We start from the raw sequence: 72,089 nt of genomic DNA, 5'->3' as shown, positions 1-72,089 counted from the left end.
GGGAAGCCTTGATAAACTCCATGGCTTTCCTTTAAGAAAGGACAGCACTCTTGAACTCCCTTCTCCATGACTCATTCATGGAGCACCTTCAACCAGTACTCCAGACACTCATGGCTCTTCACCTAGTAGATGGCTCGAAATTTCAGTCCTGATGTGTCTGAGCCATTGATACTTCTGCTTATAAAGCGTTTGCTTCATTCAGTCTTTTATTAAACTGTACTAGTGGACACAGCAGTACTAGAAGGAAATTCTACTTTCATTCTATCCGTGAAGATTACTTTCATTCTATCTATGCTGCTCTCTGGACACACTGTGTAGTGAAACCTTTGATAGGATTAATCAATCACTTCCTTTTTGCCCATTTACCCAGCGGCATGAGTAAACTTAAATGGCCAAGAAGCAGTCTAAGCTTCAGGTTTAATGGAATGATTGCTATATCCCAAGTGGAAACAGCCCATTGTTAAATACTAAAATATTCAAACTAAATCCAGAGAATGAGGATGGGAGGTAAAACATTTTCAAGTAGATTATTAAGTACAATTAGGAGAAGTTCCACTCTCACTTCCATTCTATTTTCTCCAAACCCATATATTCAATCTATGGAAGAAATAATACTGTATATTAATCATTGGCTAAAAAAGATATTACAAGATGGTCCTCTCTTCACAAGGTGTTGTATCTCAGCTATACTGTATTCAAGACTCCAGTTAGACCACAGATGTTTCTGGGCCCTGATGTACCTTAGACCACTCAACTACCATTGCCCCACTTCTTTCACTGTAAAATAAACTTCTTTGGTCAGAGGGCGGTTGGCTAGAATACCATAATAGTTCATAAAATAGTCCATGAATAGTGATACTAAAAGAAAAAACTAACTGGGAGGAAAGGCAAATTAAAATTTAAAGTGTCACATGCCCTTCCATGATGGAAGGCATCTAGCTGCCCTCCCCAGGGTATGGTACTACACTACAAGCTCAAGGTTGATAGCTGTTGCTGGAAAGTACAGCCAAGTCAGATTTTTGAGGAGTCCATGTTTTAATTCCTGTCACCATATCCACTTTTACCAATATTAAGGAGGCTTGAGAAAGAGGCAGGGCAGCACAAATAGAGTGAGTCATCTTGTACACATGCTCATTAAAAGCCTATCCTTTTAGTGGTCATTCACATAGGATACATTTAGTCACACTTTGGAACCTCACTGAAAGAGGTTCAGTCATATATGTCTCCTCACAAACTCTTTATGGTCAGTCTTACAACTCTGTTTCTTTTAGGTCCCTGACAATCTGATTAGATCATTAGCCACTGCTCATCAATCAGTATAGATACTTACCTCAGGCTTTCTACTAACAAAGTGAACAAAAAGATAAATTGTTTGAATTTATGTCCACTGGGAGAATTTTCTATGTCCACTGTCCTGCAGGGCCATTCCTAAGGGAGGTGATGAAGTTGCAGCAATCTACTCCTTGTTGGTACAAATGTGTAGAGACCCACTTTTCACCAAACTCAAATGCTTTCCTCTTTAGTCAACGATCTGAAGTAATTCTCCCATGAGAGTGGAGTGCAACAGAGCAGGAGGGGGCAAGGTGAGAGTTAATGAAACTACTCATGCAACTTACTTCTTCCTTTACACCCGGATTGGACCCAGTCCTGGATATATCATTTCCACTTGCTGATGGAGGACTTCAGGCCATGTTTAACATCCATGTTTGTTTCTTATCCTTCACTACTTGCTGTATAATCTTCTGTTTTTCATCTTATTGGTAAAGAAATAATCCAAACTGGCTCAACTTTATGCTTCTGATCTCCTACTATTATTACCTTGGCTCACTCCACTCCAGTTACTCTCTTCCTCCATCAAGCCAGTCCTGTTCATGACCTGTGCCCTTCTTGTTCTTTCTGCCTAGAATATTCTTGCCCTGGAAATGCACAAGCTACTTCAACACCTCCTTCAGGCCATGGCTCAAACAATACATTCTCAGTGACACATTCCCTGCAACACTTTCAAAGTTAAACCCTTCCCCACCCTGGTAATCGTAATTTACCCTGATTTATTTTTCTCCTTACACAGATCACCTTCTAACATACTATATTTTTCAATTTATTTGTTTATCCTCCGTTTTCTTCTACTAGACTACCAATTACATGAGGGAATTTTCATCTGCCTAGTTTATTGCTGTGTCTCCAGTGCCGAGAAAACTGTGTGAACGTACTGGGTATTCAATAAATATCTTAGTGAACGAACAAGTGAATGAATCTTACCCTTCAAAGTCCTAACAAATTTTAAATTTTGTTTGAAGGTATTCGAATGAATCAAAAACAAACAGCATTGTTGAATGAACATGTCTGGTCTTATTCACTTATATTTATTTACATGTAAGAAACTCGCCCCCTCCCTTTTTTCCCCCTACAGTCTTCCAATCTACATATATTATAAAAATTTTGAGTGAGAAGAAATCAGTTCAGTTTGTTCTTCTTTCCCAACATCCGCTAGTTTGTAGAATAATAATGCCACTGGTTGTTTCTGATTCAAACACAGTGTGAGGCTTTGTTTCTTACAAGTCAACCGAGCAAGCAAACAAGTAGAATTACTCCCAGCTTGAAGAGGCACATTGAATCCAGAATCTCAGTGAATGTCCCCATCATGCTAAAATCAGCATGATCTAAACTCATCAGTTCCCCTTTGGCCTTACTCCCTCAGAATATACACACACACACACACACACACATAAAATTCTGATATAAATTAACAAAGTTTTACAATTTTTTTGTGGGAATTCTTTCATCTCAGAGTTTTGCTTTTAAATTGGTTCCCAGAGTATGATGGGATCTGACAACAGTTAAAGCTTTGGAACAAAGAAAGGCGTAAGGGTGGGACAGAAGAAGAACTGGCTTCCCTCAGCCAGGTAAATCCCTTAGATGGGCCTATTAAAGTATTTGTTAAGGGTCTTTAAGCAAAGAGGAGAGAAAGGAGAGGAAGAAGGGCTGCTTCACTGGGAGCCTCACAGGCCATTTTAAAGACTTAGAATTTTGCTCTGAATGAGATGGAAAGCCATTTGAGGGTTTTGAAAAGTTCATCCATGATGCTCTGTTGAGAATAGACTGAAGGGGAACCAAAGCTGGAGCAGAGAGATCAGTTAGGAGGCTATTACTGTTAGGGGAACCGCCACCCTGGCCAGGCACCATAGTAACAATTTGCATGCGTCATCTTAAACAGGAGGTCCTGGTAAGGAATGGGGAACAAGCTACCACCAACCGGAAGAATTTGGGAAAGGTCAAAAGGAGAGAGGAGACTCCAGTCCAGATGTCCTACCAACTTCCCAGAATCCTTCTCACTGGAATCCATCTTGGCTGCATGATGCTCATGCCACCAGGAAGGACCTTGAGTCAGAGTGATCGGCCAGAGACAACCTGGAAACTAACCCAATTACCATAAAACCCGAGACTGCAAGCCACGTGGCAGAGCAGTTCTCCTGGGTTCCCTTACCCTGCTGCTCTCCACCCGGGCACCCCTTCCCAATAAAGTCTCTTGCTTTGTCAGCACGTGTGTCTCCTCGGGCAATTCATTTCCGAGTGTCAGACAAGAGCCCGCTCTCGGGCCCTGGAAGGGGTCCCCCTTCCTGTAACATTACAATAAGGCAGTACAGAAGTGACAGTGATTTGAACTGGGACTGTAGCAGAGGCACTACTATACAGAAGAAGTGGGGAGAGTATTTTGAAAGTAGAGCCAACAAGATTTGCTGACCGATCAGATGTGGGTTGGGATAGAGAGGAGTCAAGAGTGACTCTTGGGCTTCCCTGGTGGCACAGTGGGTGAGAGTCTGCCTGCCGATGCAGGGGGCGCAGGTTCATGTCCCGGTCCGGGAAGATCCCACATGCCATGGGGCTGGGCCCGTGAGTCATGGCTGCTGAGCCTGCGCGTCCGGAGCCTGTGCTCCACAATGGGAGAGGCCACAACAGTGAGAGGCCCGCGTACCACAAAAAAAAAAAAAAAAGAGTGACTCTTGAGTTTTGGTCCTGAGCAATTGGAAGAATGGAATCATCACTAACTGAGAAAAAGACAAGAGGAAATGCAAGCTTGAGGTTAGCAGCATGAGGCAAAAGGGAAAATCAGGAGTTCAGTGATGGATGTATTAATGGACAATGAATGGGTCATATGAATCTGGCATCCAGGGGCAAGCTCTACACTGCAGATGTAAATCTCCAAGTTTTCAGTATATAGAAGATATTTAAAATCACGGACTGGATGAGATCAATGGAATGATCTCCAATAGAAAAGACTTCCAAGCTGCTTTGGAAAGCAGTCTGGCAATTCCTCAAAGGTTAAACCTAGAGTTATCCTATAATCTAGCAAATCCACTGTTAGGTACATACCCAAGAGAAATGAAAACATGTCCATACAAAATATTGAACAACATGAGGCTTAAGGGCACAGGCCCTTCTGCAGTTAACAATTAGAGTATAACTTTATAATCAGTCCTTCGTATCCATGGTTCTACATCCTCCGATTCAACCAAACATGGATTATGTATTACTGTAGTACCCATTTGTTAAAAAAAATCCACATATAAGTGAACATGTGCAGTTCAAACCTGTGTTGTTCAAGGGTCAGCTGTGTATCAATGATCACAGCAAGAGTATTCATAATAGTCAAAAAGTGGACACAACCCAACTATCAACTGATGAATGGTTAAAGTGTGGTATACGCATACAGTGGAATGTAATTTGGAAATCAAAAGGAATGAAATACATAGTACAACGTGTATGAAACTTGAAAACATTATGCTAAGAGAAAGAAGCCAGTCACAAAGGACCACATATTGTATGATTCCATTTATATGAAATGTCCAGAATAAGCAAATCTATAGAGGCAGTGGTTGCCTAGGGCTGGGAATGGCGGGAAGGAAAGCTAAGTAGGGGGTAGAAACTAAGGGGCAAGGGGTTTCTTTTGACAGTGATGACAATGTTCTAAAATTGATTATGGTAAACATTGCACAACTCTAAATATACTAAAAACCATTTTGTATACTGGTTGTACACTTTGAATTGTACACTTCAAATGGTTGAATTGTATGCTATGTGAAATATATCTCAATAATACTATCCAAAAAATAAAGAAAGAAAGAAGGAAAGGAAAGAAAAAAATAAAGAAGACTTCCAAGGTTCGAGTCCTGAGGCCATCAGACATTTGGGGATTGATGATGCTTATTAGACATCCAAGAGGAAGTTTTGAGTAGGCGGTTGGGTATGTGAATTTGGAGATGAGGAGAAAGGTCTGGGCTTGAAAAGTAAATCTGAAAGCCCTTAGTATATAGGTAGTATTTAAAACCTTTGTATTAAGTGAGATCACCTAGACAGTGAGTGTAGAAAACGTAGAGATCTGAGGCTGAGTCTGGGGCACATCAATGTTAGAGACTGGGAATATACAGAGGGACCAGAGCACAGGGCATGGAGCAAATGATCCTGAAAAGGAGGAGCCAGTAAAGTAAGAACAGAACCAAGAGTACAGTATCCTAAAAGTTAAGTGAAGAAAATATTTAAGGGAAGAGTGATCATTTGTCAAATACTGACAACAGCTCAAGTAAGATGAAAACTAAGAGCAAGCACTGGTTTTAGCTATGCGAAAGTCAATGGCGATTTTATGAGAGCTGTTTTGTAGGAGTCATGAGAATGAATGCCTGATTAGAAAATAGGAGATGATCAAACCGCAGATAACAAGTAGATAGAACCAATGAGAAGATGTGCTTTTCACAGAAGCAGAAAAATGACCCAGTAAATAAAGTGAAATAGAGTCTAGAAATTTTTTTCCCCCTAAGATAGGAGAAATAGTAGCATTTTATAAGCTCGTGAAAATGAGCAGGCAGCAGAGAGAACATGATTTTACAGAACAGAAAAGCCAACTGCTGATGTGCAGTCTTTAAACATGTGACAGGGGATGGAAATTGGTGAGCCAGTGGAATGGACTGGCCTTAGCCAAGAGTGTGGCAAGTTCACCTGTAGTAATGAAAGACAGAATATATGGTCACAGAGCATTCGGGTGGGTGGACATGGTGGTAGGGGCATACTATAACTGTTCTGGTGGCTTTTATCATCCCAGTAAAATAGGAAACAAGATCTCAGCAAAGAGTGAGGATGGAGAAGGAAACACTGAGGAGAGAGAAGAAAAGAAAACAGTCTTTGGGTAATGGCAAGTGGAGAACGAGAGAAGTGCAATATTGTTGCTAGACAGTTATTAAGTGACCATTTGTGATTAATACTAATGAGTTAAGAGTGAGACCAGTCAGCAGGGTGATGCTTTTCTCCAGATCTGTTCAGTTGTATGATGGTAGGTCCTAATAAATGAGAGTTGGCTTCAACCAGCATTGGGATTAACAAAATAGGAAAATGCTCACAAGTTTGTAAAAAAGAAAAACAGGAGATTTTATAGAGAGTATGATTATAGCACTTCTATAGGAACAAAACAGACTGAAAGGAAATGTTTACATTGGGTATGATTTTACAGGCAATTTGAATTTCTTACATATTCTCTAAATGTTTTTGCAAAAATCAAAGCTCACTCAATCTATCTTAAACAAGCTAGTATTCGGGACCATCCCATATAACCAAAGACAGAAAGCAGGGCCAGGTCTCACAAGAAATTTAAATCTGAAAGCAATAAAACAAGACAACAATTCTTTTTGTCCCTGCTCTCACTGAGCACATCACCTCTTACTCTCTTATGCTTCCTCTGGGAATCTGAATCATTCCTCTGATTTCCTCTGCTTGTGGATCAATGCACAGGATCCCAATGTGGCTGCTTTTGTCTCAGCCCTTAGTTCCAGAGACCACCATCACCTGACTGTTTGTCTTCCTCAGATACACAATAGGCAAGCTGATTGGCTCAGCTTGAATTAGGGCTCCGTGTTTGGTTCAATCAGCTGGGACCAGGAATGGGAAGTCAGCTGTTCAAAATATGATGGGCACCCAACCCCTTTCTTCCAAATGTCAGGAACAGAGGTAACTCCAATGAAACAGGCCAAGCAGGACCCCAAATATATCTCTAAGAAAGCACATATGACTTTAATAAGAAGAACAAATACTTTAAGATAAATACTTCTAAAGAAGAGATCAAAAGGAGATATTAAGTATTAAACACTTAGTTTCCCCTTTTTCTGTCAAATATTCCTTCTCTGTTTCAGGTAGGTTTTTCATCATTGTAACATCCAAAAAGCTTCTATTGAGTGCTTATTAGCACAAGGCACCATGTCCTCCACTGCATAGAATGAGTCTGACAGGCATAAAATCATATTTAACAGTAAAATTTAATTTTTGAAGAAAACATTGAGAACCTGGAATGCATCCCTAACTACAAAATGGAACTGTTGATAACATCAAATATTCTGAAGATTCCCTCCCTTCATCATTATTTTCCTGCAGCTATTAGATTTGAATGCTATATTGGAGGTGAAAATAGCAGAATAAAACCGAAATGTAAGTCTATTTGTGGCTTTCTAGTCTAAGGTTATTTTTAGATATTTTTATGTATATTTAGTTATTTTTAGTTGCACAAATTATACACGACACATGTTTGTGTATATAAAATTCAAGTAAATACAGAAGCATATAGAGACAAAGAAAAGGCTTCTTTGTCTTCCCTCTCTCACCCCTGAGTAACCCCAATTCCATAGCCCTTTGCAGAGGAAAACACAGGTAACAGTATTCTTTCAACCGTTTTTCTAGGTTAGTTTTATTACTGTTTTGTTAGTAAGCCTTTTCTTTTTCATTTTTAAACTTGCCTTTCTTTCTTTATGCAGATGACTTCCTGTCAGTATTCCTGGTGAGTTATATACCCCAGTGGCCTTGCATCCAGGTTCCATAAAGACATTTTTAATAATATCCCAATGATCTAATCTTTTAAGGCTCTAATATTTCACCCGTTTTTTTTAAAGCAGACATTTTATGGACTGGTGAAGAGCATCATTAGAAACATACATCTCTGAAGCCATAATAGTTTTATAATTTGTTCTGCCTCACAAATAACCACAGCCAGTCTTCCAAGAGGACAATCCTTTAAACCAAATCTCTAACATTACAGCGGCTTATGGCTATTTCAGATAATGGGAGCTGTCCAGTGTGTGATGTGTTCAGTCTCTTCCATTTAGGGAGGATCTGTTGTACTAATAATCGACTTGAAAATAAGCTCTGCACTAGAAATTCAGCAGTGAATAACGGAAATAAGTAAGCTTACAAAATTTATTGGAAATTTCTTTCTGAAGGTCAGAGAACATATCAAGCACAACAGCAAATGTGCATTTTTAATAGTATATCATATTCTTATGAGACTCTGCTATAAAGCTTATTGTACTTCCCTTTCAAAAAACCTGGTTAGGAACTTCCCTGGTGGTCCAGTGGGACCTGGGCTCCCAATGCAGGTGGCCCAGGTTCGATCCCTGGTCAGGGAACTAGATCCCGCATGCTGCAGCTAAAGATCCCACACGCTGCAACGAAGATCCGACATGCCGCAGCTAAGACCTGGTGCAGCCAAGATAAATAAATTAATTTGAAAAAAGAAACACTGGTTAAAGAGACTTCAATCAACACCTACTTTGTAGATTCGTCTAAATTTCTGGAATAATAAATTAGATGTAATAAAAGAAAAAAAACTCTGGATTTTTTCCCTAAAAAAAGAAAAATCTCCCAAAATATGTCCTTTGTGGACCTTGTCATGAGTCATATGTGTATAGAAACACACTTTATCACTTAAAAGCTATGTCATCTTGAACAGGAATGAGAATTTGTCTGATTCTTGGTTTCCCCATTTTTCAACTGGAAATAATAATGTCTATTTCGCAAGTCTTATATAATGTATGGATAGCAGAGGCTTTGCCATGTGCCTGGTCCATCACTGATTCCAACTGGTGGTAGATAATTCCCATGCTGATGGCAAACTCTACCCCAAGTGTCTGTCTTATTTCTCAACTTTTCTTCCTCAGAACTTGTTCTGAAGATGTAAAATTTTTCATCCTTCTGAGAACATTCCAGAAACATGAAGCAGTTAACAACCAGAGGGGCAACCCTCAACCAATGAGGAACGGGAGTCAGTGGATAAATGCCTCAGTCTTCCGTTTTTGAAGGGACAATTCTGAAGCCCATTCTATACAGTTGTTTGGAGGGTCCGCAGTGGAATTGAGCACCAGTTGCCCATAGCAAAACTGGCTCAATAATGTACCCTTAATTAGCTTCCTGGAGTCATCTCTCTAATAGATTACCTTCTCCCAAATGCTTATCTCAGACTCCACTTTGAGGAAAAAAAACAAACAAACTAAAGGGCTTTTAACAGTGCAAGTACATAATATGTGGTTGGTACATGATGGTTCCGTTCCCTGCATCTCTTCTTAAATGCCATTCACTCTACTGATGAGTCAGTTTTCCAGTCCTTATCAAGGACTTACTCTTGGCAAAATAATGTTCTAGATACAACTATCCAATATGGTAACCACTAGTGACACATGGCTATTGAGGACTTAAAACGTGGCTGGTCCAAATTAAGAGGTGCTGACAGTATACGCTATACAACAGATTTTGAAAACTTAGAATAAAAAAAGAATGTAAACTATCTTATTAATAATTGTATGTTGATTAGTTGAAATCATAGTATTTTACACACACTGAGTTAAATAAAATGTATTATTAACATTAATTTCACGTTTGTTTTTACTTTTTATAATGTAGCCACATTACCAAAATTTTTTAATCACATTAGTAATTCAGCCTGGCTGAATTAGAAAAATGCATAGAGGAATGAAACCTATCAAAGTAATAAGCACTCCCACTGTTTCCTTAGTTTCTTGTTGGTCATGGTTCTTAGCATTAAGAATCTTTCAGTCCGAGTGAAATCTTTCGCCCATTTCCCAGTGTCTGGAACATAATAAGTATTCAGTGTTTTCTTCTGCACAAATAAATTAGAGATTTCATTACAAGAAGAAATAGGAGGTAAATTTTATAAAATAGGTTGGTGTTGGACTACACAGGATGTCAATGTAATTTATTTCAGAGGCAATATAACATCCTTAAAGGTTTTGGTACTATTTATTAGAAAGATTCATGTGGAATCAGTATGTAGGATGCAAAAGTCAGAGTGAGACTAAAGCCTAGCTGGAAGGCTATTGCAAAATGCTGGGGAGGTCACTAGAAGGGAGTGGCCATGGCAATGGAAGAGAATCAGATCATAAGATAAAATTAAGAAAATGCTAGAACCTGATTGGTTCTTGGTGGAGAAAGAAGAGAGGAAGGAATGTTTTCATGTCTTCATTGCAGTATGAAATCCATTAAAAATCCATGCTCTATAATTATTATTGTAAAAAAACAAGAACTTTCCCTCACTCTATTCATTCTAAGGCATTTTCTAACTCAGGAAAAGAAAAATTACTGCAGAACAGCAGAAAAGGATTTCAGATTCTTTACTGTTAGCTTCAAAAGCAGTGTTCCAGGACAACAAAGACATTGCAAAAGTACTTGCAGAAAGAGACTACATCATTCCTCTCCACTGAACCTTCCACGCCCAGAAGATAAGAGCCTTCTGATTAGGATGAAAAGAAGTCATGAAGGAGAAGCAAAGGGGTTAAACGCACACATGAGGAGGACTGGAACAGGATCTTCTCTCACAAGTGTGTAGCTTAGGGAGACAGAAGGTTGGAGAAAAGTGTGGTGTTCTAGATCTACCACTTCAATTTGGTACCCCAGGACACAAATGATGGTGTGGGTCTCTCTACACCATAATAACATCGAGCCAACAATTACACACGGCTGGGTATGACACAAGGGAATAATGAGGCTCTGATTCTACCTTAAACTCGCCACCGAGAAGTGGACAAATAAACTTTCCCCACTTCCCCAAGAAGGGCTCAGATGTTTGTTGAAGGAGACAGCTGAGGGCCAAAGGGGCTTAAATTTGTAACCCAAATGCCAGTGTGAATCATGGAACTGAGGTTTTTACAAGTGCAGAGATTTCAGAAGGTGACCTTAGGAAGAGTGACAAATACTATGACCACCAAAGATCAGATACTCTCTCTCCCTGACTTCCCACCTCAACTTCAATCCTGTCATTATCATAAATATGCCTTGGAACAGGAGTGCCACCCTAAAGAGAAGGAGAGGAAGGTAAAATCCAGAACTGACACAATTTTAAGCTTGACTGAAAAAGTATGACAAAGACTGAGTTCACCTGGAAATGACTAGATACAGTTTTATAGCATCAGGAGAAATCAGGCATATAATAGAAACTAAATGTAAAAACAGGAAAATAAAATGTTACCTGTTTTGCATATATGATTTCAGGGCCCACGAAAATTATACTTACAGCAGGTATAAAGGCATTTACTGCATTCTTAAGAGGATTAAGAACTCTCTTTGGGGAACTATAACAAATTTTGTAAAAAAAAAACCAAAACATAATAAATCATTGACTGAAATGCTGTGACACTAAATTGAAATTAACAAAGTGAACTGCTATTTTCCTCATGCCTGGCCTTCCCTCTGAGGCATGGTCTGATTCTAATTTAGTGCTGAGTTTGAATAACTAAGGTGATAAGGGTCACTAACCAGTATTCTTCAGTATAGGTATTGAAGGTAACCTGATAGTTAAGATAAACTCTAGAGAAGTGGTTCTTAAGGGAGAAGATGGGGGAGAGGCAGCAGGTAGTTGGCGGGGGAGGGGAGAAGGAGGAAGGGGGTGGCACCCCATGGGACAGTTGGCGATGTCTAGAGATAGTTTTGGTTGTCATAACTTAGGGTGGTGCGACGAGCATCTAGTAGGCAGAGGCCAGAGATGCTGCTAAACATCCTACAATGCACAGACAGTCCCCACAACAATCAGTAGTCAAAATGTCAATAATGTCAAGGTTGAGAGACCTGCTCTAGAGGTGAGTGAGAAGACTAACCACGCTGAGGATCCTGGCAGCTTCATAAAGTTGACCTATCACTTTGAATTGTTAATATAAAAAAGTTATTGTTCACCAGATCTTTTGTTCTAGGAAGAGCTTGGATAGAACTTCTAGAATTTTTACAAAAAAAACTTTTTCTTTTAAAGGGCTCTTGATGATGATAATGATAAAATTCAGGTGAACTTAACTCTAGTCATAGTTTAGAGCAAGAAAGACCCAGATAACAATCTACTCATCTCTCTATTTTGGATTCTATATTCTGGGCACTTAAATATAGTTATCAGGGGAAGGACAGAAAAGAGGGAAAGGAAGAAGCCTGTAAGAGAAAGAAGCTCAATATTATCATTTCTATTATGCTGGGGAATGAATAACTAGGTCATTTAGTAATATTAGCTTTGAAAAATATAAACTTCAAATTTTAAAATGGTCATTAGATTGTTTTAAGAAATATTTTAAATTCTAAATAAAAAGTCTTTAAATACTTTCCTTTCCTCCTTTGATTGTAGAATTCAATTCATCAATAAATAAATACATTGCCTCCCTCTTAATTTCAGCAATCTGTTCTTGAATAGTTCAGTAAAAAATACTTACTGTGAACCTAATCATCATGATTTTAATGGGAAAAATTATAATGTATATGTCAACCACAAACCCACAGCCAATTTCCTAAAATGCAGTAAAACACCCCTAAAGAATTAACGAACTATCATGTTAGAACATAAAATGTTTAAACATTACTTCCCAATAAATCAATATAGTTAATAACTTAGCAATATAATGAACATCTCCTCTCTGAAGACTCAAGAGCTTTTCAAATATCAACATGTGGGTCTGATGTTGCGGCTGAAATAACTCAAAAACACTCCTATACATTGTTTCATTGGACATATTTTGTTGATTTTTCATTTCACTGACAATTAACAGTGCTATGTACTTTTTCATGTGCTTACAGGGTATTTGTATATCTTCCTTTGTTAAATTCTGTTCAAGTATTTTAGCTATTTCTTTTATTTAATTGTATGTATTTTTACAAGTCCTTTGTCAAATATATTACTTTGAAAATTTTTTGTCCAGTTTATAGTTGGCTTTTCATTTCTTAAATATCTTTCAAAGAGCAGAAGCTTTTAATTTTAATGAATACAATTATTTAATTTTTACTTTTATGGTTAGTGGTTTCTATAAGAAATTTTTACCTACTTCTAGGTCACAAAGATATTCTCATGTTTCTTTCTTCCAGAAGCTTTATACATACTAGAATGGCTGAAAATAAAGGTTGACAACACCTAATATAGGCAAGGATGTGGAGCAACCAGATCTTTCATAAATTGCTGCTGAGACTGCAAAATGGAACAAGTACTTTGGAAAATTGCTTGGCAGGTTCTTAAGCTGTGAAACTGTTAAACGTATACCTACTCTATGACCCAGCAATTCTAGGTATTTATTCAAGAGAAGTGAAAACAAGTCCATCAAAAGTTTATACAAAAATACTTACAGCGACCATATTCGTAACAGCTTAGAAATGGAAGCCACACAATTGTCCAAAAAGAGGTAGCAGAAAAACATACTGCAGTACTGTATATTCATATAATGATAAATGAACTACTGCTACAAACAATAATATAGATGAATCTCAAAAATATGATGAGCAAAAGAAGCCAGACACAAAAGAGTTCATACTTTATGGTTCCACTTATATGAATTTCAAAACAGGTAAAATAATTGACATTGATAGAAATTAGAATAGTGATTGCCTTGGGGTAGAGGGAAAGATAGGGGATTGAACAGGAAGGGATACAAGGGAACTTTCTAAGGTGTTGAAAATGTTTTATATTTTGACAATGGTGTGGATTGCCTGGGTGTATTGATTTATTATTGGCTTGTATACTTGAAATTTGTGCATTTCACCACATGTAAATTATACCTAAAAAATATAGAGCATATTATATTTTAGAAGCACAAGTATAAATTTTTCCTACAGCTGAGATATGTACACTTTATGACATATTAAAAGTCACAGGCATTCTACTAGAAAAATGTTAAACTAGGAGAAATCTTGTTGGGGTATGCCTGTATTTCCTACATGCCTGGGAAGATCTGTCTTTGTCTATGCCCTTTTAGATGTATTAAGTAGAGAGTCAGATTATGTGCTGAAGGTTGTTTCACTCTGGATTACAACATTGTAACTCAGTGGGAATTCCCAACAGTGGGGCTGTGTTCTCCACTATGTTTGATCTGTACTACTGGGCAAGTGCCAAGAGTTAATTCAATCTCTACCGAAAGTTGTAAATACAAAACATGGAATAACAGGGTTTTATTTATAAAATAACAAGGTTGGAAAATATTTTTGTTAGCTATAAAATTACATGTAACCCACTCGAACCAGGGTGAGTGTACACTTGATCAGTGACCGAGATCTGCTAAGACTCCAACTCAGTCTTAATAGTACAAAAGAGACTACATAACTGCAGGTAAAGCATTAACAAAACCTCTTGTCCTTTATGAACAAACTTGACCCTGGTTAACTTTACAGTACTGTTTCCCTGGAAACCTGAAAAAGGTAGAATGGCAGTGGTGCTACTAGGCAATATTTCTCACGATAAAAAAATTACAAATTGCATCTGGCAGGAGAGAAACTATACATGAACTATAAAAACCTGGTGGGAAACCACAGTATGGGGCTCCCTGCATATGATGACTCTAATAACGAGGCAGGCTCTAGAATTTATGATTGGGAAATTCACTGCTGTTAGACTCATTGTCATCTCTGTCCTACGGATAAGTCACTCTTCAATGCCACAACATAAAGTGGAGATAGCATCTGTTCCTGTACAACAGTAGGAATGTCATGAACATAAAATAATATATGAAATACTTTGACCTCCTCAGAAGAAAATCAAAACATGTTTTGGGGCTTCCCTGGTGGCGCAGTGGTTGAGAGTCTGCCGGCTGATGCAGGGGGCACAGGTTCGTGCCCTGGTCCGGGAAGATCCCACATGCTGCGGAGCGGCTGGGCCCATGAGCCATGGCCGCTGAGCCTACGCGTCCGGAGCCTGCGCTCCACAACGAGAGAGGTCACGGCGGTGAGAGGCCCGCGTACCGCAAAAAAAAAAAAAAACAAAAACATGTTTTGGTACAGGCACAGCTGCTAGCCTTACGTCCCTGGACATTTTTGACAATATTCTACTTTTTGTTTTCCTCTCAGATATATACATAAGCAGTTCCTCTTTTTAAAATACTAACTTTATGTGTATCAAAGATGAAAATTATAATCTCTCCCCTACATCTGGTTAACTGAAACTAGCCATTAAATATCACAAACAAGAAGCAAACAAAGGGAAGAGTCAAATACCATTAGAGAAGTTAGTGACAAGAGAGTAGACAGAAACAAAAAATGGAAATCCCCAAACCATTCTAAAGCAGAGAGAAAAAAATTAAGGATATTTAGACTTAAAGGCACTTGATACAAACTTTAAATAGATAAACTAAGAGTAGCTCCTGAATAGTCTCCCATGAGCATATAAATTAATCTATCTGTTGAGTCTATCAGAAATCAGTATAATACTCTAAGTCACTACCTTTTTTTGAGTTTTGCTATATAAACCTTTTTCCTACAGAAACTTTTAATGTTCCCAACCTAAAAAGTAAGCCAATGAACCTAATATTATGATGCACTGTAGAGAGACTGAGACTCATCCTGAGAATACATGAATTTGTCATTTGAACTTTAATTATGAAAAAGAGCTGGATATAGTCATCTTCTGTTACTGAGTTCCAGATAGAAAGCCCACATCCTCATTTGTCAGCTAACATTACCATTTGCACATATTGAATGACTTTGCAAAAAAAAAGGTTCAACATATCAGTGACTAGATAGCTACTTTGGGCGGATAAAGGCTTTTTTTGTTTTGTTTTATTTTTGAGGACATAAAACCACTACAGTTTTCCAGATGATTAAACTGAAATATTTAACAATCTGCAATTCTAATTTATTTTCTAGGCATACATGCAAATTTTACCAATAGCCTGTAGCAAAATACTTAAGCTGCCACAAATTGATCGACACATTCTAGCCAGAGTCAGTTCCATTCTCCTGGGTGTTTAAGAAGTACCTAGGGGTAGAGATGGAGGAGAAAAAGGAAAACTAACCCACCCGACTCCTTAACCCTATAATCTCCTCCACCAATGAGTTTATGTCTGAGTGGATAAGAAATAAACAATATGGCCAAAATTGTCTACACTGGTGTCACTCCTTCTATGGCAATAGAAAAGAGCCTCTCTCAAATGGTGCCTTATAGTAGAATCCATGTGGGCCCATTGCAGAGATGACAGGATAGACTACCTCTAGGAGGTACCAACTAGGAGTGCCTAAAAGACTAACCAGTTCCACTAGTTATACTGAATTGGAATGCTAATAAGCACTTGCTCTGTGATAACAGTGTGTTAGATAGATGACTCTGTGATTATTCATTTGTACCCTTATTGTCAATTCCTCAAGGATATGCATGAACAGAACAGTGGTCATTTAGTCTCAGCAGCTACTGAAGATACTGCTACTCTATCAATTAGGATGTTTTCAGCTATAATCAACAAGTAACAGAAAAGCAGACCAAAAATGGATTAAATGAAGTAGACATTATTATCTTATTTTTAAAAAGGTGAATCCAAGGTTGCTGCAGTGATTCAATTATGTCACATGGGTCCAGGTCCTTTCTATCTTTCCACTCTTCTAACCTCAGTATGTTAGCAATGTCTGCCTTCATGGTCACAAGATGGCAGGTAAAGCTTCAACATCACATCAACACAAGAGTAAAGAATCGCCAAAGCAAAAAGAAGGGGGTGAGCAGAATTTTTTTTTTATTTCCAGAGGTTTTTTTCCATTCTACCACATTTTTGCTTACCTCTCACTTGCCAAGACTGAAACTTGTCCATTGTTAGTCTAGATGAAGAAGAATATAATTTCCATAACTGGCATAGAAGAGTTCTCTAGGGCTAGAGAACAGAGAACAAAGATGGATCCTCCCTGCCCTACTCTACCAATGAAGACAATGAGGATGGTTTACATGGAAGAGGAGGAAATAGCTATAACCAGCAGTATTTGCATAGCTCATTAACAAAATAGTATATAGCAGATCCTGAAAAGTCAGCACACTCTCAAATCATTAATTCATTCATTTATTCATTCAACAAATATTTGGCAGGCACTATTCTCTGTCCCTGAGACATATGAGAGAAGAAAATATAACTTCCAAACCTCATGGAATTTACATGCTAGAGGAAGAAGACAGACAATAAACAATAAGTATGATAAATAAGATAAATGTATCTCATATATACATATTTCATATATACATGAAAGTAATGATTTCTTTTTAAAGACTGGGGTAAGGTGGGACTGAGAGGAAGCTTTAAGTAGGGTGATTAGAGAAGGTCTCCTAAGGGAGTGATAATGATTAAACAGCAAAAGGTCAGACTGTTACCTTCCCAGTCCACCCTAATTTTTCAGATGGCCTCAAGATAACTGCAACTAAAATAAAAGAACATGTCAGAGGAAGAAGAAGAAAGCAAAAACTGAAGTACTGTATAGAATATATCCAGAAAAAAATTTGGTTGTGCTTACAGACATATTGGAAGCAAATAAACTACGAGCTTACTAAGATTGAGGAAATTGTGTTGGTAAAGAATCTATGAGCCTGAGAACCAAAGATCCATCTGACTCTGAGCCTTAAAACAACCTACAGGCTTACAAAAAGCTGCAAAATACACACAGCCCCTAAGGGGAACATATTCCCACAACACATTTCAGATGTGGCCAAGAAGAATAATAGATGAGGAAGGTTCTTCCAGAAGGTAGCGCAAGGGGCCACAGAGAGCAATGGATGAGAATTCCCTCCCAGAGAGTAAAAACAGGATGCAATCAAGGCACTTCTGCCACTGCCAGAGCAAAGGTCTTTTTCTTTTTTTTTTTTTTTTTTTGCGGTACGCGGGCCTCTCACTGTTGTGGCCTCTCCCGTTGCGGAGCATAGGCTCCGGACGCACAGGCTCAGCGGCCATGGCTCACGGGCCCAGCCACTCCGCGGCATGTGGGATCCTCCCGGACCGGGGCACGGACCTGTGTCCCCTGCATCGGCAGGTGGACTCTCAACCACTGCGCCTCCAGGGGTCTTTAAGACCCCTGCCCAGCTGGTCTCCATCAGTGCTATGGACCAATGACTGCTGTGTCTCTCATTGTTTTCTTACCTGAATAGGGGTTTTAATTTTTTGGGCCACCCTGATCTACCTGAGTTACATCTGGACCTGAGTGAAAAGACTAAACATCACTCAGAAATCCTTGGATTTGAGCTGGATACAGTAAGTAAATGGAACTTTGAGCTGTCTCCCTTGGGAAAGGGGTGAGTGTGCTCTATGTGTCTTGCATGGAGAAAGGATGAATGTGAGAAGGACATACACAACACTTGGCAGCCAGAATTGCAGGTTATGTGAGAGACAGCTAGCTTCCCATCAATATTCATCCACTCCTTATTCCTGGCACATAATTAGGTTACATTTCCCAGTCTCCCTTGCAGACTGATGTAACCATGTGACTAAAATCTCAGCTATGATAATGTGAGTAGCTGTGATACGCACCTGTCTCTTCAGGACTCCAGCCTTTAAGAGAGGTGTGCCTCATCCACACTGTTCCCCTCTCCACTGGCTGAACCTGAGGTGGTGAACAAGCGTTGACATGATGACAAGGTGCCAGAGGATAAAAGAGTCACAAGATGACAAGATGGGAGAATCTGGGTCCCTGAATCACCATGTGGAAGAGAGTTGCTACCAACCTGGAACACCCTCGATTATTCCATGAGGGAGAAATAACCTTCTTGTTCATTGTCACTGATTTTCTAAGTCTATTTTTACTACAACTTAGTCTACTCTAACACAGAAATTTAACTCCCCAGCTAATGTAGAAATTATCTTCTATATATTTTAAGATGGCAAAAAAGAACATAATGTTGATACATTTTTGAAAACTTTTGTCTTAGTTTGGGCTGCTATTACCCATACCATAGAACACCATAGACTAGGTGGCTTATAAACAACACAAATTTATTTCTCACAGTTCTGGAGGCTGGAACTCCAAAATTCAGGTGCTGGCAGATTCAGTGTCTGGCGAGATCCTACTTCCTGGTTCATAAACAACCACCTTTTCACTGAGTCCCATGTGGCAGAAGGGAAAGGGAGCCCTCTAAGGTCTCTTTTAGAAGGGCACTAATCCTATTCATGAGGGCTCCACCCTCATGACCAAATCACCTCCCAAAGGCCTCACCTCCAAATACCATCACACTGGTGGTTAGGATTTCAACATATGAATTTGGGGAGAACATTCAATCTATTGCAGCTTTCTTTCAAAATAGCTAAAATTTTTAAAGTATTAAAAACTATCATTTTCCAGTTATTCTGGAAAAAAAAAACTGTGGTGGAACCCCTCATTTCCTACAGATTATAGATAAGTGAATCATTACTATACTTAACATGTAAAATTTATCAGAATAATGAAAAAAAAGCAGAATACAAAAATATATGCCAATGTGGTACTTAGACATCTTTATAGTGCTACAGCAATTAAAATGTAAATATATTTCAATGCCATTAAAAACTCCATTCCAAAAGCAATTACTTAATGCCTGTCCCTTGCATCGGTGGTAAATTTCTCAAGAGTAGGCACTCTCTTGCTCTCTACTGTATAACTAATACCTGGAAAAGTATCTCAAATATAAAGAGCATTTAATAAGAAATTGTTAAATGAACAAATAAATAAATGAATGAAAAAAAGTATTTTAAAAATTGAATTAGTTTTAACTTTTGTGAAAAAGTACACATTTAGTAGAAATTCCAAAAACAAAAAAGTTGTATTCTTTTTCACTTACCATTAATGCTATCATCTCCCGTCCACAAACCTCACTGAATTAAAGAAAATCCTGAAAATTTTAAAATTCTGAAATTTAAAATTCTCTAACTCAATTGGTACACTAATAGTTAACTCAGAAATATGTCGGGATTTCAATGTCTAGCTTGAGTATTCCATACCCAGACATCTTATATTTATACAATGAAATATAAAAATAAACCTCTGGTAAAATATTGTGAAACAGACTGTTTTCTAACTTCAGACATCAATCCCACACTTCCCTTTTATCACCTTGAATTTAACAGTGGGAATGGTGCACATTACTAAGGACTGGATTTGAACCACAGTGGAAAAAAAAAAAAATCAATAGCTTAGTAGTTAACTCCCAATCTCCTCCCAGCAATGCCAACAGTGAATTCATCTACAGACTGGAAATAGGTTTGGTTTGTTCTGCTTGCACAACAGGACAATGGATCAACAGACAGCTTACCCATAAAGTCAGCATTACTGAAACTATAAGTGGTAAATCCCTTTAATGCAAATATTTGTAGCCCAAACTTTCGAAGGGATGCTGGTCTAAGCTTAAGAGGACCCATAATTTTAAGAGAGACATTTTCTTCAGAGTTAAGAATTCCAATAGAGCAGTACTAAACTTTGTCTATAATTCTATAAAAATTAGACTTTTAGAAAATTGATCAACAACACTGAAATAAGCCTACCACACTGCTCAATTTGAGTGTAAAGCGAAAAGAATTCTAAAACAGTCGATTTTTGCTTTCTTGCTTGCTAAAAATGAGAAATAGGATAGGTATTTTACCTCAAATAGGTTATTTAAGCCAGCATTGAATCTAAGATTGAAAATTTAGTGTTCAGAGTTTATTAACCAATTTTAATTTTTAATACATGATTCATTCACTTAACACATTCACTCAAGAAATATCTATTGAGTACTGTGCCAGAGATTGTTTGTTGCCTATTCTAATATACACTGTTCCTATTTAGAAGCCCTGATTTTTAGCTGGGCACATGGATGCTGGAATAAAGGTCTGATCCCAAGTCTCCCTTTCATCCAGGCTCTTACCACTGGAAGGGTGGGAGGTAACCAGAAATGTTTTGTAGCAGCTTCTCAGAAATATCCTTAAAAAGCAGCTGGTATATATTCTTTGCCCTGTCTTCTCATCTTCCTCCACCCTGCTGTTTAACATTTGTCTCTAATGAAAGGGGCTATCTCTTGCACAAAAAGATGAGCCCATGTCCTAGGGATGACAGAGTAGAAAACTAGGAGCAGCATGCGTTCCTGAGGACTTTGTGGGTCAGAGCCACCACACCTACCCTAGACTGCACATCCCCAGACTTTAATGTAAGAGAAAAAATAAAGCCCTATCTTTTAAAGTTACTTGTATTCAGGGTTTTTATATTACTGCAGTGAAACCTAATCCTAACTGATACAAGCACAATCTGTAAGGTAAGTGTTGAAATACAAGATGACTAAAGCAGGGTTCCTTGCAAACAACCGGCTTAAATTCTAGCGATGAATATTGAAGTATAAAGAACACCAGAGTGAATTAACAATAGTTTTTGCCTGTTTGTTATATTTTCAAACCAACTCCCTTCTTCTGGTAACAACAACCACTTTTCTTTGGGGGAGTTCTTCTCCCATATTATGAGATCAAATTTTAATCCCTGCAGCCCCATTCCTGAGCCAACCTGTTTTCTGGGGAGGGGTGAGGTGGGAGATGTGGGAATGTAATCCAAGCCTGGCCAATTGAAGTACTGGTTTGGCCAAAAAGTTCATTCGGCTTTTCCGTAACATCTTAATGCAAAAGCCAAATGAACTTTTTGGCCAACCCAATACTAGCCACTATAATTGATTCAGAAATGAGCATATGAATTAAACTTGGCCATTTAGAATCCTGCTGTATTAACAACCATCGCTACAATATGTTGCATAACAAAACAACCCACAACTCAGTGCTTATAACAACAAGTATCTATCACAGGTTTGTAGGTCAGGTAGGCCTCCCTAGCTTTAGGCTGCTGATTGGACGCAGGTCTGCTCCACATCTTTCATCCTCCTTGCACTGGCAACTATCTGGGCGAAATTCTCTTAGTGATATATGACAGAGGCACAAGAAGCCAAGTTAAATAACACAAGCTCATTTAAGGTCTCTGCTCACGTCATGTTCATTAATATTCCATCAGGGTGGGGAAATATATTCTGCCCACTAAGGTGAGCTATGAGGTCACATGGCAGAGGGAGGGTATGAAGAAGTGGAAATAATAATGCAATTGATTATGCACACATCTTGAGTTTCTGGGTCCTTTAGGGTCATGGTACTAGAAGGCTCTAAGCCTGGGGCTGCATGCATCAGTCTTCCAGGCTAAATGGATGAAGCACATCTCCAACAGCAGAGAATGAATTAACACATAAAGAGAAGCAAAGACAGCAAAGGTAAGAGATGGATGAATAGATACACTAAGTATACTGAATCCTTTACTTTAAAATAGGAACATGCCAGAAAAAATACCAAGAATAGCAGTGGTATGAACAAGAGTTGTGGGGATTCAGAAAAGCGAGAAGATTAGAGAAATTTTTATAGCAGACATTCATTGGAATGATGAGCGAGGGTCATTTGCACCAGAGCAGACATAAAAATGATATTCAGAAAAGAAAATTATGTAAACTCTCTAGCAGTCATTGTTGGTTTATATACCTAACTTGTTTTCCTCGCCTCTGTTATAGAGGTTGAAAAAACTAAATACTCACTTCCCTAGAATCCATTGTTGTCATGTAATTTCTAGTGATTAGATATAAGCAGAAATCTGCTGGGGTCTCTCAGGAAAGCTTTTCCTTCCTCACAAAAATGAAAGAGGCAGTTTTCCCTCCCACTTCTCCCTACATCTTCCATTTCCATCCTCTTGCCTGGAAGACAATATGTTGCTTAACTGTAGGGCAGCCATTCTGCTCTTGAAAGGGAAAGCCAGAATAGATGCAGAGAAGGTAGTCCCGATATAATGAGCCAGTGAACCACTGCCGGGAGATGGCTCCTCAGATCTTGTTCGGTGAAACAAATAAAACCTTACCTGATTCAGACACTGTTAATCAGGTTTCCTGTTACTTTCATCTGAAAGGATTCCTAACTGATTTAAGCCTGAAGTCAAGGTAATGTCGGTTTTCGGTCAAGAACAAATTATATAACTAATCTTTGTATCTATCCCCTTACAGTTTGTAACACATTTTTGCACACTTTACTCAGTTACTAAATTAGAAAGGATTGCAGTTAATTAAAAATAAAATCCTTGACTATCCAAGTAAATGTTAGGTTTTATCAAATGAGACAGTAAACTGGAAAGCCCATTGTAACTGTCTAAATGCTGAATAGATTCATGTATTACTGTTAGGAGAAAGGCAACATGCCATGACAAGTTTTTGAGAAGGGGAGTTCACCTGTGTTTATTTCATAATGGACTGTGAAAGACAGACTGAAAAAAAACTAGATCGGAAGCAAAGAGATCTGGGAAGAAGCTCTTATTTGATGAATGAAGGATCCACTGACAAAATAACAAGGGATTCTAGCCAGGATGGAGTAAGGAGTATCAGAATAGCTCTTCAAAGTTAGAAAACAGGGCAAAATTTATGAAATATCTACTTTCAGACACTGAAACACACGCAGAGCAAACATGTCATCCCAGAAAGAAAGGAAACAAATGAGGTGAGCCCTACAATTGCCCTAGTTTTATGCCTGGAGGTACTTTCAAACCATGGTCCACATGAGGAGATCCAAGCAAAGCTGGGAGGAGGAGACAAAGATTGAGTCTGGGGAGTACAAGATGTCTGGAATTTGTAATCAGGAATGCTAGAAAGGAAGAGCTATACACAGAAAGAGTTTCAGAACACGTTTTAAGTCTTCACCTGAATACTAAGCTGTGCATGTACAGGGTGAAGCTCCAACAGGCTGGGCAAAAAATTAATTACCAGGGAAAAAAGAATTACTTGGGAACTACAATACGAACAACTACTGGAACTCATAGGGAAAGTAATTATTTGAGTTTTCTCCAAGTAGAGTATAGAAACTTTATTAAAGACCTGTGACATACAATAGACAGCCTAAGCCACTCCTTAAGAGAGAACTAGAAATTCTTACAGCAAAAGGATAGTCTAGAGTCTCACAAAAGTTTAATAGGCTACTAGAGTAACAGCCTCCCAAATAAAGCCCAACACTCTTTAAAAATCTAGACACTCAATGTATTAGTGTTTTAATGCTGCCATAACAAATTAACACAAATTTAATGGCTTAAGACAATACCATTTACTATCTTACAGTTCTGTAGGTAAGAAGTCCAGGTACAATGGATTTCTAATCCTCCATTTAGAATTTCACAAAGCTAAAATCAAGATGTAGACCAGGTTCTGGATTGAACTTCCAAATCCATTCAGTTTTTTGGTTGAATTTAGTTCTCCAAGTTTTAGGACTTAAGTCCCCATTTCCTTGCTGGCTGTCAGCTGGGATCCAGTCTTTGCTCCTAGAGCAATGCTAACTCAAAGTTTCTAATCACTTTGACTTCCTCTTCTGCTGCATCGCTTGACTTTAGTTGGAGAAAGTTCTTTGCTTTTAAGGGTTCATGTGATTAAACTGGGATCACTCCCCAGTAATCCAGGATAATCTCCCTCTTAAAGTCCACAACCTTAATTATATCTGCAAAATCTCTTTTGCTATGTTACATACATATTCACAGGATGCAGGGATTAGGGTGTGAACATCTTTGGGGAGCTATTCTGCCTACTACACTCAACAATATCACTTTTACATTGTTCAGCAACTAATCAATGCATATCATATAAAAAGCAAGAAAATATGACGTACCCAGCAGCGGAAAAAATAGTCCGTTAATAGAAACAGGCAGCACATTAGTATAAAGACATAGAGGGGTTAAAAATAAAAAGAGGAGAAAAGAAACACATGGAAACACTAATCATAAGAGAGCAGGAGTGGCTATATTGATATCGGATAAAGTAGATTTCAGGAGAAGAAATGCCACCAGAGATAAAAATATCACCAATGATAAAAGGGTCAAATCATCAAGAAAATAAAACAGTCCTAACTATGTAAAATGGCATAACCACATGGGAAAGCAGTTTGGCAATTTATTTTAAAATTAAAAGTAAGTGTACACTTACCATACGTACGACTCGGCAATTCCACTCCTAGTTATTTCCCTAAGAGAAAGAAAACATAAACACACAGAGACTTTTACATTAATACTCATAGCAGCTTTATAATAGTCTCCAAACTAGAAACAATTCAAGTATTCATCAATATGTGAATGGATAAACAAATTGTGGAATATTATTCAGCAATAAAAGGAACTACTATTACAAAACATCATTGTGAATCTCAAAAACATGCTGAATGATAGCAATCACAAAATAATACATACCATTTATTCCCATGTACATAAAGTCCTAGAGCAGGTAAAACTTGTCTTTAGTGATATAGATTAGATCAGATGTTGGTGGGAGGCTTGACTGAGAAGGGGCATAGGGAATTCTGGGGTCGTGGAAATGTTCTGTATCTTAATTGGGGTGGTGGACTCAGCAACTGTACTTTTAAAACGGGAAAAATTTTTTTCTGTAAGTTAAACCCCAATGTGTAGGCTTTTAAAAATAATTTAAAATAAAAAACAAGGTGAAAGGTTTAAGGAGAGTTAAAAAGGCAAAATGCCACAGAAAGAGAGATAACCCTGAGAAATGAAAAGAACTTGTTCGATACAAGAAAATCGTTAAGCCGCAGCACACAGACAGGATCTTCGTTGTGGCATGCATGTGGGATCTAGTTCCCTGACCAGAGATTGAACGCAGGCCCCTGCTTTAGGCGCAGAGTCTTACCCACTGGACCACCAGGGAAGTCCCTTGTTAGTGATTTTAGAAAGCACTTTCATTGAAAAGATGGGTAGAATCCAAGATGTAAGACATTTTAGTCATATTTACTTAGAATGTGAAATTCAAGTAGAAAACGCATAGATTTTTCTATTTCAAATAGTGCTTCTCAAACTTTCATCTGCATAGGAATCACCTGGGGGGTCTTGTTAAAATACAGGTTCTGATTCAGGAAGTCTTGGGTGAGACTCGATAGTCTACGTTTCTAACAAGATACGAGGCAGGTGAGGCCAATGTTGCTGCTTCATCTCCTACACTTCAAGTAGCAAAAACACAGACCACTTTTCTGGGGCACTGATGGTTTATATCAAGTGTCAGTTTGGTCTAGAAGTTCCCAAGATCTATGGAATCCATTCCTACCACCGGTTACATGTAGACTGACAAGCTAGTCCCCTTTCTCTTTGTTGGTGTAACCAGGACAGCTGTTTATGATGCTCTGGAAAATAGCAGCGATTTTACGTCAGCAGCCTTGGGTTCAAGTCCCAGCTCTGTTTCTAACCAATAGATAATCTGGGTTAGTCATTTTTAGGATGCAAAAGAAGAAAACTCTTTTCGTTTCTCTTCTCTGGCTGTTTTGAGGATTACAATAGAAAATGTAAGTGAAAGTGTTACATGAATTATAACCTTAAAAAAATGGTTTAAAATGTCAAGCAAAGTGGGCAAAAAGAGATCAGCTTTTTAAAGAGGCAGGCCCTAAAGTAAGAGGTGGGGCTCCGGGATTATCCTCGTGGGCGTGTAAGGAATGCGCCATATTACAGGGGAGGGGCGCCCCATTTCCAAGACAATCTGTAAAAAATAAGCTTCTGTATTTAAGATTATCCCTAAATTATGAAACTTGAAAACGAACTTTTCCCTCATTAAATACTTCAACTGGCACCTAACTCAAAGATCAAATGATACTATTTTGCTTCAGTCTACCGATTTCACACGAAGTTCCACCCACGCATCTCTGGCCCTCTCACCCATCCACTCGTCACTTTTCTGCCCCCGCCCCTGCGGCCCCCGCCCGGGGGCAGTAGTTTCCACTACCCTGAAGGGGGAGGTGGTAACGGACTCCTCTATCTACTTGCCTAGAGGAGGGGGCGTGCGAGGAGCTACCTTCCACAGAACGGTAAGAGACCCCGGCCAAGAGGGGCGGAATCAAGAGAAAATTCGAGTTGAGGCCGCGGCGTCGGTGCAGCAGGGAAGCGGCGGTGCCCGCGGCCGCCGAGCGAGCGCGCGGCTTCGCTATCAGCCGCGCCGTCCCCCATCCCCCCCAGAGCCTCCGAGGGATGGCACCGGCGGGAGGGGGCGGGGCCGGCGCACGGCAGCCTTCTCCGCTGCGGCCGCCTGCGCTGCGGCCGGAAACAATAGTGGAGGAGCCTGGGCCGCGCGGATCGGCGGCGGCGCGCGAAGCCGGACGGTAAAGCCCCAGCTCCCCTGCCCCCGACTGCCTGCGCCCCGGTCCCCGCACCCTCGGTCCAGCCGCCTTCGCACTCTGAGCCCCGCGGCCCCTGGCGCTGCTCCGCGCGGGCTCCCCCGACGGACGGTCGGAGAGAATGACACGGGTTCGCGGCACCCTGAGGGGCAAGCGCGCGCCCCCAACGCCGGGGACCCGGCTCCCAGAGGCGCTGAGTCCAGATGGACCAGCTGCCGTGGCCCTCGAACGCCTTCTTCCTGGGTGGGTGGAAGCCCGGGGCGAGGGGACGCGGCGCTCCCGCCGGCCGGGCTCCGGGACCCCCAGCCTTGCTTGGCCACCCCGCCTCCGGCCGTGCCCGGGCCGCACAGCGGAGCCGCTGCCCGACCTTCCGTGAGGATGCTTTGTAAGCGGCCGGGCCCCCTCCCTAGTGTTCACTTTTCCATGTGCATTTTCCTGCCCCGGATCTCGAATAGGAAACCTCGCTACGCCGAGCTAGCGAAACGCATCTGAGGTTCCCACAATGAAGTTAGCAAAGCAGTGTCCCGAGCAGATCGTTCGTCCTACCTTTAACAGCGTTAAGTAGGTTGACCCCGGTAGCTGAATAGGTGTCGCTGCTAAGATCATTCACCTACTCAGGGATGGGGGTGGGCTAGAATACCCGAAAACTGCTTTCCGTCGGACCCCGTCAACTAAATAAAACACAAGACCGAAAAAGGCGCTTAGGCGTAGTGTCACTTACGGCTAGGCTTTAAGTTTTACTAGCTTTGTGTCTTTGCACAATAAAAGTATAATATTGAAGTACAAGTATGGCAATGCTCGTTTGATGGGGCTGTTGCTTTAGATAACCTGAACAGCATCCTTTGTCTTCCTAGAAGTTCCTAATATTGCCGTTAATAGCAAGTTCTTGAAATTGTGTAACTTTCTTTTTCTGTTTCTTAACAGGGGCACTATGAACGAAGAGGAGCAGTTTGTAAGCATTGATTTGAATGATGACAACATCTGCAGTGTTTGTAAACTGGGAACAGACAAAGAAACACTCTCCTTCTGCCACGTTTGTTTTGAGCTAAATATTGATGGTAAGGACACAGTGTAATTAATTTTATGGCATGAACTTTACAGAACTATTTTATGCTGAACTAGTTACAAGGTAAAACTAAAATTTCTTGAATGATTGTAAATTGTGTCAAGTAGGAAGTGGAGATCTGTTAAAGATAAGGGTTTCTGGAAATGAAACTGAAGGTAGCACAGCTATGAATTTAAGAGAAACTTTTTTTTTTTAACTCCCACAGCATTAATCCCAATTTTACTAATATAAAAATGAGGAATGAGTATTGACTAGTAAACTTTGCTGGTTTGAGAGCTTAAGTTGTCAGATTTTAACATACGTGTGTGTGTGTTTTGTTTTGTTTTAATATTAAGAAATAACATAACCAAACATTTACATTGATAGGCGAATGTAATTTTATTCTTTTGGCCTACCGTGCTAGTACCTAATTGAGGTGAGCTATAACTTTTTTCCCCAGTGCTATCTCATTATCTGCAACACATTTTAAAATTTTTAGATAACCTCTTTTCGGTGATCACACACACCTTTAAACTAAAAAGGCTTTTAAAATTTCTCAGTAGTATCTCTAAGAGTATACGAAAAAGAGTTCTCCAAATACTTAAAAAAAAATTTCTATTAAAGTATTTGGGTTGGTGCACAATTAATGTGTCTGTGGGTATCAGTAGTTTGTCCCTGAGAAACATGTGGGATATGTTTTCTTAATCTTGATGTTACCGTGATAAATTCTGATTTTTTTTTTTAATATTTGAGTCACACTAAAAAAGAATCTTAATATTCTGGCAATAAAAAAAGTTGGCCTGCCATTTGAATTTTGAATTGTAACATTTCAGTAGAGAGATTTTGTTAGATCTTTAGATTAATTTGTATTATCTCTACTTGTTCTATTTATTAAATAGGAAATATCAAATGTTCTTGCCATTAAAAAAAAATAGGATTATGTACCTTGAGATTCCTATTAAGACTTGTTTTTCAGAAATTGTTGTAAGCGCCAAATTAATATATATAGATACTCTGTAGTAAAAGTCAAAATTATAACCATAAGTAGACTACTAAAAACATGTAGAGTTAATTATATGACATTCATTTTCCATTTAAGATCATATTGGTTTTGACAGTTTTGCCATTGTACTCAGAACTGTAGTTGCTAAACATGATAATCGATGGAAGATCATGGATTTCCTGTGGGTTGCATAGAACGCATAAAACTTTGGCTTTAGTAAATGTAGCATTATAACTAATTTCAAAGGGGTGACTTAAAAACATGATTCTTCTGTAGCATTTAAATTACCATGTCCTTAATCATGCTAGAGTGAAAGATATTAATGTATGTTCTTTAGAAATAGAGTTGGCCCTATACATTCTTTTACATTGTAGATTTTAGTTTTAGATGGGCAAAGGCATTAGAAATGACTCAGCCAAACCTGTATTTACATTGAGGAAAACTGGCAACCAGGTAGTTGGACTGTTCAAGGTTGCTCTAGCAGTGATGGCAAGCTGTTGTTATGTGCCAGGCATTGTACTAAGCACCTTACATGGATTATCTATTTCAGCTCAAAATAGCTCTGGGATGGCTACTATTATCCATTTTAAAGTTGATGGAGTCTAACCTTCAAGACCTAAAAAATGCACTTTGAAGTTGCCCAGCAGTGAATGACAGTGCTGGGCTTTGAAGCCTGCCAATCTAGTTCTAGTATATGTGATTTTAATTCCATTGATCTACTGTCAGTAGTTATTTTAGTTGATAGGGCTAATATTAGAAACCTGTTTTCCTGAGTCCTAATTGCTCTCCTTGATATTCGGTCAGCCAACTTTTCCTTATCAGTGCTTCCTGCTAAATCATTAGTGTTGTTCATGCTGTGATAGGATTTATCTACAGAAATGTAAACTTTCATATTTGCTTTTCTAGCCTGTTTTTAATGCCTTTTAACTGGTTCTTCATCATTGTATAGAGAATATACAAGTATTCCTCAGGTACCATCTTATAAATATTTCATCTCTGATAACATTTATCTCAATATATAAGCTTGTCATAAGCCCTATGTGTTGAAATAAGAGTTGTCTTTAACTTAAAAGACGAAAATTATTCTCAATTTGTATTAGAACTCTATATTCTATGTACACTCAAGGTTGTATATTTTTAAATGCCAATTAAATCTTCATAAGAAAAATTATTTTAGAATTTTCTTCTCAATTTATCTGAAGTCAATTCCTAGATCTCACAGATACAATACATTTTATATTTACTACAGTGATGAGCTTGTGCATATAACCATTTTAATATCATGAGATTTTTTTTCTAAGTATTAGGAATTTTAGGGGAAAAGGAGGGAAGTGAGAACGCTGAATTCCTCAAAATTTCTATTTTTATATCAGTATACAGGTTTTTATTTTTATTTATTTATTTTTTTGCGGTACGCGGGCCTCTCACTGTTGTGGCCTCTCCCGTTGCGGAGCACAGGCTCCGGACGCGCAGGCTTAGCGGCCATGGCTCATGGGCCTAGCCGCTCTGCAGTATGTGGGATCTTCCCGGACTGGGGCACGAACCCGTGTACCCTGCATCGGCAGGCGGACTCTTAACCACTGTGCCACCAGGGAAGCCCAGTATACAGGTTTTTTAAAAATCAATGGTAAAAAGTGATAATAAAGTAATCACATACCTGAAAAATAACAAAGTCTGTTCTTTGTCTCTGTCAGTAAACCTTTTTAAACGTTTTTGAAGTTTTCTTTCCCCTACCAAATTCTCAGCACAGTGCCAATCAATAAATAGATAAGAGGGACTTTAAAAAAATATGACATTTAACTTTACTATTTTTGGTATAACTTTTTTGTAGTATGGTAATGTTGCTGTTACTTGGTTTCTTAGCTTTCTAATTGCTGAGTTTGCTCTAAAGCCTTCTATTCTTTTTTCAGCTAAGAGGCTAGATAAAAATTTTCTTGGAATTTTTAGGGTAGTTTTGAGTCCACAGGTTTGTAGTAAACAAAAATATTTTACACCTTTTGGATTGTTACTTATGTCAAATCAAAACTGCGTTAATCAAGTGTTGCTTATGTCAAATCAAAACTAGTCTAATCAAATTTTTTAAAATGTGCTCATGCATATATTTATAAAATTAAGATGAAAGAAAGAAATAACAAAAGACAGTCTAATCTTGTAGGAGAGATTTCATATTCTGAGCTTGGCTCTAAGTTGCCTTTTTTTCTATGACTTTACAGTACTTAAAAGTAAACGAGTACCTACATTTCATATACTTTCAACCCATAGGTGATATACTTCAAGGACCTAATAAATGCACTTTAAGGAGATTGATGGGGGGGCACTTATAATTCACCATTAGAATTACTTGTCCACTTCTAGGATTAGGAGATAGCTGCTTAAACTTCTTAATACTGATGGCCTGTCCTTGACACTAAGACGCTATATGCATGAATGATCAAATACATTAATATGCCTCATGGTTCATGGTGCTAAAATCTCTAAAGTTATTTACCAACTACTATTACCTAGGCTATTAAGTCTGGGAGGAAGGTAGCCCAGAGTGGTCAGGAGCCAGTAATGAAACTCAACTGTAATATAAGAAAGTCAGAAATGAAACTACAGCTGGGGGATGGGAGAGAGATCCAGGGCTCCAATCTATTACTTCATACTGTCAGTTTTCATTTTTACCAAAATACTGTGCAAATAGTTAGTATTTGTACCTTCCTCTAATAATTGACTTCCTTTCTATTCTATAGAGAGAAACTTTTTTTTTTTTTTTTTTCCTGTACACGGGCCTCTCACTGTTGTGGCCTCTCCTGTTGCGGAGCACAGGCTCCGGACGCGGAGGCTCAGCAGCCATGGCTCACGGGCCCAACCGCTCCGTGGCATGTGGGATCCTCCCAGACCGGGGCACGAACCCGTGTCCCCTGCATCGGCAGGCGGACTCTCAACCACTGTACCACCAGGGAAGCCCGAGAGAAACTTTTTTATAAGGCAAGATCAGTTTCTCTTATGCCAAAGTTTTCAGTGTGAGTTGATCTTGCTAGTTGATTAGTAAGCATTTTTAATGCCTACTAGTCCATCTTGGACTGTAAAATCCATCTCAGACTTCATTTTCCTCTAATTTGTTGAACTGCCCAGGAACTTTTCTAGAAACAGACCCTAATGCAGATCCTTAGTAATCTTTCCAGCAAGAGAAGTCTATAGGTGTTTTCTCTTGATTAAGGCACCAGTGAACCCAATGCTCACTTTTAATTTCATTCTTCCTTGATTCTCTGTGTCTTTGACCAAAACATGGTTCACATGGTCAGTAGTCAGGAAGCAGTTTGAATCTCAATATTAAATCTTGACTTAGCTTGGAAGTCAAGATTGATTATTAACTACTGAAAGCCTGTCAACAGCTCTTCCTTTGACTTGCTTCTGGCACATCAGCATCTTTCCACTTAAGTAAAAGCCCACCACTTTACTTGTGATAAGGAGACTGAATATTGCTAATTCAATCTGGCATTAACCTCTTTCTCTTGTTTCCCGTAATGACAAACATCATGCCTTGCTATTAACTAAAAGAGCACTTTTAAATATAAAGCCTAATATGCCTTTTGAACTTCAGCTTGGCTATCTTTGATATACTTAGAAATACAGATGAAAGGTTTATTTTTTCTTTAACTGCCTTTTAATTCTACTTTAAATAAATTTGAACACTTTTTAAATGGCTCTGATAGTAAAATCTCATTATTTGGACAGGAGTAGGGAGGGTAGAAGTGAAATGTAGGTTTAATTGGTGATAACTTTAAATTATAGAATATTTTTTAAAAATAAAACTAGGCTAACAACATCTGGTAAAGACTTGTGACTTAACTAACAACCCATATCTGAGGAGCCAGGTTCCAGATTCTTATCCCAGTCCTAGTAATGGTGGCCTCTTTTTAGTTACTCCCAACTTTTTCTCCTTTTAACTTTAAGCTGTCTAATTTTAAAGTCTAGGATGAATTTAAAATTGAGATCATACATGAATTTCAGTTGGAATGGTGTATTCTATTAGGAGTTAGGTCTGGCTGTATGTAATAGAAAATCCAAATAATAATGATGAAATAAAATGGAATGGATATTTATATGTCTCATATTAAAAGAAGTTGAGTCTGGAGTTGGTATGGTAGCTCCATGATCAGAAAGACTCAAGCTGCTTCTGTTTTTCTAATCCACTTTCCTTAACACATATTTTTTTTTTTTTTTTTTTTTTGCGGTACACGGGCCTCTCACTATTGGGGCCTCTCCTGTCACGGAGCACAGGCTCCAGACGCGCAGGCTCAGCGGCCATGGCTCATGGGCCCAGCCGCTCCGCGGCATGTGGGACCTTCCCGGACCGGGGCACGAACCCATGTCCCCTGCATCGGCAGGGGGACTCTCAACCACTGCGCCACCAGGGAAGCCCCTTAACACATATTTGCCATCGTCAGTCATCTCATGAGCCAGGGTGGATGCTAGAACTCCAGCCATTGCTTCCTTATTCTCAGACAGAAAAGAAAGGACATCTGACAAAAGATACATGTTAGCATTCTCTCCTGCATCTAAAAAGGAGCTTTTCCTAAAGTCCCACCTAACAATTTCTTATACATTCCACTCCCCTTTCAAGAGAAGCTGCTCCAAATAAAATCAGTGTTTTCCAAAGAAAGGGACAAAGGACATTGAGTATGCACCTAGCAAAATCGGCCATAGAGAGGCCTTTCTGGTAATTAAAGGTTACCACATTGAAGACAAACTATTTGAGCTATAACTAAGACCAACAAGTAATGCTCTGGTGATTCTTCTAACCCAGGAGTTTGAACTGGAAGGGATTTTTAGAGAATGAGGCATTGTATTCTGAGGATGGGCATGCAGCCAGATCTCATGTGAACTTGTTGCCAAAAAGCTTATAAGAATTTTCAAGTTTCTGACCCATCTCGGTACATAAAATGTGATGTTTAACGCTACTGCTCATTATCGGTAAGTTAGATGTTACAAACTTAGGAAAACCACTTCCTGCTTTCTCCCAGCCTCTGTTCATGACAGACTAACATGGTAATGCTACCTTCCTCATACCTTTACAGGAAAGATTGCTTTTCTACAGCTGGATACATCTGCTACTGCTCCACTTCTGCTCTAGTGATTGAGCATGTGGGCCTTGGGCTCAGACCTGGCCTTGAATCTTGACCCTGCCACTTACTAATTGGGTTTTCTTGGCGAGATACCTAAGTTTATTGTGTCATACTGGTTCTCAAATGTTACCAGTAAGAGCAGTTTTATATTTTTATTTCTTAATCTTGAAATTATTGTGCCAGAATCTAATTCAAAAGGCTGAACTCAGAAGGGATTGACACAGAAGGGATTCAGATCAGGTCTCTGGTGTCAGAGCAGTTGTAACCATTGTGAGAAATGGACATTGACCTTTGCCATATTTTAAGTTTTAAATTGCAGACCAGCCCTGCTATGTTGATGGCATTCACTTATTGGTTTTGCTAATGCCTCTGATTAGTCCTGATAATCTTTGTAGTGTCTTTTTTGTTGTTGTTGTTTTTTACGTTGGCATGCTCTGTCCTAGACCTTCCATCGTCACTCTGTCTGGGCTTTAATGGCCTTTTATGCGCTGATATGTAGCAGATCTCCTCCTACCTCTTTCTCCCCACCCCCAAGCTACACATCTATATATGCAACTAGTTTGTAGACATCTTCACTTGTATAGCCCATAAGTACTTCCAACTACATGTCTAAAGTTAAACTATTATTCCTGTACCACGTGTATCTCCTTTCAAAATGAATGAGTAAATAAATTAAATAAGTGAATTCCCCTCCACCCCCGCGATCAGAAGTGTTGGGGTTGGAAGCGCACTGTGGAGAAGGTACGGACTTACATGCCTGGCGAAAATGCGTGCAAGGCAGCGCCGCAGGAAAGAACCTGCCTGCGCTGGCGCTTGGAAAGGCACTTCTCAAAGCGGTCTTCCCTGCCCTAGCACTTCCCGCCCCTGCCACCGCTGTCAGCCCCAACCTGCTTGTCCTCATAGCGCCCTTTCCTTCATGGCACTTGCTATAATTTGTTGCTGTAACTATTTGCTTATGTGTTTGTTTAATGCGCCACCCCTCCCCCATTTCTAATTGCGTAAAGACATGGATTAGAGTCTTTTATTTACTAGTATATAATCAACAGTAGTACAAGGACTGGCAAGAAGTTATGAATGAGTATGTGATTTATCAGTGAATCAGTCTAAAGGAGACTTGAGAGAACTGTCTTTTTTTATATTTTTCCCTTAAACTGGCCCACAGTGAAACTCTTCTGCTATTTTTCTGCCCTTTCACAGAATTGCCTGAGACCTTTCTGGAGTCTCCGAAAAGTTTTACAAATTTTACTAATAGAAGAACTTTGTATCATATTCAAAAGAAAAATGTAGCGAATAATACTAAGAGTGATATATGGTTATCTTTTTCAGTCAGGAAGGTAGAAAACAGACATAGTATTTTTCTCCAAACACAGAGCAAGAAGTCTTAAACAGAGCTGTGTTTAGAGTGGGAGTTTCTACATTCATTTACACACTGCAACTCTTGTTATTCAGAACACCTCAGCATAGTGATGTTTGCTCATAATGATGACCCCCAAGGTATTTGATGATCCAGAGTTCCTTTTAAATCAGTAATAATAAAAGTATGTTCTTTAAATCAATGATTTTAAGTTGAAAACAAAGAAACAATATACAACCCAGAATATCTTATTAATAGAAACATCATAATTATAAATAAAGGATTTGTTAAAATAGATAAAAATGACATTCTGATTCAAATTCATAATTCATTCCTTCCAGTGTATTGACAAAGATGAAAAAAAATGTTTTATGAGTTATACGGAAACAAATTAAACCTAGATTGAAAATCTTTTAATACTTAGGTCAGAAATATTAATATCTATTCTCAGAAAAGGGATGCACTTTTCATGGTTGAAATAATTTGAATAACTGTTACTAGAGAGTTTATAAAGAGAAATTAGCTTATCTATTCTCAGAAAAGGGATGCACTTTTCATGGTTGAAATAATTTGAATAACTGTTACTAGAGAGTTTATAAAGAGAAATTAGCTTCCCAGAAATAAAGAGTAATTTTTCTGTTGCATGCAAAATAATGCCTGTGAAGAAAGAAGACAAAGATAAGTTTCTGTCTCTACTCTGGAAGAAGTGAAATAATCACTCTCTAGTTGGGAGAAGCTAGTCCAACTGTCAGATACTTAAGGGATTTACACTTTTAGGTAAGTGACTTACCTAAATAATTTAAGTCAGTATTGTTTGTCAGGTATTCTGTGTTACATGCATCATTTCGTTCTTAATACAACTATATGAGCTAGGTGCTAGCTTATCCCAATTTGATGAATGAGGGAAATGAGTAGAGAGTCTGGGAAACTAGTCCAAAATCACACAGCTTGGAAGTCCAAACCTAAGGTATCTGATTCCAAAAAGTCCAAGTGCCTAAATCATTTCTCCTTCCAAAAAAAATTACATGAACTCTTAAGAATCTAGGAGATATTAAGTAACTTTCAGGCAAAGTTACAGATGAATTACACAAATGTGAATGTTCAAGCAAGGAACAAAATTTGGGTCTCAAGAAATGCTTGCTTTTTAAAAGTTACTTCTACCTATGATATTATTTGATTAATACACATTTGGTGGAATATCCAAAAATAGACATTTCTCATGACCTAAGAGAGTGGGATGATGCAATCTCCATATAGATTACAATCTAAATAGTCTGTCAAGAAAATGTGGTCTTTTAGAACTCTTGGATTAGATTGATGATTATCAGAGAGGAGGAAAGAACTAGGAAGAAGAGACGCACACATGACAGTCTTGCTAGTCCCTGCCTAGAAGGAACAAGGAAGTTGAGCTGCACACTGACATTTGCTACAGAATCATACAGGTGGCAGCTGGTGATGAGGCAATTCTTCTAACACTGCTCTCCGTCCTTCCAACCATTCAAGTAATAGAGGCTAACATACTTATCCTGATTAGTCTTCCTCTGAAGACAGAATAGGGTTCTAAGTAAGTGGAGGCAGACAGTGCAAACAACAGTGAAAAGATTAGCACCAATCCTGGAATTGCACGCTATCTCCCTTTTGCTCATCTGCCCCGGTAGTCGCCTGGAACACTTTTCCGGAAAGAGAGAGAAGAAACAGGTGATAAGACAACATAACTTTATAAGGCACTGTGGATGTTCAGAGGTGCTTTTACAGCATCTTAATTTAATCTCCACATTATAAAGGATATTAACATTCTGAATTTCAGATAAGGTGTTACATGCAAAATGTATAAATGATTGAAATCAAAGTGGCTAAGTAACGCTGCAGAATTATCAAAATGTTATCAACTATAGTTCTAGATAGAGTGGATTTAAATTATTCTAATCCAGTTTGGCACACATTAGGATTTAGATAAGGGGAATAAACCCATTAAACACTGAGTCTTGGATTTATAGTTTGTAATAAAGGGGGACAGTGTCTGTTTATTTACAGAAAAATTTAAACTAGTGTATCTATTTCTGTTAGCTTTTTGGCATTACTGTCTCAACTGTAAAACAGTAAGGCAAAATAATGGTTTGTGTGTACCCATCAAAATCTGAATCTCAGAGTTAAAGCTATGTTCATAGCAATTTTTATACACATTGATTAAGTAAATACTAATTGAGCAACTGCTGTGTGCCAGAAATTGTTCTGGTAGCTAAGGATAAGGCAGTTAACAAAACAAACATAAACTTGTGAAGCTTACATGAGAAGACGGAAAAGACATCAGAATAAGTTATATGGTACATTGGAAGGCGATATAGGATTATTTGCCTTTTATGAAGAATAAATTCAATCGCTGATACATTTTTCCACGTATTACCTTACTTAAAATTCACAGTTAGTGTTTATTTCCTATATAATGTGGAGATTAAAATTAATAGACAGTAAAAACGCCTTCCATCCTCTAAAGTGTTATACAGATATACTTAAATGACATCTTTAATATCTAAAACTCATGATAATTGGTGTAATAATATCTACAATGAATTTAGTGAATGATAATTACTAGTCTGGCTTTTTTTTGTTTTTTTTTTTTATTTTTGGCTGCGTTGGGTCTTCGTTGCTGCGTGCAAGTTTTCTCTAGTTGTGACTTGCAGGCTCTAGAGCGCAGGCTCAGTAGCCGTGGCTCATGGGCTCAGTCGCTCCACGACATGTGGGATCCTCCCGGACCAGGGCCCGAACCCACGTCCCCTGAGTTGGCAGGCAGATTCTTAACCACTGCACCACCAGGGAAGCTCCCAGTCTGTTTTGAAAACAGAGTTCACATGTTGAAGTTTGGTGTTATTGGAGGGGAAGTGTTTCAAAATTAACATGAAGTCCTCTTTTATTCATACTTCTATATTTTTATCTTCAAATATTAAAGAGGATCTTTAGTATCTTTAAGTGTTGGGAAAGATTTTAAAGGTTTTGTATTCTTACTACTTCCTCATTAACACTGTTCGCAGTATTTGCCCTGAGCACATTTCTGTTATTTAGTATTAAAGTATCTTTTATAATCTTGACCAAATCTCACCAGAATAATTTCAATATATCAACCATCAAGTTTCAATTCAATGTCAATCAACATTTTGGCTATATTTCTACTACAAAGTAGAATAAATACAATATAATAAAATATAATTCCTATATAGTAAATCAGACAGTTCTCCATAAAACTCAGCCTTAGATTACTAGTGTATTTACTAACCAAATGAAATAGCAGTCGTAAGTATCTGCAGAAAGAAAATATCACAATTCTCGGTAGAGACTAATTACAGAACAATTTAATTTCATGCTTCTTACATTCTGTCTCTCTTTTCTACCACCCACTCTTCCTTCATTTATTTATCCTCTCCTTCATTTGTTTTATCGTATATTGACACATCATCTTGCCTACCTACAGTTATCTTCTCCGTCGTAACCTGGCAGATTGACCAAAAAGATGATTAGAATGGCAGAAATGCTCATGTCGGCCATGTTTAAAAAAGAGAAAAAATCAAGGGAAAAAGCTTTCCTCTCTTTCCCTTAAGCCATAGTTCTTGAAAGAGCAGTGTTCATTCATTGTCTCCCTCTGTCTCTCCTCCCAACTTAATCTTCCGTGCCCCTGTAACTGGCATACCTCCTATGCTTTCATCATTGACTTCCTAGTTATCAACACAATAAATAGGTTCATGTTCCTGCCGTTTTCAAAATCTGACATTTAACATTTCCCTCTTTTTTGAAACACTCAGCTCCCTGGGTTCTGTGATAAAATATCTCGGGCCTCTTATTTCTGCCCTCTTTTCTTCCTAGGGTCACTGCTTATTACAGGTCCCTGAAATACTAGTGTTTCATTGAATTCTGTCCTTGTCTTTCTTTTTTTCTCATATCGCACTCATCTATTTCTTTCACTGCATTGGCTTCAGCTGTACCTCTGTAAGCTAATGGAACTCCACAAACATATCACAGGCCAAATCTGTCTTTTAAGCACCAGACTTATCAATATACATCCAACCACCTGCTGGACCTCTCCATTTAGATATTCTACAGCCGTCTTGAATTTACGTTTCTCAAACTAAATTTCTCTCCTTATTTCCATATACACATGCATTTTTATTTCCTTCATCTTTGGTTCACATGGAATTCCAGGCCCTATACCCCAGAAATTTTGTTTCAGTAGGTCTACAGTTGAGATATTTTGTTTCAGTAGGTCTACAGTTGAGTCTAGGAATTTGCATTTTAATAAGAATCCCAGCTGACTCTTATGCAGGTGGTTTCAGGACCAAACTTTGAAAAACTGCCCTTAGCGAATGAATGGTTCCAGTTTCTTCAGGACTGTCCACATAAAGTTGTGTAGATGCAGTGAGGAATTATGGCTGAAATCTTACCTAAGCTCTGCTTTTCAAGCCGTGCACCCTGGCAGGGATGGCTTTTCAGTTCTCAAAGGCAAATTGGCCTGTGGCCTTGCAGCAACGCTGTTCCCTCACTGCTTCCCTCCCACCCACCCTCTCCATGCAGTCTGTCCCTGAGTCCTGTTGATTCTCCCCAATCTGTTCCTGACTTTTCATTCCCACTGCTGTACCTTTGACCAGGCCTTTATTCCTTCTTACCAATACTACTTCAAGACCCACTTAATCAGTTTCATAGACTTTATCCCCCTTTCCCCATCGCTACCGCACACCCCTAGTTCTCTCTCAGTATCACCAGAAAGGTCTTTAAAATGCAAATCTGAGCATGCTGTTCATTTTCTTAGAACTCTTCGATTCCTTACTATTTTCATCTGGTTAGGCTGTTAACTCCCTAACATGACATGTAGGACATTTCATGACCAGGTATCTGCTTAACTGGCTACCTTGACCTTTCATTACTCTTCCAAAGGCACTCTACAAGCCAATCATTTGTGCACGCTGTCTCTCCCTTCCTCTCTTTTCCTCCATTTCTTTCTCACTTCCACACTTTTGTTTATCTAGTTCCCTCTGTTTTGAACCATTGACTTCTTCCTCCAAGTATGCAACTGCTTAACTTTTGGAGTACGTGTATTAAATAGAGGTGATGTTGCCTGTGTTCACAGTGCTGCTGCGAGGATCACAGAAAGATGATGAATATAGGAGCTCTTTGGTAAATATAGTATGTGATGCAAATGTTCGTGTTGATTTAAATTGAAATATAGAAGGGTTTTGTTTTCATCTCATCTGAAAAGATGAAATTCTACTGAAAAGATTACTATGATTTGTTTGTATATTGAACAACTCCTCCATTGCCAAAATAATTCATTGTTTTATGTACATTGAGGAGGTTTGACTTTATCCTGAGTTTACCTTCTTATGATTTGGCTTTCAGTAGATTTTTCTGCTCTAGCTGCCGTAATTTCCTTCATGTAGGAGCTGCCCAGCCAATCCTTTCCCCACAGTTTCTTTCAACAGTATGAATTCTGTTCTTGTATCAGTGTCTTTTTCCTTCATTCCCTTTGAAGTCTTCCGGGTCTCCAACAAGGATTGCCAGATAAAACTATACTGTCATTATAATCTTACTTTGGGGGAGAGGGACTTCTTGCATTTGAAGGTTATCCTTTGATAGATACATTGTTGGCCTAAGGAAATTCTCAATTTAAAAACATATTCAGAATATTGGGATATTTTAGGTATGTGTATCTTTACCATTTCAGCTGTAAATTTTTTGTTTTACTTAGTTCACTGGAACATACAGTACAAAACCTAATTTGTCTCGGACTAAGGAACACCATTTCCTTTCCCAGACCGAAATGTTTCCTTATGGGCATTTTTTTTTAATGTTTTAAATTTTCACTATTAAAAATGAGAAAAGATTTTTTTTCTCCCATAATAGTCTTTTTTTCCATTAAAAAAGCAAACTATGCCTATTACAGAAAAATCAAAATACAGGAAGCAAGAAGAATTTTAAGATTATAATCCCACCTATCTACCAATAATCTCGTAATATTTTTGGTATGTTGTTTTTCTAAATTATTTTCTGCATAGAGTATGCATGTGTGCGTGGTAAATTGTGTTTAAAAAATGAAATCAGGCTATATATACTATTTATAACCAGTCTTTTAATTTAATATATCAGAAACATCTTTTTCATGTCAATAGGTAAAATTCTACTATGCTGACATTTTTGTAAAAGGTTTCATTGCATTGGACCATAATTTTTAAAACTTTGTTTCATCATGGAATGATTTTATTGTACACTAGTTCTCCAAACCCTTTGTTCTAATCAAAGTTCTTTTTACTCTAGAATTGCTATGATTCAATTATAATACACAGTCACAATATTTTTTTAATATTTTACAGTATGATTCATCAGTTACCACCTTTTTTTAATCTTTAGTTTTTCTAATCAAATGGTTGGTGAATTGTAGTGATTGTTTCCCATGTCTTAATTTTTACCATTTACTACCTATAGTAGTAATTAAATTATAAATGCCTTCAAATTCACTTGCTAGTAAATCTCTAATTAATAGATATTGCTATAAAGCATTTATGTAAGGAATAGTCAACTAGAATTTCAGGAACAGTGATTCAAATATAAGCAGAGAAGTTGAGATGCAAAACAGATGTTTTATAAATAGCTGCAGGACAGCTTTTCATTTTGTTTTTCTTATTTGTAAGAAAATAAATCAGTCAAAACCTTAACTGGGCAGATGGCAGGCAGTTCAGGAGATAAAGGGCAGAGTGCATATGGCTATCACATTTCTGGCTTTTGAACCCATAAATTTCCTTTGTTTTAGTGGTTTATCCTCTTTCATCCAGTGTTACTATGAAAGCCTTTTTTCCAGACTGTCTTTTGTTTAGGTAATGTGTATATTTTTTAACCTTGCCTATTTTTAGGGAAGTTTTATTTAGGAGAAAAATGGAACAAGTAGAGGGTTACTTGGGTCAACTGGATTATTGACTTAAAATTTTTTATAATATAACTTTTAATTCTTTGTGCCACTTAAAAATTATAGTCTAAATATAATATATTTTAATGTGCTAGAAAAACAATTTTAGCTTTTTATATTCTGTGCTGCTGTGAGCTTAGTATCCTGAACATGGATAGCTTCCATTCATATTTTTTTCCAAGTACCCTTTCACTTCATCAATTACCTATGGACAAGCTGCCCTGTCCCATATGGTAACCTAACCACAATTTGGTTATTTAAATTTAAGTTAATTAAAATTAAAGTTAAAACTTTAATTCCTCGGTCATACTAGCTACATTTCAAAGGCTCAATAGCCACATGTAGCTAGTGGCTATCCTATTATATAGCACAGATTGAGAACGTGTCCATCTTCACAGAGAGTTCTATTGGACCTTTCTTGTTAAAACAGGTAGCTAAGTTTGAGAGCAGAACTGAGTGTGGATTGTTATTTTTTTGTACCCTGTTAGTAATAAACAGTTGTTATGTAGGTGTGTTTCCCCAATTTCCCAACCATTATAATGAAAAAGTAAAATTCACTGAGAAAGGTTTTCTTTTTGACACATCATTTGCAGTTTATATATCCATCAATAAAAGAACTCAGTTCTGCTGTGGCTACCTTGGTTATTTGAGGTTGAGATTTATCTTTTAACATCATCTCTCTGAACACTTTGCTGATTGAAATTTGCCCTTATAATTCCTTTATTGGATTAAGCTGCTTTGACCAACTGCTTAATCCTCTTAGCTCACACAAAAATTTTAAAATGGCATAAACATCTCCTAAGCAGAAATATGCTGTCTAAAGACCACCTGTTGGTATGTCTTTCTTTAAGGCAGTGATTCTCAAAATGTGGAAAAAGCAAGTTGCTGAACCCATCTGTATATCGGCTTAGTACAGTTGCCAGTAATACACTGTTGCGTATTTGAATACGGCAGACTGTAGGTGGCATGAGGGGGTGGGGAAAGGAGCACTGTTTATCATAGTACTCACTAAGGCACATAGGACAACTGGTAAAATTTTCCAAGAGGTAGAAGCCTGTCCTGTTTTGGGTTTAAGGAAGGAAGTAGGTGCTCCAACTATCCATCCTTGCCTTCCCACCTTCGGGCTGATCTGCCTTTTGTCAGTGACAGGATAGACAATCTGAGCATCCTCCCACTGCATGTGTGACCAGCAGTAGGTATAATGGTAATAACTCTTCTTGAATCATGGCTTGGCTGCTGCTTGATCGTCAAATGCAGAGTAGCCTGGTCGCTTTGGGTGTCAAAGCATCATTGGGACAACCATTATTTACACAGAAGCAATCCAGACCTATGTCATCACAGAGTCTGAGTATAGTGTGAGAGTCACTAACCAACATGGCTGCGGAGCTTGCTAGGTCACAAGTTCCTGCACACTCATGAAAGGAAGAATAAGGACTGTTTGAATTGGAGAGCACTTACCTAATGTTCAGGCAGTAGCTGCTTCTCATTACTAGCCAGTTGCTGTCAGATCTTCTGATTTTGTTTTTAAGAGAAACCAAGAAATTGAAAATTGTAAGTGAATCTTTAAGAAAAAGAACACTTGTAGGCTAAACTTAACTTGCTGCAGTATGGATCCAGACTTCAGGCTGTGGGTGTGCCACCTCTACTTACAGAACTTTTCCTCTAGTCATTTTATCAGAAATGGGAACCTGATCCTCAAAATCAAAGGCATAACAGCTCAGTCCTTTCATTCTTAGTACAACAAAGTTTAGCTCTCCCTCCATCTTTACAGTTAACAGTTACTTAAAGAAGTACATAAACATGGCTTAATATGGGCAACATGTAAACATGCAGGTGCTTGTCCTCCCTTTCCTAGCAACCAAGATAAGATCATCATAAAAAGAAAACACCTTAATTCTTGGAAAAGTCTTTACTCTGGGCAAAATGTGAGCCTCCATAAAAAAGATTTTGAAGCAGTACTGCGTGAATTGTTGCACAGATGTTGGTCATGTCTAAAGGCAGTGTGCTTAAAATTTCTTCACAGCCTGTTAACAACCTGGAACTTAAATTATAACTAAATTATCTTGTCTTATTTAAAAATTAAGAAAGAACACACAAACCCACCATTTGGAAAACTAATACTGCCAGTTCTCTAATTCTGGTTCTTTTACGTTTGTAGTAAAAGTCGAAGTGCTTACTCCCTTAGAGCTTTCCAGTCTCCTACTGATATGGTAACATGTATTACAGCTTTACATCCAACTATTGGTTGTATTATATTTGCTCTACCTATGGAATACCAAATTATATGAAGCCAGTCCTTTGAGAAATGAAATATAGTAGTCAAATTCAGAAGGAATTTGACAGAGAGTAATACTCTTTGACAGAGAGTATATATGCGTAAGGCAGTCAGATGATATGATATTTGAGAACGTGTGAAATAAAAGGCATGTAACATCAGTGTAGTCGGCTGAGAGATGGTACTGTTTGACAGGACCAGCTAGGGAACCATCAGGGAAAGATTGCATAATTACCACCAAATCATAAATAAGATCTTCTTCAAGAGGCTGGGGGTAAAAGCAGAAGGTAATGGGACACGTCATAGAACTCTTAAGTGTTTTGGGTTTTGTGGCTATTTTTTAGTGCCATTGAGAGTATCATCCTGTGAGAGGAAAAATTATGTTACTACAATAGGCATATTAAATACATGCATGGAAATATCTTTGTTTTAAAAGGGTGACACTGATAGGTAGACAGGAAGATCTACATTTGAGTGGCTCTTGCTCTTTTATGAGTATAACCGAGTTTTCTTAAAGCAAATTGATCCTAAAGAGGAATTTAAAGAATAAAAATGGGGATAGCATGCCAGATGGGTTAGTGGGAGGGTTTTCAAAGTGCGTGAGAATGGTGTAACAAAATCAGAAATGAAAGTGGGAAGACTTTAAAAAGAAAACTGTTGAATAGAAACAGCTTAACTTTTTAAAATACCACTGTTCATACAGAAATGTACTGCCTAGGGGCTTCCCTGGTAGCACAGTGGTTAAGAATCCGCCTGCCAATGCAGGGGACATGGGTTCGAGCCCTGGTACAGGAAAATCCCACATTCTGCGGAGCAACTAAGCCAGTGCGCCACAACTACTGAGCCTGCATTCTAGAGCCCATGAGCCACAACTACTGAAGCCCACGTGCCTAGAGCCCGTGCTCAGCAACAAGGGAAGCCATCGCAATGAGAAGACTTCGCACCGCAACGAAGAGTAGCCCCGCTCGCCGCAACTAGAGAAAGCCCGCGCGCAGCAACAAAGACCCAACGCAGCCAAAAATAAATAAATAAATAAAAAAGAAATGTACCGCCTATATAAATTTCTAAACAGCCTCTATCCAGAAGAAACTAGTACATACTTCTAAAAAATATTAGCAATTACAGTTGCCAAGTAAGGTCTTGGTTCTCTAATAATCATGAACTCAAGACACAGTTACATGGACATCTTTGTGTTATGTTTTAAAGATTTTATGATAGTTAAGGTGTCAATTATATTGGCCCTCAGAATTTTTATTAGTAAGGAAGTTTCAGTGCAATTTTTGTTGAACTGGTTTGAAAATTACTTATAACTCAGGTTCTCAAAAGTATCAACTTATTTAATTGCATTTAGATTCATTCCCTTTCAAAAGCTGCTGAAGAAATAAATGGTACTCAGAGCGGTTTACACTTGTAAATGCAATTAAAATTGTAAAGTCAGTTGGGAAACTCACTGGGATCTCTGATAATAGCAGTGGTTGTTACTGTTACATTCGAACTGATAAAGTGGAAAAAACAAAATCACTTCAGGAGTTTATACAATGACACCTATATTGCTGATACAAATTAAGTGGGCTACTCACATTCTTTTCTAGATTAAAAAGTAATTTGTTCAAGTATACGAAGTAGTCCGTGTATTAAATTTTTTGTTTCTTCTGCTACTGCATATTTTAAGCTATGTTTATAAGACAAACATTTTCAAATTGAACTTTAAAACTGATTCAAGTTTTAAATTTTTAGTGAGCTAAAGAAGTTACAGGTACAGATCTGGATGAATGAGCTACAGTATACATAAAATAGCCTTCTTGTATATTCACTGTATGTACATTTCTAATGAAAATATGTAATTGAATAGAAGTTCCTGATTTTGTATGGCCGATTGAATGATGCCACAGGAATGCCATTTCTGTATCAGTGCCACTCATTAGTTCTTGGGACTAATGGCACGTTAAACTATAAACATAGGAGTAACTTTACTGGAAGATGCCTTTAATTAACTTCTGAGAGCCTGGCCTAATTGCACGTCCTACTTACCTTGCTAGGATGGGCAAAACTTCATGGCAGTAGACCTCAAATAATAACTGGTAATAAGTTTTAGGTTTGTTTTTTAATATAATTTTAATTTTCCTTTATTCATTTAATTTTCCTTGAGTATTCGCTGTGTGCCAGGCACTATGACAATAAGGATGCATATAAAACAGATGGTCCCCTTTCTCACAGAACTTACCTTCTAGCAGGGGATAAAGGCCAGTGAAGAAGCAACTGTACAGTCTGGTGTGATTAACTCAGATATTACTGGTTAGAAAAGGCTTCTTTAGAGGAAGTGAGAACTAGATGGGATGGTGAGGAAGACCCAGATAATGTAGTGGGAGTAATAATGGAGTGAAGGAGGATTTAATATGCTGTACTGCTAGACTTTAGGGGGAAAAAAATCTGTTAAGATGGACAGTAAAACATCTGGGATGGGGGTGCAGGGAAGAACTGTCAAGGAGGACACCCAGGTTTCTTCCTTGAGCAGGTGGTGGTACCAGACTCAGGAAGAAGATTGGGTTTGGGTGGTAAAAATGGAGGAAGAGGAGTGTCATTTAGGCAGGGTGAGTTTCAGAAGCCTATGGGACATCTAAGTAGAAATATTTCCCACATTCAGAACTCTTCCTGACATGAATTTTTTTATGTCTTTTATAGGGGATTTTTCACCTGAGTGTCTGAATCGGAAATTTATTTTACATTTATGTATTTTCACATTAAATTGAATATTGTAGTTCTCTGACTTGCTGTTTATCTCAGCAGATTACCAATATGCATATAATCATGTGCTTACCGGGTTCCAAGCATTCATTTGGGGATTTAAGTAAAAGTTAAAAAATTATTTCTGGAGGACAAAAAGTTATATTACATGAATTACTAAGAAGCAGCGTTGGGTAAAAATATCTTTAAAAGCCCACATTAGTCTTCAGATAAACATCCATCATACTGATTTGTTGTTGAAGCTGTGGGGTACATCAGGAAATTTGTTTCATATAATTTTTTATCTTTTTTTAATACAATTTCTGAACATTCCAAATAAAATTTTAAAAACCCGAAAAAACAAGGGCTTCCGTAGTGGCACATTGGTTGAGAGTCCGCCTGCCAATGCAGGGGACACGGGTTCGTGCCCCGGTTCGGGAAGATCCCACATGCTGTGGAGCAGCTGGGCCCGTGAGCCATGGCCGCTGAGCCTGTGCTCTGCAACGGGAGAGGCCACAACAGTGAGAGGCCCGCGCCACACACACACACACACACACACACACACACACACACACACACACACACACTCTATATATATAAAACAGCAAAAAATAATGCCTTTCTGTAGCCTAGTTTAGAACCCTTTTTATATGCTGAAGGATTTCCTTTCATACATAGTAAAGGAGAAACAATTTACGGTGTTTAGATTCAGCTAAAGCATTGCTACATGATTAGTGCTGTGGCAGTGGACCGAGTGAGAATGAGACTGTTTACTGTTTCAGGAATTAGCTAGCCGTCAGCCTCATCTTAGGCCAGTGAGCCCTAAGAGAGTTTATAAAGAGTAAGGAAGCTCTTTAATGAATCCTCCAAAGTTAGTAAAGTAAGCAAGCTATCAGGTTCTCTCTGCCTAGCAGTAAGTATTAGAATCAAACAGCAGAATGGAGGTATTTCTTATTTTGTCTATAATTGATACTAACTACCTTTTTGTCTTACTTATGATATGAAACATGCATAATAACAATACTTTTAATATTTTTATTCTAATCAAGGTTTGTGAACTTCCTTTTTTATGTTAATTTACCAGGTTTTGAAATACAGCTGTGAGGTTTTGCACTTAAATATTTTAATTCTGCTGGAAATTTGACCCAACCAGACAATAACTGGTAAAAAATATGTATACACACAGTTGCAGTACAGGTACCAAAGGGGTAAATAAAACGTGTATGAAATTCTGTTTAAGTTCAGTTTTTACACTCAGTGGAAGAAACAAGGCTGAGATAGTTGAGTTTTCCTGGTGAGAGTCGTTGACTCTCGTCTGCTTAGACTGTTAGTGTTTAGGAGGCATGCCCCATAGCTTACTTGTGAGGGAACTGACAGCCCAGTTAGCGCTGGTTTTGGCAGTCTTAGCAGGACCTACCATTGGCTGATGTTATGTCATTTTGGAACAAATTAGTATTCGCAAGCACTTTTATACCTGATTTGATGCCATTAAAGCACAAATACTTCATTATCTTAGTATTAGCCAGCATTTGCAGTTCAGTTAATAAAATTGTTACAACTTCAGTTTTTAAAACAAGGGGTGAATACAGAATGTAATTTTTTCTGACGAAGTCAGCTAAAACTTTTTTTTTAACCTAGCACCTGAGTGGCTCTCCACTTACTCTGTTTTCAAAGCTAAGCAGATTTAGACTGCTTAATTCTGGCAGGCATTAATTTTCAGTTCCACATCCCTTATTCACCTTCAGTATAAAAGCACTGCTGTTTGACCTTAAATGGTTTGAACTTACGAAAATGTATGAATGTATTCTATATTTGGAAGTGTGTTGTGTATTTGAAAAGGTATTCTGTATTTTAAAAAACAATTGAGATAGTATGCTTAAGCCGTACTAAAAAGTTGGGAAACATAAACATGTAATATGAATATTTCCATTATTTATGGTGCATAATGAACACTTGTGAGTTCAAGAATTATACTGGCTATTGTATCTTGGTAGACTGAATGTGTTGCTATATGAGTAATAATTGTGTGTAATGCATTTCTTTTAGAGATAAAATTATCTTGATAAAGTTTTAATAAGTATCAAACATGTGAAAACATTTTAGATGCTTTTCTTACTTAAAAAAATAAACAGTTCATCGACTTTTTGAGGCTTTTATTAATGTGTATTTTTCTGGTTCTGGTTTATCTTTCCCCAGTAAAAACGTAACTAATAACTTAAGTTCATGATTTACTGTGTTTTTTGTTGGGAAAAAAATTGTCAAGCATTTCTCTTATTGAGCCTATAATAGAAATTTTTTTCAAGTGTGTACTTCAGGAGGATTAGTGAAGAAAGCACTATAATATCAAGGCCAAGATTCTGTAAATGTAAACTGCTGGTTCAGTAGTATTTTTTAATATTATGCAACAACATGCCTCTGGGCTGAGGTTGAAATTGAATCATTAAGCCCTTAGAAAGGCTTTACTATTCATAAGAATTTAATATTTCTGCTATTCAGAATTTACTGAATAGTTAAATTGAAGCATAAATTATTAGTCTGTATTTTATATTAATACCAATATTCTTCAGCATTTTTCCTCTGATTTACAAATTATCAGTGACTGTGTTTTACTAAGATTTGTATTTCTCAATGCACCTTATAAAAAACAAAACTGTCTCAAGTCTTCTGTTTCTTTTTTTTCTTTAGGAATACCAAAATCTAATCTCTTGCACACCAAATCATTAAGGGGCCATAAAGACTGCTTTGAAAAATACCATTTGATTGCAAACCAGGAGTGTCCTCGATCTAAGCTTTCAAAAAGTACTTATGAAGAAGTTAAAACCATTTTGAGTAAAAAGATAAACTGGATTGTACAATATGCACAAAATAAGGATCTGGATTCAGATTCCGAATGTTCTAAAAATCCCCAGCATCACCTGTTTAATTTCAGGCATAAGCCAGATAAAAAGTTACTCCCACAGTTTGACTCCCAAGTACCAAAGTATTCTGCAAAGTGGATAGATGGAAATGCAGGTGGCCTCTCAAACTGTACACAAAGAATATTGGAACAGAGGGAAAATACGGACTTTGGGCTTGCTGTGTTACAAGATTCAGGTGCCACTTTATGCCACAATAGTCAATTGTGGCCTCATAGTCACAACCAGGAACAGAAAAAAGAAGAGACAGTCTCTAGTCCAGAGGCTAATGTCCAAACCCAGCATCCACATTACAGCAGAGAAGAATGTAAGTAAAAATAGGGAGAAAAGGTAAAGGTTGGAGTTTTGTTGGGGTTTTATATGTTTTATATATGTGATGTGTCAAGAATTTTGCTGTGATATTATAGATTTGGTAAATACAGTATTTAAATGACAGGTTCACCCTAGCAAAAAATGAGATGTCTTAAAACTCTTCGTCATTTCTTTGGAATATTCCTTAGTAGGTCCTAAACCATTGGAATTCTGCAGGCCCATCATTTGTTTTGCCATTTTAAATTATTAACGGAATGGAATTGACAACTGTGAATTGGAAAGTTCAGGGTTCATATAGTTTAGAAGTACAGCCTCAACCATTGACAAACACACACTGGCACGTTGCTAATCCCTACAAGACTAATTGGGGGTGGCATTTCAAAAGCAGAAATCTGACATTTCACTAAAGGCCAAAGGTAATGTGTGTACTTGGAAAAAGTGACTCATTCAGTCTGCATATTATTTCTTCAAAAACTCATAGAAGCTAAGATAATTTTAATTGACTTAAAATCAAGTGATCTTAGAGCTAGAAGGGCGCTTGGGATTCTGCATGTGAATTATCTAAGGTTATATAGCTAGGTAGACAAATTGATTTTTCAAACTATTTCCATAGCACTTTAGTGTTTTTCAAGCTACACATCATGAAGCATGTAGTGCTTAAGCAAAATCAACTTGATGGGTAGTGACTAGCACTTTTTAAAAACTGAAACAGAATGCGAAATAGCAGAATCCATTGGACCTAATGCTAAGAGTTTTTCAGTGAACGTTTTATTACAGGTGGAGGTAGACTGGGAGTGAAATGTTTCTTACTGTGGGTTGTGGTCAGAACTTGAAAACTCAACACTTTAGGAGTTAATGAATGAATCTTGGGGCCCTGCAGAATGTTATGTGGGAAGATAAGTGCAAATATTTCTTTTAAATAGGATATTGTGTTGGTGGTGTAGATAACTTCTTTTCCCGGGTTGTCATGGTAATAATGAATATGTTTTCATGTTTCAGTGAATTCGATGACTCTTGGTGAGGTAAAGCAACTGAATGCAGAGCTCCGACAACAAATACAGGGTAAAGACTCAGTGTCAGTGCTTTTTACATGTGCAAATTTTGATACAGAAAATCCCCTGTTAGCTTCATCTGCATTTAAATTATGGGATTAGAACCTGCCCGAGTTTCCAGAGCAAAAAGAATTCTTATTATTATTCTTTATGAACTGCAGGTGAAATAGGTTCTTTTTTAGGTGAAAACGGAGACAACTTAATCTCTACCTCTTACTAACATGTTTTTGACTACCTACTATTGTACCAGGCACTGTGCACGTGTGCTCCTTAGCAGTTCTTTTAGGGCAGGTGGTATTGGCCCCGTTTTTTCTTAATTATTATTAAATTTTCTAAACACAAAAGTAATCAGAATAGTATAGTGGAACCGTTGACCCATCTTTCCCAGTTTCAACTATAATCAAAAGCATAGCTAATTTTCCTTCATCTCTGCGTGCACCCATTCCCCTCGACCCACCCCTACCTCCAGCATGGATTATTTTAAAACAAATCCCAGACAACATTTTGTTTTGTCCGTAAATAGTGTAGGATTTTCTCAAAAAAATAACATCATTTTTTAGGCAATCACAACCTCTATCACATCTTTAAAAAAAAATGGCTAGTAATTTGTTAACATCATCAAATAGGATGCTGAAACAGTGTTCAAATTCCCCAACTGTTCCTTTTTTTTTTTTTCCTGCAATTGATTTCCATTTAGGTGAGGAAACTAACTGTGCTTCAGAGACATTAAGTTGCTTGCAGTTGCTTTAGTTGCTTAGATCATGCTTTCAGTCAGTAACAGATTAAGGATTATAACCCCTGTCTTTAACTCCAAAGCTAGTAGTCTTTCTTGACCACACACCCTCTCAGAATAATAAGATAATAATAATAGCACCTTATATTTATCACGTACTTATTCTGCGGTAAGTACAAGTATGATCTTATTTAATACTCACAATAAACCTGTGAGGTGCTTACTTTCATTATCGAGGTTATATATAAGAAGAAATTAAAACATAGTTTAGGACTTCCCTGGTGGCGCAGTGGTTAAGAATCCACCTGCCATTGCAGGGGACATGGGTTCGAGCCCTGGTCCGGAAAGATCCCACATGCCACAGAGCAGCTAAGCCCGTGCGCCACAACTACTGAGCCTGCACTCTAGAGCCCGCAAGCCACAACTACTGAGCCCACGAGCCACAACTACTGAAGCCCGTGCGCCTAGAGCCGCACTCCGCAACGAGAAGCCACTGCAATGAGAAGCCCGAGCACTGCAACGAAGCGCTCACCGCAACTAGAGAAAGCCCGCGCACAGCAACGAAGACCCAAAAACAAATAAATTACTAAAAAAAAAAAAAACATAGTTTAAGTTACTTGCCTGAGACTCGTGAGAGTCAGAACAAGGATTCAAAACTCCGGTAGTCTGATTCCAAAGCCTCTTGGGGGGGTTCCAGACCTGGGTATTAATGGGCACTTTACTGTCCATAAGTCATATTAGAAATTGATTGAACCTGTTTATCTGTTCAGATTGAGAAAAGTATCTCAGAGGTAGCTGTAACTGCCATTTCTGCTATGCATCTCTAAGTCATTGCTTGACTCTCAAGTTTCATTTGATGGAGAAAAGAAAAACAGTATTCCAGCTGGCTATGCAAAGCATACAACTTCCTAGGATGATCAAAACACAACCGTTTCCTTGGTTTCAAACTACTTTCATTGCAAACATTTGCCCAGTGCATTCATTTTAATTAAAGTACTTGAAATATAAATCATAGATTAGCTTTCTGTGTACTAAAAATGGAACTACTTTTTAAATCTTTACAGAAGTTTTTGAAGAGTTAGCCCACCAAGTGCAAGAAAAAGATTCTTTGGCCTCAGAGCTCCATGTCCGCCACATTGCCATCGAACAGCTTCTCAAGAACTATTCCAAGTTACCGTGTCTGCAAATGGGACGAACGGGAATGAAGTCACACCTACCCATAAACAACTGAACTCTAAACTTACACGTCCTTCCTATGGCCTGCCATTTTTTTGGCCTGCCGGGCATGCACACTTTGAAGAAGTTGAAGAAAGTTATGGTCAATTATTTTATGGTCATTAAATTTGCAAAACTTAAGGCAGTGTTTAACATCTTTGTCAAAGCAGATCATTACACCCTAGTCTTCTAGGGTTAATCATTTTGGTTCATTTGGGAAATCTTTTTTCCCATAATTACTAAACAGCCCTCCCTAACTTTTACCATATGTGACTACTTAAATATACTGTTAGAGTGTGACTTTGTTAAACATGGTTTAATGTAATTCACCTGTCAGAACAACAGAAGGTTAACAAAGTTCTTAGGTTAGTCTAAACTACTAAAGATAACATTTAAGAGGTAAATGGAATTCATAATATCACCTCTTATTTATTGAGCAATATTTTAATATGAAAATTTTATATATAAAAATAGTATTTTAGGTACCTTTTCATTCTGTTTATAAATGTGTATTTGAATGGCTCTGTATATTATATTTACACTTTCATGTGTGAATGTTACCCATATTTCAGATCACTGCATTTTATTCTCTTAATAATGTTTTTACAGCTGTTATCTTATTTTCCAAAGATAAATGTATTTTGGCATAGAAATCTATCTAGTTGAATTGTTTTGACTTCTAATAACTCTTATGAAAGAGGAATTAATAACTTTTTAAAGCAAGTATACAGGAAAATAAAAGACATTATTTTTTTCTAACAAAAATAGTTATGAGTCCAAGAAGAAAATGCTAATCTAGTTTCTGTATGTCAGCTTGTCTCCATAGAAGTAAAAGCCTATTCTACGTCATTATTACTTTCATCCTAATGACTTTGATGTGTTAGATTTGGACAGAATTTAAGTAAAGTCTCACTTCCAAGTCAAATGTAATGTCTATCTTCAAATATAATATGCCATGAAATTGTTGTCCTATCTTTGAAAAAAATTAAAATCATTTTGTGTACCACTTAAGATAAAAGTTCAAGAATCCTTCAACTGTCCAAATTCTGTTATCAACATCACTGAAAGTAGTGCCCAAAGAAAGCATTTTCTAAACTTTAGAATCTAAAGGAAAAGAGAAGATTGCTAGTCACAGAAAAACAGTACTCTTAATTCAAAAAAAAAGTCCATTTTTAAGAGGATACTCTTATTGCCTATCATGTTTCCAAAGAATTCTGAACAAATAGTTTGTCTCAAACAGCTAGATAAGTTTTCAAATAATATAGTAAAAGCTATAACCAATGCAGAATTAAAATGGGCTCTAAATTCTGTTTTCAACTAGTACTTAGAATGTATTTATGAGGTAAGATCCTTTGCTTGAAAGAATCCACAGAAAAGCCCATTAACTTGGCAGTTTCACACATAAAGATATGAATAACTTCTGCCTTAAATTTGGCAGCCTGCCCTGGTTTGGGTCAGATTTTAGTCTTGAACACAAAGAGTATTTGACTAAGCAAAGAAACACCTCAATCTAGTAGAAAACAACTTTTTGTAACGCTAAAATGTGTTAAATTTGCCTGAGGATATCAATTGATATCTCACTGATTTTGTTTTCTTTGAAATATGACATAACTGCTTTTCGGAGGGAGCTTTTGAAAGATGTTTTCAACTTCTCTCAATCCTTTGAGTCACCCAGAATGAATTTAGAATCCAGGGAGTGGGGGCTTCCCTGGTGGCACAGTGGTTGAGAGTCCGCCTACCAATGCAGGGGACACGGGTTCGTGCCCCGGTCCGGGAAGATCCCACATGCCGCGGAGCGGCTGGGCCCGTGAGCCATGGCCGCTGAGCCTGCGCGTCCAGAGCCTGTGCTCCGCAGTGGGAGAGGCCACAGCGGTGACAGGCCTGCGTACCACAAAAAAAAAAAAAAAAAAAAAAATCCAGGGAGTGGGAATGCATTGCCTTAGTTGTGATAAGCTTTAATTGAATGTGTGCAATATCAAAATCTATAAACTATAAGTTGAATAAAGACATTTCCTGATGAAGCCGATAAGTATCTCAGTGCTTCGTTGTTATGGTCAGATTTTCAAATTTGACTTTACTCTTTTTTGACATAATTCATTAAGAATCTTCCCAGCCAGGGTGCTTCTACACATTTGTGGTTCTATTTAGGTCACTTAGGGACAGTCGTAAAAGTTTGGGATGTGTTGCCTTTGATGTAAGTAGTAGCTTGTTGCCAGAACATGAGCCATATGGTGCAGTCCCAAATATAACAGTGTTATCCAAAGAAAGTGTTTGCTTATTTCTTAGAGTTTCTGGCGAATTTATAGCATTACTAATGAGTTTGGCACAATTGCATGGGGGCGTATATACCAAGGTCTTAATTGAGGAGTCTAATTTATTCCATTTAGATATTTCTTACTTAAGCCCTTCAAAGGCAAGGTGCTCTTAAAAAATACCTGTGGTGCTGGTACTCGCACTAGTACTTAATTTGGAAGGATATCCTAGTTAAAAAAAATTTTTGAAAAAAGTATTTTGCACAGCAGTTTATCCAAATATTTGGTAAACTTATTTTATATTCCTATGTTAGTTTTCTTGAATATTCAATTATTGTATATGCTAAAATAAGGGTAAGAGATAGAGTTGAGTTTTCAGAGAACATGAAATACCGCAAATATTGGTTACCATGCTTGGCTATTTTTCTGCAGAGTTGTTAGTACTTTTTGAGGAAGTTTAGAAGAAAACCTCACATATACCTTTAGTTTCAAAAATGGTAAAAAAAGAGACTGCTAATCAGCCATTATTGACATCTTCACAGCTTATGTGACTAAAGGGAGTGAAATAAGACTAATATTTTTTTCACTTTAGATTTCATAATTAGACAAGTTGAATTAAGTTTAAAACATCAGTTGTTTAAAGTTATTTTGACCACACAAGATTGTTCTCTTTAAAGATTTAAAATGCTTGCAGCCTTTTATTTAAGCTAAAAACCTATTTACTTTGCGATTATTATCCTTTGATCCTAGTATTTAGTATCCAAATTAGTCTTTTTTTTTCTTAAAGGCATGCACTTAAGAGACCAATAATAGATGATGCATGCAGGCAGCAGGATAGTGTTTCTTTCCATTATGTAGTTGCTTACACACAGTGTTGGAGCAGAGAAATGTTGTTAGTTTTTCAAATTATATGTTCATTTCACCACAAAGTGCCCATTTTTATATGCATTTGAGGATTGTTTTTAAAAGAAATTCATGTTGGAAAGTGATTTCAGAAATATAGTCAAAAGATATTCTTTTGTTGTTGGCATCTTGACAAGCATCTTGAGATTCCTCGGGTTTTTTATTTTACTGTATTCTTTACCACTGAAAATGGTTTAAAGTTCATTCTTTTTTGTTTATATATTTTTTTTACCTAGGTGTTTACAATGTTGAGGCTTTCGGTCAGTTTTTGCCACATTTTGGGGTTTTTTTAATATTTTGGGATGAGTGTTAATGTTTACCAGTTTTGGCTTTATTTTGTTTTGTTTTGGAAGAAATCTGCTAGTGTTATTAATGTTGTAAAATGTAATACAAAATGTATATGCTCAAAACCTCAGTAGGAACTTTTAAAGAAATTATTTGTGTAGCTTAGTAGGAGGTTCAGGTTAGTGACCATAAAATTAAGTTACGTGACATAAAAAATTTTCAAATGGTACTGTGTAAAGTTCTTGTAGTGTTATTTTTATGCTAAAGTAAGATATGTGAGTAATTTTAAGTACTTAATAAAAAGTTTAGTACTCTACAAATAGATTTTTTTTAAATATCTTTTGTTCAGATGTGGCTGAAAAGCAAAGATAATTGATTTCATTTCAGTGTTCAATTGCATTTTTAACTTTAGGTTGGTGGAAATAATTATTTGAGGAAATTTGTGGTGGTGGGGTGGGAGAGAGTTTATTACCAAAATAATAAGGTAATAAGGCTCTGGCACAAGTAAAGGTATCTTGGAGGGGGGCTGTAATACTGTGCTTGGAATAACAAGGTTCTGTCCAGCGTCTTAAGTATTTTCATTCACTTCATCCTTTCATAACTGCCCTTATGATAATGTAGTCTAACCTATTAAGCAGCTTGGTCACCTTGCTATGAACCATATCATAGCAAGTCTCTAGCGTTGAGATTTCTTGAGCACCTAGTTTGTAACATATGCTTTTCCTATTCTTTTTAGTTTAAAATAATCCAGATTACTAATGCATTTCAGTGATGTTGAATTAGTCCGCAATTTTAATCCTACCAAATTAAAAAGTTTAAAAATCATGAAGATGAGTATTGCCCTCCACCCTCCCTTCAGAAAAAGTGTTAGTTGAACTTCCCTCAACTGCACAGAAAGCAAAGGGAATTTTAGTAAATGTGTGTTTCTTCTTTCAAACGTGTAGAATGTTTATTTCCATTCTACTGCCTCCAAAAGAGGCATTTTAGAAAGTGTTCAGTAGTGACTTCTGTTAAATGCCATTCATACTTTTACAATTTGTGTGTGTGTTAATGTTGCTTTAAACTTGACTAGAAATTAGTACAAAATTGTCTTAAGACCTTTGAGAAAAGAAAATGAAGCTGCAGTGATGAAAACCAAGTTGGTTTCAAAAAAGTTTATTTAGACATTACTTGGCTGTTATATTTTCCTTTTAAAACTGCAATAATTTACATATTTGTATTGCTCTGCTTTGGAACTGTAACTACATATGCTTGTCTACTATTTTTAATTTTACAACAATAAAATAAATATTTTATTATCTGCTAGCTTCAGTGGGTATTTTTGTGTCCGTATATTTTCTTTAAATTATTGACCCAAATGAAAAGTTTTGTTTTTCCCGATTAGGGAGTCTATACTTAGAATTGTTATCTAACAATTTCTTAATTTTTTGTGAGAATCTTTCTTTGATACTTAATATTCCCTCTGTCCCAGGAGTTCAGAAGCAGAAAATAAGATTCCTGTGGCTTTCTAGATGTCTATACAACTTTTTAATTTGGAGTGTACTTTTTACATACAATAAATACACAGATTTTAAGTGTGTTGTTTGAGTTTTAATAAGTGTATACAACTGTGTAACCATCCCCTCTTTGGGCCCCTTTCTAATCTCTTCACTCTCCATTTCCTTTCCACTGTTCTGATCTCTATCACCGTAATTTGCATTTGCCTGACTTAGAACTTGACATAAATATTCTTCTACAGGATGTGCTCATTTGCTTCTGGCTTTTTTCACTCAGCCAGCTGCTCTGAAATTCATCTATATTAATGCAGGGTTCAGTAGTTCATTCCCTCTTTTTTAGCTGACTAGTCTTTGGTGTGTATTATAATTTGTTTAGCCATTCATCCTGTTGATGGACTTTTGAGTTGTTTCCAGTTTAAGGTTATATGAATAAAGCTGTTGTGAATATTTTTAAGTTGGCCTTTAAAAGGGTATTAAAATAATAAAGTATTCAAAATTACTCATGGTTAGCACTATGAATCTGAATTTTGTTTTTAATTATCATTTTTCCCACAAATGATTTTTAAAGTAATTTATATACCTTGTGGTAATAATTTGAAACTAGGAAACAGTTGTTCAAGAGATAAGAGGAAGATTACAAAATAAGGGATGTTTGAGCATTGAAACGTTTAATGGGTTGCAAAGAATACTGATCGTCCTTGAAGGTCTCTTCAAAGTCTAACAGTCTAAGACCACTTTGTTTTCCAGAAGAGGCAATGAAGACCAAGAGAGTCTGGTTTGGAGAAAGTACTGGAAAGAGCGCCAGACCACAAATGAAGTTGTTCTCCTATTTAGCTTTAACTGCTTTGTGACGTTAAGGGAAATTAATCACTTAAATTTTTCTAAGCCTGAATTCACAAGCTAGAGCCAACAGTTGGTAAAATGTAAGCCTTATGCTTCATCATCTTTGTTCCTGCACAGGTTCTGAGCCTTCTCAAGAATTTTCAAAGTACTTGTAAAATGATTTGTTCGCCCTCATTTTTAAATGTCATTACAGGACCCAGAATTCTTTGTAGGTGTCTTAGAGACTGGTAAGTAGGTGTGAGTAGGATGAATAGAAAGGAGGGGGAGCTGCAGGCAGAACGCCTTTTAAATCATTTATATATTGGTGTTCTAAATTATTAATTAAAAGGTTTTAAAAGGTTTTATCTTTGGAATCTGATCTAGATGATGTCTTAGATCCCTTGTAAAGTTCCACACGACTTGCAAGTTTACATCAGTGTATTTTTCTTTGGAGGGGTAGGGGCGACATGTGCTCTGCATCTGAATCCCATTCCAGTGTTCAAATGGCACAGACCACTTTTACCTGTGGAAGCAAAAACTTCACCCAACCTCCCTTGCAACTTGGACACTGCACCCTAATTGGCGAAGCAAAGAAACTGGGTAGGAGAGGATCCACGCTGAGAGCAGCAGCGTCTAACTATCACTAGGGGAAACATCTGGTATAGCCAATGGGGACAACAGGTAAGCTCCTAGCATCTGGTGTTGAGTAGCCATTGCTCTGAGAATTTGGCCATGAACCTATTAGCCGATGAATCACCTTTGTTGCTGCCTGGTTTCCAAGCTTCCTGGGCAATCTCTACCCATTGAATAAATTCCTTTTCAGCCTAAATCAACCAGTTGCCTTCTCTGGCTTGCAACTGAGAACCTTGTTACACCTCATTTCAGTGCTCTCCCGCTCTGAGATCTTACAGAATTGGTTTCTAAAAGTGAACTGCTGAGAGCCACCACATAGCTGAACTATCCCTCAGGACCACATGGTCTGCCTTGGGTTAGCTGAAACTGATGCGAAGGTTCTAAAGAGAAATTAAATCTTTTGGTAATGTAGATGTCTGTTTTCCTGTTTTGTTTTGTTTAAAGGAATTTTGCCTTTTTTAAAAAAATTTTATTTATGGCTGTGTTGGCTCTTCGTTTCTGTGCGAGGGCTTTCTCTAGTTGCGGCAAGTGGGGGCTACTCTTCGTTGTGGTTCACGGGCTTCTCATTGCAGTGGCTTCTCTTGTTGCGGATCACAGGCTCTAGGCGCGTGGGCTTCAGTGGTTGTGGCTCGCAGCCTCTAGAGCGCAGGCTCAGTAGTTGTGACTCGTGGGCTTAGTTGCTCCGCGGCATGTGGGATCTTCCCGGACCAGGGCTCGAACCCGTGTCCCCTGCATTGGCAGGCGGATTCTTTTTTTTTTTAATTAATTAATTTATTTTATTTTTGGCTGTGCTGGGTCTCCGTCTCTGTGCGAGGGCTTTCTCTAGTTGCGGCAAGCGGGGGCCACTCTTCATCGCGGTGCGCGGGCCTCTCACTGTCGTGGCCTCTCTTGTTGTGGAACACAGGCTCCAGACGCGCAGGCTGGCTCAGTAATTGTGGCTCACGGGGCTAGTTGCTCCGCGGCATGTGGGATCTTCCCAGACCAGGGCTCAAACCCATGTCCCCTGCATCGGCAGGCAGATTCTCAACCACTGCGCCTCCAGGGAAGCCCTGTTTTCCTGTTAAAAGTGTTCATTGTTCATTGGTGGGGTGACTTTGGAGCACTTCTCTCTGTCCTCCACGAATTACTGTAAGTGCTCACAGTTTGTATCTACAAGGATCTTGCAGGAAGTGATCTAATACAAACCAGTGATGATCATAACTTTAGCTCTGAGCTTGGCCTGTGTTCTCCCTGGTCATACGAAATGACCCCGGCACAGTAAGCATATGTTGAATGAAGGAGTGAATAAGACTTCAGAGGCAGCACCAGGATTGCATGTTCTCTATGTCAGTAGTTACAAAAAAAAATGTCTAAGGCCCTCATCCAGTGACTGAATACTGCACATTCTCTTCACATACCCCACTCTCCACAACATTGTGACTCTATTTTAGGCCTTTGATGACTAGTACTTATTCTGTCTCTGTTTCTCCTCCAAACCAGTAGTTCTCTAACTTTGAGCTTCATGAAACATACGTCACGTGGCTGCACATCCAGAGTTTCTGAATCAGTAGATCAGGGTGGGACCCAAGAATTTCATCTAACGAAGTCCCAGGTGCCGCTGATCCTGCTTTTTTACACAGCACTTTGCAAACCACCGCTCCAAACCATACGCTGCCCCAGAGTTTACTTCCCAAAAGATGTGATATTACTATTGTACTTCCTTCCTCAGCCTTTTATAGGTTACCACTGCCTAGAGAATAAAAATCAATCCTCACAGCTCAGCATTAAAAGACTTCACCATTGGGTTCCCACCTATTTTCCATTTTAATTATTTCATCAAATTGAGATTGTGTTCCAGGAACTCTTAACAAACCCTGTAGGCTTTGGGTCTAAGAGATATAAAAGCCAACAGAGCTATATTGGCCAACTGAAAAGGATTCTGCCCAGCAATTAAATAAGGATTGAAAAAGGTCCACTGGATTTAGCAACTAGGAATTCAATGAGAACAGTTTTACTGGAACTATGGGAGCAAAAGTAGATCATAATGATTTGAAGTGTGTGTGGGCAAGTAGGATAGTGGATTTGGGGTATGAGCTCTAAAAAGTCTAACCATAAAATAAAGTTGAGGAAGTCAGGATGGTGGGTCCAAGGTTTTTGTTTTGTTTCAAGTTGGGGGGTATCAATACTTAAACATGAGTAAATACTGAGAAGACAGATCTAGTGGAAAGGCTAAAGATGGAGAGGCTGCAGTAATCAAAGGAGTAAAGTACTGAAGAGGCAGAACAATGTGGCACACCTAGAATGAATTGTCTTTGAAGAGGCCAAGGATCATCTCAGGCTTTGATATTGGACAGACGGTAAAACTGCAGATGAAAGTATTTGAAGGAGATTCGTTGGAGGGTAAGTTGAGAAAGTGCCTACCTGGCTGTTTCTATTCTCTATGAAAGAAAAGGAAAAGATGATGGGGTCAGAAGCTCAAGGGAAGGGGTGAATAGCTGCTTCCTGAGGAATGAGAAGAGTCCTGGCTACAACTGGAAGGGTTGCCAGACTGTTTAGACGAGGTGGAGATTGGCACCCATGACTCACCATTGATTGAATTTCTCTAAATTTGCATTCAGATTTTGTTACTGTAAATACCTACAGAGATGGAGTATTTTTGCAATTGGAGTAAACTAAACTGAGAGCACTACTGAAAATAAATCAGAATCTGAAACTCAGATAAATTTGTGGCTCAAAAATTCACAAAACTGGGCTTCCCTGGTGGCGCAATGGTTGAGAGTCCGCCTGCCGATTCAGGGGACACGGGTTCCTGCCCCGGTCTGGGAGGATCCCACATGCTGCAGAGCGGCTGGGCCCGTGGGCCATGGCCGCTGAGCCTGCGCGTCCGGAGCCTGTGCTGCGCAACGGGAGAGGCCACAACAGTGAGAGGCCCGCGTACCAAAAAAAAAAAAAAAATTCACAAAACCCTACCCAATAGATAAAATTTCAAGTGTGTGGAAAATGAGAAATTTGAAAAGATCCTATAAATAGTATGTAGGAAACAAAATGAATTCTGTAGCTTTAATTTAAGCAATAATTTCCAAGCAGTTATTTTCACTTGTCCTCTCAGTAATTGGTCTTACAGGCAAGAGTTGACTAAGGCTGTTTTGAAGGGCAAGCCCTTATAGGTCAGTTGGTATCAAGCTTCAGCAGAGGAAGGTGGGGAAATGCGAAACCTAGATAAAAGGAGGTTTATGAGAGGCCATCCGTACACAGAACGTGGAAGAAAGCCAGGGCATAGCTAAACACTGAGTTTCAGATCTGTAACTTCAAAGCAAAGAAAAGGAGAGGTAAAAGGAGAAGGGCTCTTCTGGGGGAAAGAGTTAACTGAAATGAAAGTGATGACGGCAGAAGAGGAAGTTTTAATGAGCAAGGCCATTGCTCTACTGAAATTCGGAAACTTGGGGTCTAGCCCTCCTCTGCCACTCCTGGTCTCCACTCCACCTCTCTTAGCCTCTGTTATCTCGCCTGTCAAAAGTAGACTTGAACATTGTGATCTTTAGGGGAACTTCCAGCTCTTACACTCTGTAAGGATAATGAATTTTAAGAAACTTGCAAGGGAAAATTTCCTCGGCCTCTGCATGAACAGCAGAACTGAGCTGAAAGGACATAAAGGAAGTGTGGTTTCATGAAGAAGGAACAGTGAGGTGCTTTTACAACAAGATATTTCTATGACCATCTGAAAAAAAAGAAGAGACGGCGGAATGAACATGGCTCATAAACAACTCTACCATTCTCTAGGTACTGTTTGTGGAAAGGAAAAAAGGACAGTAAGTCTTGACACCTCATCACTTTCCCACATTCTCTTATCAGGGAGAAGTATTTGGGGAGACTGTTCTCTTAGGAGTGACAGTGGGGCTGTTCTCCCACACAATCAGAAGCTGGGTCACCCCGAGCACAACTCCTAAAGACTGGCTCAGACATTTCCACCTGTGAATGGAAAATGAAAAATGTAAAGTCAGTGCAGTAAGCTGTTTGGTAGGACATGATTTCTTCAATTAATACAACTCCTTTATTCTGAGATTACTTCTTTCCTATTATGGGAGCAGAAAATTGTTCTTTCCTTCATGAAGTGATAACAGTAGATGATTAGTTTTCATTTTTATTTATTTGTTTGGTTTTGAGTCCTTACTGGTAAAAATTAAAACCACAATCTTATGTTGGTGCATTATTCAGAGCTCTGCAGAGAAACAAAACCAATACGGATAGGTAGATAGGTAGCTTGGTAGGTAGGTAGGTGGACAGACAGAGAGATGGGGTGGGGAAGGGGTTGATTGATTTTAGGGAATCGGCTTACTCAATTGTGGGTGCTGCAGGCTGGAAACTCTGGCAAGAGTTGATGTTGCAGTCTTGGACCTAAAGGCAGTCTGGAGGCAGAATCCCTTCTGCTTCAGGGAAACTTAGTCTTTTCTCTTAAGGCCTTCAATTGATTGGGTGAGGCCCACCCACATTAGGGAGTTATGGAGCATAATCTGCTTTGTACAAAGTCTACTGACTCAAATATTAATCATATCTAAAAACTATTTTCACAGCAACATCTAGACTGGTATTGAAACAACTGGGCACAAAAGCCAAGGCCAGTTAGCACATAAAATTAATCATCACAATGGATTCACATGTTTATTTTAATATTCCATGAATTTAATAAGTCTGGAAACCATGGATCCAGCGTTACCTCATCCAGGCATCTGCCTCTAAGCAGCACTACCCCAAACCCCTCAGCTCAGGTCTCTGATTTCCAGAGAAGGAAGTGTACTCAAGAGGTTCTTGTACTATTCTGAATTTTTCCATGTGTTCTAAGAGGGCTTAGAGGAACAGCTTTTCATCATTTTTTAAATAATCCTTTGTGTAAGAAAGACAGTTATCTAATTCTCTTTTTTCTCTTAACATGGTGTTGGTCTTAAATTATTTGAAGACCGAGTTTTATACAAAAAGTAAAAGATGTATATGGCCCCTAGTAGATTCAATACGCAGTGATTTTAGATAAATCACTGAAGGTTTTATAACATTGAATATTTGGTGTACCGCTCTTACTCTCCTTGCTCTCTCCTACCTCCACCCCAAAAATAACTCTCCAGACAGTTATTCTGCATCAGAGAAAGATATCACTCAATCTCAACCACCACCAGCCCAAAGAGCACATTCTTGAGGTAAATGTACACAGTGCTGGGTGGGAGAAGAGCTCAGGAGTGCCCCACGACTAACCGGGTAAATAACTAAATTGCTGGCTAGCTCGTTTCGGGGAGTTGGCTCCCTTTGTCCTGATCAGATAGCTCAGAGACTAGGAAGGGCAGCATCTGGGCCCCCTGCTGAGTTTCTCCCCACTGTTGCTGCCACACTACTTCTCACAAACGCACCCCAAAAAATGTGGGGTCCTGGGCACTGCTGCTGCCCTACAGAGATCGGGGAGCTTCCCTCACTTAACAGAAAAGGCTGGAGGAGTTGAACTAGTGACATGCAAAACCCCATTTCCTTTGCTTCTTCCACCTCTTCTCATCCTCATACCTGTTCGAACAAAGTCCAAGCCAGCAGATTTCATGTCCTGCAGGGCTCTGCTGCCCTTCGTCAGAGTACAGATGGAATTTCTCTCCCAGATCGATACAGATGGGGCTCATCTCGGAGAACAAGTGAACCAGCATGTAAGATACATACACGTCATAGGAGACCACTAAATATGTGGTGCTAAAGGGGACTTTGAGAGTCTCAAGTTTTATTTGATTTGCTCTTGTTTTATTTTACGAGAATGCCTTCTTCAAAAAATAAAAATCCTTCAAGTACAACTAAGGTGTAATATATATGAAAGTGCTGCTGCTCTAAGTGAAAGACAATGGAGATTATCACAGCACAGCCCACTTTACATCCTTCTCAGTGACTATCACCCCAGTTCCCCAAAACTGCTACCATGAACCCTGAAAGCAGCTCTGAGTGACCTACAGGCCCTGGGTATCTACAAAACGCCAATTAGAAACTGCTGATCTAGTCTCATCCCCTTAGCTGGCCTAAATTGCTTAAGAAGCTTCCAAACATTCTACAGAACTTTTTTTTTTTTTTTTTTGCGGTACGCGGGCCTCTCACTGTTGTGGCCTCTCCCGTTGCGGAGCACAGGCTCCGGACGCGCAGGCTCAGCGGCCATGGCTCACGGGCCCAGCCACTCCGTGGCATGTGGGATCTTCCTGGACCGGGGCACAAACCCGTGTCCCCTGCATCGGCAGGCTCTCAACCACTGCGCCACCAGGGAGGCCCTCTACAGAACTTTTTAGCCACAGAGGCAAAGACTGAACCGCAAATCTCCTGATTTCATTTCCAGAGCTCCCATGATATGATACCACCTCTGTCTGGACTCCTAGTTTTTATTTCTCTGTCTAAAGGAATTGTAGGACATTTATCCACACTCTGAGGGACCACAGAAACAGCCAGGAGAGGAAAACAGAGGGAAAAGAAAAGCCAGGGTAAGTTTCTCCTGCTAGGCAATGCAAGATTTAGTCTGAACCGGGACAACTGCTAGTGAATCCAGAGGGTGCCTTATCTGTCCTCATTCTGGAAGGCAACCAGGATAGGCTACAAGAATAGTTCCCATCAGAGCCTGAAGACAGCAAGTGCCTTTCTTATATCAAAAAGACAGTTTTAGCAAAACTCATTGCTACGAAATGTCAAAGCTTATAAATGCCCACTGCTTTACCTAGAAAATAAAGGGAAAAACATACTCCACAGCTCCTGACTGTTTCTTCAAAACAGGCGAAAAAGTCAAATATGATCACAGTCATATATATTCAAGGGACTGTGCACAGTGTGGGTGGAATTTCCTCTGTCAACAGAAGGAAATGGCAACAGTGTGTGCAAAGCCCCAAATGTCCTATATTAATTATATTATATTTATTATATTATAGTATATTACATTACATTACATTATATTACATTACATTATATATTACATTACATTACATTATATTATATTAATCTCTTGTAGAAATGACATATTTCTGTACCATACCCTAGAACCATTGAGAAGAAGGCTAACATGGGACCAGCAAGGAAGCTCATTATGAAGCCTAATTCCAATCTCATACCTAAGTGAATTTGAAATGGAAACCTAGTTAGCTACAAAGAAACTTTAGAACAAGATCTGAAACTGTTATTTAAATAACCCTCTTCTTACTCATTACCAGTAACTTACTGCTCATTAGAAGTAAAAGGAGGACCTATCCAATTACTCACTGCTCGGGACTGCTGGAAAGCAAGAATCCCTGTCTACTGCAGCCTGCAGCTTGGCCACACGTCTGGGTGTGCCGCCAAGTTCTGACCAGTCAACTTAGGTAAAATCTCATGACTGGAGATACTAGAAGTAGCACCAGCAAAATGACCTAAGAAAATGCACAAAGTTTATGTTGCCCTTTTTCCTTTCCTTCTGGAACAATTCAGTCTAAGAGCTATTAGATGGGACAAACAAGGGTGGTGTCCACAGGGGTGTAGAGGGGTAGGGCCACTGGTATGGGGTGTTAGAGTTGGAGCAGGTGGGGGGGGTGCTCATGCAGGCTCTCAGGCCGCCAGAGGGGTGAGGAGGGCACCCATGGGGGCATCAGCAGAGATAAGAGCCTGGATGTGGGGTGTCGGAGCCCCAGTGGGCTGAAGAGGGCACCTGCAGGGGGAAGAGTGGCAATGGAAAATTGGTAACACACACAGAGATTGATCAGATAAGTAAATATATTAAGGATAGGGCTTCCCTGGTGGTCAGTGGTTGAGAGTCCACCTGCTGATGCAGGGGACACGGGTTCGTGCCCCAGTCCGGGAGGATCCCACATGCCACGGAGTGGCTGGGCCCGTGAGCCATGGCCGCTGAGCCTGTGCGTCCGGAGCCTGTGCTCTGCGACGGAAGAGGCCACAACAGTGAGAGGCCCACGTACCACAAAAAAAATAAATTAAAAAAATATATATATATAGAGAGAGAGAGAGAGAGAGAGAGAGAGAGAGGATAATGGGAACCTGGTTTCTCATTCCTGAAGGAGTTACAAGTTGGAAAGGGAAAAAACTAGAAGGATCCCTGTGGGTTTGACTAGAATTGAAGATAATGAGGTAAACTCATCATTTTCAAATAGATACGTGCATACATATATATATATACATACATGCACAATCAAACATACCATGTGTGCTTGTCCACTGAGAGAGTCTGGGAGAGTGACCTCCAACAAAAGCAGTGGGTACACATAGAACTCAAATCTTAGTTTCTAAAACCATTCTCCACTAAATCAGCACCCTTTAGGGAACTGATTGATTTTAGTGCTGAGGCAGGGAAAGAACAAGATGAGTCTTTTTGTCCCCAAAAAGTCCTCAAAACATGATGTGGACATGTCAAAAGAACACAGAAGCTATGTTGAAGGGGCTCCATTGACCAAATGGGAGACAATTCAAGTATCAAAATAGTGAATTAGTTGAATAAAATTTAAAAATATGTGTCCATACTGATTTTTAAAAACGAATAAATGGAGAGTTTGTCATGAGAGGTGGGAGAGTTATTAATGCCAAAATCTCAGCTCCTGTGCACCAGTGCCAAATGGAATCTCGGAGACAGAGTTTTGGGTGAAGTAGAAAAGAATAGCTTTATTGCTTTGCCAGGCAAAGCGGGGCACAGAGGGCTCATGACTGGAAAACTGCATGTCCCAACCTGGGAGGATTTGGTGAGGAGTTTTATAGCAATGGTTCAAGGGCAGGGTGGCTGATAAGATTTGAGTGTGTGCAGGGCCTGTACGCCTTTAATCTGGTCTCAGGTAATCTCTATTTTTTTTTTTTTTTTTGCTGTAAGCGGGCCTCACTGTTGTGGCCTCTCCCGTTGCGGAGCACAGGCTCCGGATGCGCAGGCTCAGCGGCCATGGCTCACGGGCCCAGCCACTCTGCGGCATGTGGGATCTTCCCAGACCAGGCACGAACCTGTGTCCCCTGCATCGGCAGGTGGACTCTCAACCACTGCGCCACCAGGGAAGCCCTCAGGTAATCTCTTGATGAGCTTCTCTGGTTCCTTTAATCTGGCCTCAGGTGGTCTTCTCTGGAATGAAGAATGCTAACTCCATTTGCTGGGGAGTTTTAGTTCTGTAAAGAGCTCAAAGATATTGTTATGTGTATACCTTGAGGCAGAACCAGGAACTTGCCCCAAGAATGCACTATTGTTTCTTTGCTGCTCCTCCCTTGTCTTGCATCCCCTCCCTTCCCTGATTAGCAACTGTTCGAACCTGCCCTTTGGGACTCAGGGAAGGTCATGGAGGCTGGAGTCTGTTCCTACAAAGAATGGAGGACACAGAAAGGTTTCTGTGCCCCGGAGCCCCACAGGGTCCTGCTCAGTTTCATTACCTCCCCCTAGGGGGCTTCCCTGGTGGCGCAGTGGTTGAGAATCCGCCTGCCAGTGCAGGGTACACGGGTTCGAGCCCTGGTCTGGAAAGATCCCACATGCTGCAGAGCAGCTGGGCCCGTGAGCCACAACTACTGAGCCTGCGCGTCTGGAGCTTGTGCTCCACAACAAGAGAGAACGCGATAGTGAGAGGCCCACGCACCGCGATGAAGAGTGGCCCCCGCTTGCCACAACTAGAGAAAGCCCTCGCACAGAAACGAAGACCCAACACAGAAAAAATAAATAAATAATCTCCCTCTAAATAATTATTATTTACAAAGAGAAAAACTTTAAGGCTCCACCTTAATCAAGTGATAAAGCAATGTCAGGAAAGGAGGCAAGAACATACAATGGAGAAAAGACAGCTTCTTCAATAAGTGGTGCTGGGTAAACTGGACAGCTACACGTAAAAGAATGAAATTAGAACACTCCCTAACACCATACACAAAAGTAAACTCCAAATGCATTAAAGACCTAAATGTAAGGCCAGACACTATTAAACTCTTAGAGGAAAACATAGGCAGAACACTCTATGACATAAATCACAGCAAGATCCTTTTTGACTCACCTCCTAGAGAAATGGAAATAAAAACAAAAATAAACAAACGGGACCTAATGAAATTTAAAAGCTTTTGCACAACAAAGGAAACCGTCAACAAGATGAAAAGACAGCCCTCAGAATGGGAGAAAATATTTGCAGATGAAGCAACTGACAAAGGATTAATCTCCAAAATATACAAGCAGCTCATGCAGCTCAATATCAAAAACACAAACAACACAATCCAAAAACAGGTGGAAGACCTAAATACACATTTCTCCGAAGAAGATACACAGATTGGCAACAAACACATGAAAGAATGCTCAACATCATTAATCATTAGAGAAATGCAAATCAAAACCACAATGAGGTACCACCTCCCACCAGTCAGAACTGTCATCATCAAGAAATCTACAAAACAATAAATGCTGGAGAGGGTGTGGAGAAAAGGGAACCCTCTTGCACTATTGGTGGAAATGTAGATTGATACAGCCACTATGGAGAACAGTATGGAGGTTCCTTAAAAAACTAAAAATAGAACTACCATATGACCCAGCAATCCCACTACTGGGCATATACCCTGAGAAAACCATAATTCAAGAAGAGACATGCACCACAATGTTCATTGCAGCACTATTTACAACAGCGAGGACATGGAAGCAACCTAAGTGTCCATCAACAGATGAATAGATAAAGATGTGGCACATATATACAATGGAATATTACTCAGCCATAAAAAGAAACAAAATTGAGTTATTTGTAGTGAGGTGGATGGACCTAGAGTCTGTCATACAGAGTGAAGTAAGTCAGAAAAAGAAAAACAAATACCATATGCTAACACATATATATGGAATCTAAAAAAAAAATCGTTTTGGGGCTTCCCTAGTGGTGCAGTGGTTGAGAGTCCGCCTGCCGATGCGGGGGACATGGGTTCGTGCCCCGGTCCGGGAGGATCCCACATGCAGTGGAGCGGCTGGGCCTGTGAGCCATGGCCGCTGAGCCTGCGTGTCTGCAGCCTGTGCTCCGCAACGGGAGAGGCCACAACAGTGAGAGGCCTGCGTACCGCAAAAAAAAAAAAAAAAAATTGTTTTGATGAATCTAGTGGCAGGACAGGAATAAAGACACAGACATAGAGAATGGACTTGAGGACACGGGGGGGGGGGGGTGGCGGGGGGGAAGGGGAAGCTGGGACAAAGTGAGAGAGTGGCATGGACATATATACACTACCAAAAGTAAAATAGATAGCTAGTGGGAAGCAGCCGCATAGCACAGGGAGATCAACTCAGTGCTCTGTGACCACCTAGAGGGTGGGATAGGGATGGTGGGAGGGAGGCTTAAGAGGGCGGGGATATGGGGATATATGTATACATATAGCTGATCCACTTTGTTATACAGCAGAAACAAACACAACACAGTAAAGCAATTATACTCCAATAAAGATGTTAAAAAAAAAAAAGTTGTATCAGGGAGTGAGGGTAAGGGTGGGGTGGGAAGAGGCATGAGATTGCTATTTCTTATAAGAAATACAATTGACCTTTTTTAATAATAGAAATGTGTAACTATGATAAAAATATTAAATTGGAAAAAATTTAATAAAAATTCGTATCTGTTATTCTTAGGTCTTATTCACTGAAGCCTAGAAGATAAACAACAAATATTATAAATTAAGACTATTCAATGATAACATAGTATGTGAAATAAGAAAAATACATGAAAAAGTTTTCACAAAGGAGAAAATCATTTAATGTCTTTTAACACAAATCCTGATCTTTAGGGTTTGAAATGTTACCAAGTTGAATGAAGCAATTCAGAAAGTTTAGTGAATACTATTGTGAGTTATGGTTGGTAATAAATACTCCCTAGCTAACATTTGTAGAGTCTTACTGAAGGGCAAAAACTGTTCTTAGTGCTTTATACCCG

At 38.7% G+C, this 72,089-nt stretch overlaps 1 protein-coding gene across 1 annotated transcript; it reads left to right on the top strand.

The window, feature by feature from the left end:
• Positions 1-27,064: 27,064 nt before the first annotated feature.
• Positions 27,065-58,531, top strand: LOC309822978 (protein EURL homolog). The gene is made up of 5 exons (XM_082655086.1): positions 27,065-27,146; positions 28,086-28,219; positions 50,302-50,838; positions 51,843-51,905; positions 53,693-58,531. Exons 2-5 carry the CDS (start codon positions 28,093-28,095, stop codon positions 53,857-53,859), a joined length of 894 nt encoding a protein of 297 aa, XP_082511212.1. The 5' UTR covers positions 27,065-27,146; positions 28,086-28,092; the 3' UTR covers positions 53,860-58,531.
• The last annotated feature ends 13,558 nt before the right edge of the window (positions 58,532-72,089 follow it).

The sequence above is a fragment of the Grampus griseus genome (assembly GCF_964374135.1).
Source record: "Grampus griseus genome assembly, chromosome: 5".
In the NCBI taxonomy this organism is placed as follows: Eukaryota; Metazoa; Chordata; class Mammalia; order Artiodactyla; family Delphinidae; genus Grampus; species Grampus griseus.
Note: the sequence above shows the minus strand (reverse complement) of the source record. Positions and strands in the feature narration are given on the sequence as shown.

What these genes read in the sequence shown, in the direction of transcription:
- LOC309822978 (XM_082655086.1), top strand. Translation starts at nt 28,093, where the DNA reads ATGAACGAAGAGGAGCAGTTTGTAAGCATTGATTTGAATGATGACAAC. An exon ending in TTTTGAGCTAAATATTGATG is followed by an intron (nt 28,220 to 50,301) that starts GTAAGGACACAG and finishes TTTTTTCTTTAG; the next exon opens with GAATACCAAAATCTAATCTC. An exon ending in GCTCCGACAACAAATACAGG is followed by an intron (nt 51,906 to 53,692) that starts GTAAAGACTCAG and finishes AAATCTTTACAG; the next exon opens with AAGTTTTTGAAGAGTTAGCC.